The 64,948-nt window shown below is 34.6% G+C and overlaps 2 long non-coding RNA genes across 2 annotated transcripts; one reads left to right on the forward strand and one right to left on the reverse strand.

Annotated features, from left to right (window-relative positions):
• The first annotated feature begins 24,328 nt into the window (after positions 1–24,328).
• Positions 24,329–41,320, forward strand: LOC135154799 (uncharacterized). Its single transcript, XR_010294241.1, has 7 exons — positions 24,329–24,457; positions 26,092–26,276; positions 27,191–27,854; positions 29,185–29,288; positions 31,376–31,774; positions 33,676–33,733; positions 41,105–41,320. It is a non-coding gene; the product is annotated as an uncharacterized LOC135154799 (long non-coding RNA).
• A 10,310-nt stretch (positions 41,321–51,630) lies between these two features.
• Positions 51,631–56,228, reverse strand: LOC135154798 (uncharacterized). The gene is made up of 2 exons (XR_010294240.1): positions 55,949–56,228; positions 51,631–53,623 (listed from the first exon to the last, which is right to left on the reverse strand). It is a non-coding gene; the product is annotated as an uncharacterized LOC135154798 (long non-coding RNA).
• Between the last annotated feature and the right edge of the window lie 8,720 nt (positions 56,229–64,948).

The raw sequence follows: 64,948 nt of genomic DNA on the forward strand, positions 1-64,948 counted from the left end.
AACATACAGGGATTATGTTGATTTTTTTTCAGATGGATCTTTAACACTAGTATTATACATACTATCCAGTTACCTCTGCTTGGCTTCCAGACATAGATAGCATTTCATGTTGAGTCTTTTTCAGACAGGTCTTTAATATCTACCATTGCTTACCCTTTACCTCTGCTTGGCTTTAAAACATACATGGATCACATGTTGAGTCTTTTTCATACAGGCTTTTAATACCTACCTTAAAAATATTATCTGCATGGTTACTTCTGCCTTTGCTTCCAAGCATACATGGACTGCATATAAACTACATTTCAGACGCAAATTTAATAGCATTCTGTACTGACCACACAGAAACATTTCTAGCGCTACCTGAGGCCCTGTTACAACCGGTAATGTGGCAGTGATGCTTAATGTTACAATTATGCATTACTTACACATTGAAATGAGTGTTTTGACTTCACAATCCAAAAGATGTGACTGGGCTTACTGTTAGCACTCTGTTAGGCTAACACGTTTCTGTGCAGCCGGCGATGGTTGATACTATTTGAATGATTGTATTTTTGTTTGTCCTTGGGGAAAACAAATTTGAAGGACTCTGCTAATTTTCATTTTGTAATAGGTCCATTGTAATGCTAATGATGAGGATGCTTTAGGCAGAAAGTAAGTGGGAGGAGGAAGTATCATTCATCATGGCACCAGACTCGGTAATACTTAGAATGAAAAATGCTGACTGAAGTAAATGAGATATAAATATTTGCTCCTCATGATCTTTGTGGATATTATTTTAAAGGGGAAGTTTACCCTGACAAAAACTTTGTGGTAAATATAGCAGAAAAAGTAATAAGAAATATTGGTGACAGTTTGAGGAAAATCCTTTAAAGATTAAGAAAGTTTTCAGAAGTTCAAGTTTTTTATTTGTGATGTCATAAACGAGCAGCTGCCCCATATGTTATGTAATATAAAATGCATGTATTTCATTTTTTTATGGTTCATAATGGTTTATTATTATTTTTTTTTTAGAAGCGGGTGAGAAATCATTTGTGTATTGAAATACTGAAGGTACAATAAAAACCATTTTACAATTTTCTGAGAAAATGATATTTCATTGATTTTTTTTACCATATGATCACAAATCAAAAAATTAAAATTCATATAACTTTTTAATTCTTTGATGGATTTTCCTCAAACCTTTGCCAATATTTTTACAATAAATTTTTTGTCAGGGTGAACTTCCCCTTCAATAATAATTTTGGAGTTGGAGCTCTAGTTTCCTTTTATAAATGAATCCTTTGCCCAAACATTACTTTTAGATATATCATAGTATCCCAAAAAAGATAAAGATTTGCCTTGTTGTTATCATAAATCCCAGTTTTAATGATTTTCCTGGAATTGTATCACAATTTGCTATGCATTTTACATGACTACTACTAAAAAATATCTTTCGTTTAACATGATTTTTACATAGAACTGTACATAAATGATTTCCCAAATAGCCAAAAAAATGGGAATCGAAAATGAAATTATTCTCTGAATGCTATTGAAAATCTATGCATTCTTCACCCATTCATACCCTATATTCCGATGACACATTTCAAGTCCATGTGAAAGTGCTCATTACGATAGCTTGCCGTCATGCGATGCACATTAGCGTCCTTGATGTTTGTACTCTGTCTAGAGCTATCAAGTTCAAACTGGTATCTGTGCTGTAGTGTAGGGTAAGGAAAGTTGCCCACCCCCCCCCCTCCCGTTTCATGTTACAAAAGTACATGTGTGATGTCATTGTTCGGAGAGGGGGGTTGGAGGGATGAAAAATGAGTCTTGAAGGGGGAAGGAAGGGTTACCATGCAGTTGTGTGTACGTTACCAACAGTGTTATGAAACGCCATCATGGAGGTAAAGTTTAATGCAGTCACGATTGGAATGATCGATATTTAGATATTTTCAAACATCGTTTTGGCTCAGATTCTCACTATTGATTTTAATGACAATAGACATAATTTAAGACTAGGACTAAGACTATTTTTTAAGCAGTAACCCACCTGCTTACACCATGTATTTAGGTAAAAAAAATTAGTTCTGTTCCGAGTCCAACAAGAAAATCGTAGCAAAAGGGTACAAGAACCAGAAGTAGAAATAGAACTGCATCATTTTCAACAAGTGGTTCACTAATTTTTCTCTAGTCTTTCTAAGCAAATTTCCATTTCATATTTCACTATGATATATATCCAGATTATCCTTTTAACTATAATCTTTTTAACATTTTCACTTATCAAAACGAGAATGCTTTTATCCTAAAAAATATTAACCAATCATTTTAATATCTGGCTTATCAGCTTTACACGTCTACTCTTGCTATTAGTGATGGTTACGGTAGGAAGAAATTTGTATTGGCACACCGAGAGAGGAAACTGGGATTTATATGAAAGCAGAATTATTCCCTGAAAACATATTGTAAGCATTACTGTCCAACTTGAGGGACGTTCACCTCAAGAATTATTGAAGAGATTTATTTCAGGAGTGATATATTTGCTGAAGAATAATACTCAACTCAAGTTATGCAGAATTTTACATCAAGTAAACATAATTAAAGGGGAAATTCACCCTGACCATAGGTTTATTTTAGTAAAAGTAGAGAAAACAAAAAAAATATTGACAAAGTTTTGATAAAAATCTGTCAAAGAATAAGTGTTATAAAATTTAAAATATTTGATATGTAAGCAGCTTTATATCATGTAATATAAATTTATTTATTTATTTATATATTTGTTTATTTTTTATTCAGTTACTTATTTATTTATTCATTTATTTGTTTGTTTGTTTATTCATTATTTCATTTATTTATTCATTTATTGCTTTGTATATTTTTAATTCAATTATTTATTTATTTATTCATTCATTATTTAGGCCTATTCCTGATATTTATACAGGGTAGCACATGCCACCAACTTTTTTTCAGTGGAACATGATGAATAGAAATATTTTTCTAACAAAATGGGGTATAAAGTTATATGTGCATGATTAAATATCTACCCCTCAAAGAAAATCACTTAAATTTTTTTTCAGAAAATCGCATCTTTTTTTCTATCACATGATTTATGGAAGAGCTGCTTGTCTGTGATGTAACAAAGTCAAAAGATTTAACATTCATAACTCTGTTATAGATCTTCACTGCAATTTTTCTCTATCATTAAAACCAACTTATTATCGGGATGAACTTCCACCATAAGGAAAATACACGAAGGAATTACCTTATTGTATTTGACCACCAGAAAATAATTGAGGAAGAATTCAAACAGAGTATTGTTATTTTCCTAATAGTATATAGGATTGCTTATATTGATGGATGATGTTTGAAGCCGATCGCAAATTCAGAAAAATGCTCTAGGGGGAACCTTCCTTTGTGGTTTAGGAAATATCTGACCACGTATAATTTCTAACAGAAGGCAAAATGATCTTCAGGGAGATTAATAATTTATTCAGTTGAAAATTGGGTTTTAATCCTGACAATGATAGATGTTGAATGAAGCCAATATCGTAAGGGTAACTTAAAGATCATTCTTATTAGAGTGGTTAGAATATCTAATCGAGGAGCTTGGGTCTGTCCCACCTAGACATAATTTTAGCCAGCGTATTCCAACAATCTTTCACATGTTACCAGCCGTTTTTCCCCTATTAAAGGGGAAGTTCACCCTGACAAAAAGTTTATTGTAAAAATTGCAGAAAAAAATAATGAGAGATATTGCCAAAGGTTTGAAAAAATCCATCAAAGAATTAAAAAGTTATTAAAATTTTAATTATTTGATTTGTAAAATTAGAAGCAAGCAGCTTTCGTACATATCATATAGTAAAAAGTCAATGAAATGTTATTTTCTCAGAAAATTGAAAAAGGTTTTTACTGTACCTTCAGTATATCAATAGACATCATTTCACATTTTAATGTAAACTTATCTTTGTAAAATCGTGGAATCTTAGCTCAAAATCAATAATTCTGATGATCACTTACACAGAAAAAGCATAAGTGGGACAGTGTATTAATATTTCTTCAAAAAATACCCGGCATTTGATGGATTTCCGTGCTCATTTTGCTCATTTCTCAGCAATTACGCATTTTTTTCCAGAGTTTTTTGGCACATATTTTTATTTATACATACAGACACTTTGGCAGTAAATTTCATTGGATTCCTTTCAAACTCATTTTGAGATGGTTACCACAACAGGGGCCCGTTTCATAAAGAGTTATAACTGTGGTAACTTTGCCATTATGGCAATTTTGATTGGCTGCTGAGCCCTGTTGCCATGGTAGTTGCCATAATGGCAAAGTTACAACAGTTGTAACTCTTTATGAAACGGGCCCCTGCATGGGTATTTATCTTTAAGTGTTTTTTATATATATATATATATGTACAGTATATCAAAAGCTGATTTTCCTGGAGGATATCATTTTCCCTAAAGGACATTCATGTTTGAGAACCTAGAGTAGTAAATACTTTTGAACAAGACACCCACATCTGGAGAGGTCACAATATGACCTTGTCGTTAAAACAAAAGCTAAATCTTTGCTCTTCTGGCAGCAAACCAAATAAATGACATTTAATTGATAGGCCGCTGGAATTATGATTTGAAGTGTCTTCTCCTTCTTGTCCCTAGCTCCTTTATACTTTAGTTTGTACAAAGTACCATGTTAAGTCATCTTGTTCATTTTCATACCTCCCTGAGATGCCATAACTTAAAGCTAAATGACAGTAGTTGCAGTAAAATACTGATTTCGTCAGAAAGTCTGTAAAACCAAGGTTAAGTATTACTATATCATCGTGGATCTAGATCTGGTACAGTTACATAAACTGAACTTTGTGAAATCATAATATCTAAGCTAAAACACGATCACACTGAAGATCGCCAACACAGATAAGCACACGTGGGACAGTGTATTATTATTGCTGGAATAAAGACCCGACGGAAGTGACAGAATCCGCGCTTATTTTGCTTATTTCTCAGCAATTACACAATTTCTTCCAGAATCCTTTGGCACATATTTTGTATTCATACAAACAGACACTTTGGTGATCATTATATTAAATTCTGTAAAAAGTCATTTTGAGATCATCCCCACAACTGGAATTTATCATTAAGTGCCTGTAAATTTAAGAAATGGTTCTTGTATAATTGTGTTCGCACTGCAAAATGTGACATGCTAAATGTCCCAGCAAAAGTTCTTGTAACTTTGAAAAGTAGGTCTGCCTAATAACTTGTGGGTATTTCCTTTATAAAATGGAATTTTACAATTATTAATTTTCAGAACTGTTGATAATTCATGTAAGTTTTAATACCATTTTCACTTTTCTCCTTTTTCATTTTACCTATCTCTCCCCCCCTCTCTCTCTCTTTCTCCCTCTCTCTTCTATCAACCCACCTTCCTATCTATTTATTTGTCTCTCCAACCCCCCCCCCCCCCATCTCTCCCCCTTTCTTTTTTCCTCTTCTCTCTTTCTCTCTCTCTTACCAACCTACCTCCCCCTTCCTATTCATTTCTTTCTATCTTCCTCCCTCTCTTTCTTTTCTTTTCCCTTTTCCTTCCTTTCTCTTTTTCCCTTCTTTCTCTTTTCCCCTTCTTTCTTTCTCTCTCCCTACCTCCCCTCTCTCTTCCTTTCCCTATATCTTCCTCCCCTTCTCTCTTTTTATCTCTTATTATTTCTCTTTTTCTATGCAGCTAGAACCCTGATACCAAAGACCGTTTGAAGCAGAGGAAGATGATTATACTGATAAATGTGGTGCAAAAGAATTTTATTTCTATTTCAGGCGTCCAAGATTCGACAACGACATTGTTATGTGTTCATCATGAATATACTGGTAACCAATGCAGATGCTGCATTTTATGTGTATCATATTGATATTTTCATATAAATATCTTCATATTATGTTTTATGAAACTCAGATATGTAACAATCATTGAAGCATTTTTCCCCTTCTAATTTGTCTGCTTTATTTATCTTTCAATTACATTCATGTAAATTTTCCATTGCAAGCAGTTGAAATGTTGAGTATCAAACGTTTTATTATGTAACATGATATGTTTATCAAGAAAAAAACATTGACTGTCTATTGTGTATACCCACCCTAATATGGGCCAAAAAAAGTAAATCTGTTTTTAGATTTGCTGATTTATTGTGGAAGTAGAACTAGAATCTTTATTGTTGTTGTTTGATAATATAAATATGTTATATATAGTAGCTCTCCGGGTATTATTTTTTTCAGGAAATTAAGATTGTTTCAGGCACATCCAAAAGAAAGAATCAAAGATTTAGTGTAGGCTTTTTTTCTAAAAGGGATTTTATCACCGTACATATGAAACATAATAATAGACTATAGATATTTAATACATTCACATTTAGGGACAGTGATTTTCTGTTTGACAAGTAAATAAAATGGAAATTCCATTTGGTTCTTATACTTTTAATGTAAAAATTCATGGAATTCACCTTTGCAAAACGGAATTTAGGTTTTTGCTGTGTACATTTTCAGTGACAAAACAGAATTTCCATTTGAGATCAAGTGAAACGGATTACAGATTTTCAGAAACGGAAAAGACCATTTTTTGAAATGGAAAATCACTGTCTCTACACATTGAATGCTAGTAAACAGTTATGAAAGCATGATATATAGCTTTTTCTAGGAAGGAATGTCTGACAAGGGCTTTATTGTTGACACAAAAAAGGCACACCATAACAAGAATGATAACATTGAGATGTAGGCCTATAGCAGAGCAATGGAATTACTATCTCCTTGGTAGTGTGAACAAAATGTTGGAATATTATTTACCCGGTAGTCTATTTTGCACGTCATGCTGTATATTACCTAAAACATACAGAAACTTAAGGCCACCGCACACCTTACGACTGTTCGCGATCCGATTTTGGAACAAATCGCATTTTGCTCATTTTCTGAAGATGTGAATGGAACATATCATTTTATTTGAGGTTAAAATTAATTGAAAGAATAACCATTTTGAAAGATTGCAAGCCTTTATTTTGGAGTAAAGGCCAAATCGTAGCCAATCGTACGACTGCTATGACGTCATTACGACTAGATATTAAATTCTTTTTTATTCTAAGAAGGATGATAGCATAGTCACAGATTTGATCCTAGGTATTCGTACAATGATTTATAACATTACACAGTAAGATATTCCAAGTCTCAATATTAGCATCAAATTCTACGACATTTTATTCTGAAATTGGGTCGCAGACCAGTCGTAAGGTGTGCGGTCGCCTTTAAATACATAATGTTTACCCTTTCATTTCTTGGAATCACATTTAAGGCCAAGCCCAACCAAGCTGCAAGTAAATTTGAATAAATAGGGAAAAAGCAAACAATTCAAACACTGAATATTTATATGAAAAATGGCAAAGATGTATGTTTTTTAGGTTTAATGATAAAAGCTTTTCTTTGTTTAAAAATTGTAATAATGGTGATTTCTTAATGCTGTAGGCAAACTTTGGTTTACATTTATGGGAGGGAGATGGTGGAAAAACCTTGTGATTCTTATAATGAAAAGAACTGTAGGCTAATTACTTGGTTACCCGTGACACTTCGGCAATCACCATCTGGCAACGTACTGAGCTTGGTAGAGGATATTCATTATGTACTGTCTGCTGAAATATGAAATGAACTTTTTAGGCAAGTGGTGCTGCATCTAGATTTTTCCCTTGAGTTATTGAATGACAAATAATTATGATTAATGTAAACAACATGAAAATAATTAATCCCCCCTCTTGAAATAGTGATACCATAACTTTTGAATAAATTTGTACTATAAAAAAAAGTGCAAATCAGTAGTAGAGGCAAGTGAGTAAATAATAATGGGATTTTTAAAATATCACTTGCCATTATGGCCCCCGAGCAAATGTGTTCATTTCTGTCATTATGCAGGACACAACTCCAAGTAATCTCTAATTATTCTGTTCCAAGTAATGAAAACCTTCTATAGGCTGACATTTTCAGGAGGGTGGCAAAATCAAATATTCATGACATTCGAGGTGTTGATTTCACCCTTGGCCCCTTTAAAAGGTGACATGTCTATTTGTAGTCATCTATTAAGCATCTGACAGTAGCCAACACAGTTTCTCTATTTGTTTCTTTAAAGGCAGGCAGTACTGATGGCCTAAAAATATATTCAATTTTTATGTATTGTTTTCGGTGAAGTTAAGTTACAAAAATCTTCCTTTTTTAAGAAGTTGGAGTTCATTTCAATTTAGTCATGTGTTACCAGTATGTATCTCATAATAGACAACATATCAAGTACATCTCTCTGAGGTTTTTTTTTTTTTGGGGGGGGGGTTGTTTTTGTTAGCTTGGCAGTATTAACTAACCTAATTTCATTTTTTTCTTTTGTTGTTGCTGAAGTTTCAGCAATTTTTTTTTAAGTTACAGTTGGTTACTTGCTTTCAGTTTAGTCATATGATGCCAGTATATATCTCAAAATAAGCAACTAATACATAATTATGAGCGTCTCTCATTGATGCTGATTCGGGTACGTGAAATTAGATGGCCTGTCATGTTTTAACTATTGTTTGGGTGATGTTACAGCAATTTTTTTCAAAGCTACAGTTGAGTTGGTTCACTTTACTTTGTAAATATATGCCCATGTATGAGACATTACATTGATATCTCATTTGCACTCACAGTATAATGTATGTAATGTGTTTAGAAACTGAGGTAGCATGTTTATCTTTTCATTCTGTAAAATAGCTATTCTGGCGTTAAATGAACTTTAACAGCCTATCCTGAGTTAAGGTAAATCCACCCAAAAGTGCTTGTCAGTGTACTATATTGCATGTATGTGTGTATTCTAAAACAGTTTGATGATGATAGTAATAATAATAATAATAATAATTGTACATTTACATTGCGCAATATCAATATCTATACTCAACTGCGCATTACAATAAATATTATTATTACCCTGGCTATTGCCGTGCTGCCTACAGGCGTTCTGGCATTCGATGAATTTCTTTCTGCCGGGTACCCATCCACCTCACCTGGGTTGAGTGCAGCACAATGTGGGTAAATTTCTTGCTGAAGGAAAACACGCCATGGCTGGGAATCGAACCCACGCCCCCTCAGATTGAAAGACGAGTGTCATAACCACTGGACCATGATGCCCCCACAAAATTATGTGAAGTATATAAAGTAGACGTGTTATTATATTGGATAAATTTACGGGTTTTACATCAAAATAAAATATCTGCGTATTTATGTCTTGTTGATATGAAACCCCTTCTTGAACATGGAATGGGCTAAAAAATTGTGGATAATTGTCTTAGTCAGTAGCTTTCTAATATACAATTGAACTACTTCTGGGCCCGTCTTACAAAGAGTTACGATTGATCCGATCAATCGCAACTATGGAAAGCCAGTAAAGTCAACATATGAATTGCATGTTTGTTCAAAAATTGTTCTAGATATGAATGTATATTCATAAAGTTATTGATATCTTGACAATTTGGTGTGTTTTCCTTTGTTTACAAAGGACATTTTGCAAATTTCCTGTAGAAAAAATTATGACACTGATGGATTTCCATAGAGTTACGATTGATTGGATCAATCGTAACTCTTTGTAAGACGGGGCCCTGGGGTCACCACACAAGTCATGTCCAGTGAAGGGTACAAGATCTGGCTTTGGGTTAAAAGACTCCAGGGCCCCGTCTTACAAAGAGTTGCAATTGATCCAATCAATTGTAACTCTATGGAAATCCATCAGTGTCATAATTTTTTCTACCGAAAATTTGCACAATGTCCTTTGTAAACAAAGAGAAGCATAGTGAATTTTCAAGAAAACAATGAATGCATGAATAAACATTATAGTTAGAAAATATTTTGAACAAACATGCTTAATAGATGTGGATGTTGCTGGCCTTCCTTAGTTGTGATTGATTGGATCAATCGCAACTCTTTGTAAGACGGGGCCTAGGTTTTTGGCTTTGCACGGCTCTGGCTAGGAGGGGGCAGACTAAAAAGAGTTGCATTGTCTAAATTACTGAATATGTAAAGTAATTGCTCAATAGGGCCGTCTGCACCAGCCCAAGTTTTCAAATTAGCGCACTATTTCTGATCCGGCAAATTATCCCGATCTTAACAATCTCGAGATTATTTGTAATGGAGACGCAATTATCGCGCGAGTTTGTAGGATTAATCTCGAGTTTGCAATCCCAACTCAACTTGGGATTATTTGCAAAATAGCGCGCCATTTTACGAATTATCCCGCTAATTCGCAGGTGTAGACGCACTCGGGAATATTTATTCACGGCGTGAGACCATAATGCATCGATGCCTTGCTCAAGCAGGAATCGCTCTTCTTGCGATGGTGGAGACGCGGTTTCTTGAATCTCGAGATTAATCGCGAAGAGGGCCGATCGGGCTAAAATCTCGAGATTGAGCAAACTCGGGCTGGTGCAGCACCGCCTGATGGGCTATTTTAAATGAGGATTAAAAAAAAAAAATAACCAGGAGAGGGGGAAAAAAGAAACAAAGCTGATAATATCAGTACTATATTGCCCTTTCAATTAAAGTAATGAAATATATTTGAAAAGTTTTTAAAAAATATTGAATTTGCTGCTACTCAATCTGTGTATCATAGGAAGAGTGCATATGCTATGTGATGTTTATTTTTATAATTTAATTGATTATTATTAATTATCATGTGCCATATATTGTTTACTTGTATTGCATTGTGCAATATGAAATGTATATAAGTTCAAATATATATATATATATATTATCCTTTTGCTCTTTGAGGCCAGCTTAAACCAATCGTATATGTGTCATACTTATGGTTTTATGTTAAGATGAAAATATATCTTTGAATTTTTGTTGATATGTGATTTTTCAGAGATTTTTTACTGCAGAGGAAGGAGATGAAGGCTCAGCTATTTTTCTGTGTATGTCTTACAATTAAATTTTGTCTAAATACTTCCTTTAAATTTATGATTTACACTGCAGTATTTTTTTTTAATTGCATAAAAAGTAGGCGGAAGTGATTCACCACAAGCAGTGCTAACCTTTTTTGGATATGACAAGCGGTATTATGTTGGGTATTTTCATAAAGCTGTTTGTAAGTTACGAATGACTTTTACACACGACTGGTGACCCTTTCGTGTGCTTAATGATACAGCGGAGGAAATTCATGTGGGAGAATGAGCGATTTCGCCCTCATGACAGCCAAAATTGCCCCTAAAATTCTGCCAAAATGCATGCTTTGGGGCGACCATGCTTTCTAGAGTCGCCCCAATATCTGTCACAAACCATCTTCAAGATTAGTTTTAAAATCAATAATCTAACTATGGAAAATGCTATTTAGTTTTACTGCATATTTGCTTGTTACCTCCTAAAAAGTAGCCCTTAAAATTAAAGAAAATAGCCCCTAAAATTCTGCAATTGCCCCCAATATGGAGAAAATGTAGCTCTTAAAATATAAAAATTATTTGCTACCCTGCCTTTTTAGCTCATTTAGCACCTCAGATTTTCCAGTTGTGCGAAAAGTTGGGCGAAACTTAACGAAACAGCTTATGAAGCACTCACATTGTCTTGTTATATCTTTAATAAGAGTATTGGTACAATTCATTTGTGAATTATTAAGTTACTGGTTAGTATTTCCATGCATTTTTACAGTTTTGATTAAAGTGTAAAATAAACAAATTATCTAATATGAAAGAAATTACTGTGCACAGCTGAAATTTGTAACATTTCTACTTAAAAATATTATGAATGATTTAATTATCTTGAGAGTCTGAAATGTTTTATAAACTGAAATGCAACAAACTTGGATTTTTAATGTTTATGTGCTGTCTGTATCTCTACTATTTTTGTGTCTTAATGTAGCTGTATTATCTTATTTGTATTTTTAATCAATTTTTATTGTGTTTTAGGCTTTTCGTGCTCTTATTGAAATAATCTTTCATAGAATTTAAAGTGCCAGATCAACCCTTGGCCTTATCATAAAACACAGTTTGTTGAGACTATACTATATGAAATTTCTAATAAAACATTTAAAATATGTGACCTATATATGTATTATGCATGATGCTAAATTTCATTACCATCTTAATTGCTTTCTTTACCCTTGAGATTTTTCATGTTGGTTATAAACATGTTTATTTATCCATTTTATGAAGCTTGTTATCAGTAATAAGATATGAAGTTCCACTTGTCTCTTAATCAAATGTAACAATATAGTAATTTTTAACACCCATTATTTGTTCTTGATTACTGGGGCCCAGATACAATATGTGACCTATTCATTCATTTGTTCATTCATTCAGAAGGATATGTATAGTTTGACATTGGTACATGTTCATGAAAATTAGTGTTATATACTTGGTGAGAAAAAAATTCAGGGATGAAATTAATGATGAAGAAAACATTGTCTTTTTGGAGTTACAAAGAGTAAAAAAAAAATCAGGGATAAAATTACTGAAGGAAGAAAACATTGTTTATTTGGAGTAAGAAAGAGTAAAAAAAATTCAGGTATGAAATTGCTGATTTGTCTATTAGGAGTAAGAAGGGCAATAAATCTTTCTAAGGCTGCATTCAGTCAACATTCTTTTTTAGCCACGAAACATTTTTTTAAAGATTATTTAAGATATATGGTTGCATTCAAGAAATTATACGTTGTTTGTCAAATCAAAGGCCTTTAAAACGAAAACGTGTAATGCTTAAAGGGGTGCATTTATAAAAGCATTTCTGCAGAACCTTGGATGTTAAAAGTCAATTGAATGTCAAAGAGCTCTTTATCAAGACTTTATTATGAATGGGCCATCTTCTGGTTCAGACATCTCTTGGTTCCCCTCCATGATGACCTTTTCTTCCTGGGTCGCGCCCGTTGATCTGTGCAGTGGGTAGGCTCTAAAGGCCAAGTCCACTTCAGGAAATTGCTGATTTGAATCGATAGAGAAAAATCAAACAAACAACGCTGCAAATGTCATCGAAATCGGATTTAGAATAAGAAAGTTATGACATTTTTAAGTTTCGCTTATTTTTCACAAAATATTTAAATGCACAACTCAGGGATATGCAAATGAGAGAGTCGATGATGTCCATCACTCACTATTTCTTTTTGTTTTTTATTGTTTGAATAATACAATATTCCAATTTTTACAAATTTGACAATAAGGACCAGCTTAACTTAACCATAAACTGTTAAAATAATGGTAATTCCACATGTTCAGGGAAAAATTAAACTTTGTTTCACTTGAAAAGGAGAAGAAAATTAGAATATTTCATATTTGATATAATAAAATACAAAAGAAAGTGAGTGGGTGACGTCATACCGACCAGGATGTGCATATAACTGTTTTGTGAAATTAAGCGAAACTTTAAAATTTCATAACTTTATTATTTTACATCTGATTTTGATGAAATTTTCAGTGTTTTGCTTGCTGGATTTTTCTCCTTTTTTTCAAATCAACCTTTTGTTGGGGTGGACTTGTCCTTTAAAAGAATGAAAAACAGTGTGATTGAACTCTCTTCCAGGGTATTCATGTTTTTTTTTCTACCACTGCCCATTGTGTTGAAAATCTATTGAATGCAACAGTTCTCATGTTTTGAAAGATTTATTGCTCTTCTATCTTCAAATAGATGGATGTCATTGTACATTAATTGACGTATGTGATCTGCAGCTCTTATATTATATATAGAATAAATTGATTTCATTATGTATTGTATATGAAGTCTTGTACATGGTTTAGGGAGAAGCCAAGTCTACGGATAAATACTTTTAAAAATGATGTTATACTTAGATTTTTAAAAAATCAATTATAAGCAGATATTAATATCAACATCTGTTTTTGTAGTCTTTATAAAATATTCATTCTCTGAGGTTTATACAGGCATTTGAGTTTTGAAATAATCATGAAGTGTAGTTGATAAGTGACTTATAAAGAAAATAGTATTATACAAAGTTTTTTTTGTAGATCATGCAACAACAAAAATTGAATCAAAATGAACGAAAACAGGATGTGATTTTAGTCTTGTAATGTGTTATAACTAATTCAAAATGATTAATTAGTTATGTGTCAACCATGTAAGATATATACAAATTAATATATTAAAGTGTATTATGTGTTTAATAGATTAATCACACTTCTAAAGTGGATGATAATTATTCGTTGTGTATCATTTTACGATGGGTGATAAAGAGCCAAATAAAAGTTTGACTTTTCTTTAAATATCAAAATGGAGAATGAATTGTATACCTTATACTTCTTTTTTTCTGTCATATCCTTACTTTTAAAGGGGTACTCTGGTCTGAAAATATTTATATCTAACTAAATAGAGTAAAATTTACAAAGCAAATGCTGAAAATTTCATCAAAATCGGACAACAAATAACAAAGTTATTGAATTTTAAAGTTTAGCAGTATTTTGTGAAAATAGTTATATGCGCTTCATCATGAATATTCATTAGATGGGCTGATGATGTCACATCCCCACTTTCCTTTTTCTTATGTTATTACATGAAATCATAATTGTTTCATTTTTACATACATGTGTGGATAATGTGTTTCCTTTATAATGAAATAAGTTGCAGCAATGAATATCTCATGCACTAATTCGGTTGTCAATTCAAGTTTTTGGTAAAAAAAAATTGATAAACCTAATTTCATATAATGAAATACAAAAAAATAAGTGGGGATATGACGTCAATTTTCTCATCGAATATTCATGAATATATGCCAAGAACTGTTTCACCGGAATAATGCAAATCTTAAAAATGCCGTAACTTTGCTATTCCATGTCCGATTTTGATCAAATTTTCAGTGTTTGTCTGAGTTTTCTTTATCTGTTTATATCATATTATTTTCAGCCCGGAGCATCCCTTTAAAGGGCAAGTCCACTCCCAAAGAAAAAGAAAACAAGATTGATGCTGAAAATCTCATCAAAATTTGTTGTAAAATAAAAAATGAATTTGTAATGTTTCACTGAATTTCACAAAACAGTTATTTGCACATCCTGGTCGGTATGCTAATTAGGGAACCAATGACATAATTCACTCATTGTTTTTTTTTTTTTTTTATAATCATATAAAATGTGGCATATACAAATTTTCCCCTCATTTATTGTGAAACAAACTTTAATTTCTCCCTGAACGTGATGTATTAAAATCGTTATAATCTGCTATGATTGAATAAGGGTTCTCATTGTTAAATCTGCAAAAAAGATAAATATTGTATAATAAGATACAAAAAAAAATAGTTACATCAATATCTCTCTCCCCCCCCCCCCTCTCTCTCTCTCTCTCTTCCATTCTCATTTGCACGTTATTCTATTTTGCATAAAACTGTTTTGTGCAAAATAATCAAAATTATATAATGTCATGACTTTCTTTATTTACATCCGATTTAAATGAAATCTGACTTTTCTATTTTTATTCAAATCAACTAATTTATTTTGTTGGGGGTTGGGGGTGGACATCCCATTTTAGGGGGTGGACTTCCCATTTTAAGCGACCCATCTGAATGAAACGTTAAGTTTTCCATCTTTATAGGCTTAGCAGAGACATTTAAATTCTTCTTGCTCTTCATTTCCTCCTGATTGATGTTAGCCCATGTATATTGGCAGATTTGAGAAATTTGGAAATTCAGCCAAATACCAACCACTTGCATTAAAAAAAAAAAACATGTCATGAATAAACTTCATGGGCCGGGCATGTCATAATTTTGATCATATCTCCCTTAATATATAGTATAATAGAGGTAGATGTAAAATGCAAGATAGCAGGAAGACCACTGCTGTTTCTTTCACTACAAATTCTTCCAACCCTATTATTAATTATACTTGATAATAATGATAATCATTATACTAGTAATTGGGATTGGTTATCAATAGCAGTGGATGAATCATAATTCTTACTATCCGAGATTCACTGGAAGTTTTGTTCTCAGTCTCCATTTTGACATTCCTCTTTAAACCTGAATTATTTTCATATTCTGGAAATGATGGAAACCAAATAAATGGGATCAGGATAATGGATTTGAGAGATTTCGGCTACTCAGGCTATCAAACTTCAAAGCACTCAAAAAAGTTTATTTACGCATGATTAGTGCCCCTTTTCGATCTGAAAGTGCTCTATATTTTCTTTCATTTCCTTTTCATTTTCAACAAACTCTACCAATCGGGAAACTATTTTTTTTTGTGGTCAAGTGAAATAATTGAAGACGGTAAACAATATTGTACCATCACTACACTTAAAATAAATTGGTATACCTATGAATATACAATCAATAACAAAATAAGTATGGGGCTAATAATTGATTATATTTTTTTTTTGAAAAAAAGAGAAGCTTAGCCCACCATTCTATTTCATTTTATTTCTACAATGCACATCATATTCTGTATTTACTCTTTTGACGCATTAGGTGCTCTTTTATCTCCAAACAAAAGCTCACTTTTTACTACTAAAAACCCTTGTGATGTCAAAAGAAAACTTTCCTTTTTCCTGGCATCATTTTATAGCAATCTAATAATTTATTTACAATATTTTTTATGCAACAAACAGTTTATCAACGTTCTGTTTGATAGAAATGCATGCATATTTTGTATAATATTTTGATTGTTTTTGTGACGAATAAAAAGTGCAAAGATAAAAAAAAAACTTGTGTATATATTACTTACTTTCCATTTTCTGTTTGATATAAAAAATGAATTGTAATGAGGAATTTTATAGACAGACTCAAAGATGGAATATTAAAAATGGGGAAAAATATATGAATATATTGAAAATTAGAAGAAGTGTGTAAACTGGCACAAGTGCTTTATTAATTTCACTTAAAATGGTACGACTTTCTCTCTCAGTCGCCTATGCTACCTTGCTTAAAATTGCCCTTTCACTGCCACGCATGTTTTCCTTTTAGTTTCAACATAAAATATGAATTTATCTGGTAATAAAATCAAATATATCTGCTTGGTCGCAACATTCCCTCATCGCAAAAAACTTGTAATCGACTTGTGTATATTTACTCTTGAAAATGGCTTGTTATTTTCGCTCATTCAGTTGCTATTCTCCCTCATCTGCAACGCCTTTCTCGCAATACATTGTGCTTTTTTAAAGGGGTACTCCAGTCTGAAGTAAATATAATTTGAACAGATAAAGAATAATCAGACAAAGCTCTGAAAATTTGATCAAAATCGGACAAGAAATAACAAAGTTATGACATTTTAAAGATTTGCATTTCCCGGTGAAACATATCTTCATGAATATTCAATGAGCAAATTGATGATGTCATAATTATCTCCACTTGTTGTTTTGTATTTTATTACATGTAATTAGGTTTATTCAAATTTTTTCCTCCAAGAACTAAAAAATTGGATTGACAACTGATTTAGTGCATTAGATATTCATTGCTGCAACTTAATCCATTATAAGGGAGACATATTATATTATACACACATGTATGAAATAATATTAAAATATATGATTTCATATAATAACATAAGAAAAGGGAAAGTGGGGATGTGACATCATCAGCCCATCTAATGAATATTCATGACGACTGTTTTCACAAAATATTGCTAAACTTTAAAAGTCAATAACTTTGTTATTTATTATCCGATTTTGACGAAATTTTCAGCATTTTTCTCTGCGAATTCTACTCTATTTATTAAGATATAGATATTTTCAGCCCGGAGTATCCCTTTAAGCCACATATTTGTTAAAGTTTTACAGGTGAAAACATATTTAGCTGGTTTATAATGCAAAGTTTCACTATCAAACATGTGAAAAAATAACACATTAACATCTATAGATGGCGCTCTTCTCTGACGTAAGAATAAACATCACAGTGAATTTTAAATTTTCTCGCTGATGCATATTGCGCAGTGCTCCTTCATATTTCTTTTCTGTATTGATCACTATTGGTCATATTGGTACCTTGGCTTTGGCAGTGGTGGCACCGGGATTTATTAGATAGGGACAAATGGGGACTTAAGGTATTCTTTGATTAGCACCACAATACAGTCTTCCATTTATAGTCCAGGATAGAAGAGGTATAACCTTGTTTTTTTATATATACAATATTTTTTGATGGTTTCTTGTCAATTCGAGGGTGCTGATTACGAATCTGAATGATGCCACTCGTGTAACCTTGAGCATTTTCCGCAAATTGGCAAAATCCAATATGGCCGCCAAAATATGCAAATTACCCATGAAAATCATAAAATTGTCCGCACATTGGCTATGAAATGCATGGAATTGTGTGGCAGGAGTGAAATACTCTCTGAAAAAATATTTTTTGACAAAATATTTATTTTCCTGATATTCAAAATGGCCGCCATAGGCCCTTGTATACTCTATTATGTACAATATGAATAGGGAAAACTAATTTTCACAAAAATGAGCACTAAACTGCAAAAAATTGCGATGTATGAACGAAGTAATATATGCAAATCATCATTACTAACGAGATATATCATTTATTATGTCATATATGGGAACATTGCTGCATGTATTTTGATATCTAAAATAGCCACCACTGGCCCAAACAGCATTGCGTACAATGGCAATGGGGGCAAAAAATTCACAAGAGTGATCACTAAAATGCTTGTTATGAAGATTAAACGAGTGGAATACTGACTAAAAACATAATTGTTAACGAAATATATTATTAATATGCCATGTTTGTGATAAATATTGTATTTTGATATTCAAAATGGCTGCCAAAGGCCATAAAAGTATTATGCACAATGAGAGAGAGGAGCAAAGAAATCACAACAGTGAGCACTAAAATGCATATATATGTGATAAATTAATGGGATACTGTCTAAAACGTATTTTCTAATGAAATATATCATTCCGGTTTCAAGTTTGTGTTAAATACTGTATTTTGAATGTCAAAATGGCCGCCATTGACATTAACTGTTTTATGTACAATGCAAAGTGGGAAACCAATATTCACAGGAGTGAGCACCATAAATGCACATATTAATAGTGATCTATGAGTAAAATATTGTCTGAAAGCATAATTTCTATTAAGATATATCATTTATTCTGCCAGTTAGGTGGTAAATACTGTTATTTTAAAGTCAAAATTGCCGCTCAGACAGGCCCATACGGTATTATGCACAATGAGAATGGGAACAAATCATTTCAACAGAATTTGGCTTTGCTTGGCCAAATGGTGATGTATGAGTGAAATATTGTCTGAAAACACGATTTGTAACAAAATATATCATATCTTATGTAATTTATAGGTGTTGAATACTGTATTTCAACATTCAAAATGGCTGCCATATGCCCTTTTTGTGAACATTATTGTCTCCACTCAAATTATATATTTTACGATAAGGGCCTATGGTGGCCATTTTCAATTTAAGAATGCAGCATTTATCACCTTAATTACACAACATTAGGATATATGTCGTTAGAAACCATGGTTTTAGACAATAATTCACCCTTACATCACAATTCACAATTATATGCAAATATTTAGTGTCAAGCAAAGCCAAATTCTGTCAAAATTATATGTCCCATGTTACAATGTACACAATACTTTTAGGACCTATGGCAGCCATTTTGGATTTCAAAGTACAGCATTTATTTACTCCACGACCAATATGTGATGTATTTAGTTAGAAATCATGTTTAAGACAATATTTTTACTCGTACATCACAGTTATATGCATTTTATGATTCTCACACTTGTGAAAATTAGTTTGCCTGTTCGCATGTTACATAATTTAGTTAGGGCTTGTAGAGGTTATTTTGAATGTCAAAATACAGTATTTATCACCTATATGGCAGAACAAATGCTATAATTTATTTAAAAAATATGTTTTCAAATAACATTTTACTCATACAACAGGATTACATATGGATGTCATAGTCAAGCAAATCCAAATTCTTACAAAATTGTATGTCCCCATTCACATTGTAGATAATACTGTTAGGGCCTATATAGGGGCCATTTTGAATTTCATAATACAGCATTTATCTCATGCATGCATGACAAAAGAAATGATATGTCTTGCTATAAAACATGTTGTCAGACAATATTTTACTCGCAAATCGCAATTACATGCATTTATGTTTCTTACTCGTGTGAAAATTAGTTTCTCCATTCGCATTGTATATGATAAATATAGGGCATATGGCGGCCATTTTGAATTTCAAAATACAGCATTTATCACACAAATGGCATATTAACCTGTTTTTAGTCAGTATTCCCCTCGTTTATGTTAATAATATGCATTTTAGTGCTCACTCTTGTCATTTGTTTTGCCCCAGCCATTCCATTGTACATAATACTCTTTGGACCAGTGGCGACTATTTTAGACATCAAAATACAGCAATGTTCCCATATATGACATAATAAATGATACATCTCGTTAGTAATGATGATTTGCATATATTACCTCGTTCATACATCGCGATTTTTTGCAGTTTAGTGCTCTTTTTTTGTGAAAATTAGTTTTCCCTATTCATATTGTACATAATAGAGTATACAATGGCCTATCGCGGCCATTTTGAATATCAGGAAAATAAATATTTTGTCAAACATTATTTTTTCAGAGAATATTTCACTCCTGCCAAACAATTTCATGCATTTCATAGCCAATGTGCGGACAATTTTATGATTTTCATGGGTAATTTGCATATTTTAGCGGCCATATTGGATTTTGCCAATTTCCGGAAAATGCTCAAGGTTACACGAGTGGCATCATCCAGATTCGTAATCAGTACCCTCGAATTGACAAGAAACCATCAAAAAATATTGTATATATAAAAAAACAAGGTTTGGTCAATATTCTATGGGGCCTATCCTGGACTATTATCAGTTACTACATACCAAGTAGGTCTTTGCGCTCATCCACTTCTGGCTTCCTTGTTATTCCAAAAGTTTCAAAAACCTGGTGGGAAAGATCATTTGCTTTTGCATGCCCCACTTTGTGGAATAGTCTTCCTGAAGACATAAAAAAATGTACCTCTGTCGAAACTTTCAAAAATCTAAAAACTTTTTTATTTAACTCTTAGCTCTTTACGCGCCTTTAGCACTCTACAGAGTGGATTTGGCGCTTTATAAGTCACATTGTTATTATTATAGGAAATTGTTGCGGGTGTAGGGGTGGACAAGATTTTTTTTTTTTTTTTTTTTTGGGGGGGGCATGTTTACTATAGGCCCATAAACTTTTTTGTTTTCAGTTTACAACATTTCGGGGGGGCAGGAGGGGCAACACTCCTGACAACACCCCCCCCCCCCCCCCCGTGCCGCCACTAGGCCTTTGTCTTCATGCTTTCATGATTTGGTATTGCTTGCGTTTCCATCGAGGTTTGCTGCCTTTTGCAGCCTACCTTGGCATTGGTCGTGACAACACTAGTTATTGTGCGCAACTAGTTTGTGAGATATATTTATAATTTATTTAACTTGAAACACACATCACTTTTAATATTATGCTTGATCGGAATTCGAAACAAAATCGGAGCTCAACATTCCGCCATAGAGATATTGAATTCAAATGATGGCCAAATTCGAGTAAAAGTTCACAATGAGGAACTTGCCGTTTTTATGCGTTTTTGCGAGTTCTTCGAAATATCCGGGGGAAAATCGCACGAATTTCTTTAATGCTTAGCTGATTAATATCGGAATGAACAGAGGAAATAGTCAGTAACATGAAATGGGTCATGCATAGCACGGGGGGATGAACCCCCTTAATTTTAAGGAAGAAAAAATGAAAATGGGGAAATAGGGTCTACTAATACTAATCAAGACCTATAAAAAAAAATAATAACCCTAACCATTGGCGGCGGAAGCCAAAAAATTTAGGGGGGGGGCCACCTGAAATTTTTTGATGGACACAGGGAAAACCTAAACCTAAATTTTAGGAGGGGATCGCGAAAATTTTTGACAAGCAAAAAAAAAAAAAAAAAAAAAAAGTCATCAACCTAAATTTTAGGGGGGACCGTCCCCCCAACCTCAAATTTAGGGGGGGGGACAGGCCCCCCCCCCGCTTCCGCCGCCTATGACCCTAACCCTCAAACTGATGCGGAACTATATTTCAGTGTCGGATCTTCCTGTTTCAACTTCAAACGCCTTGATTCTTCGCTTCAGATTGCATACCTTACGATTGGCTCTGCGACCCGATTTGAGATTAAAACGTACACAGTTAAAAAAAAAAAGTGTTTAAGTCCGTCACTCTAACAACAAGTTGTTTAAACTTTTTTTTACAATTGTTTAAACATTTTAAACAACTTCTTTAAAACTTTAAACAATAGTTGTTAGAGTGATGGGCTTAAACAACATGCTTAAATTTTTAAACACTGCAGCATTTTTACACTAGTAGAATTTGATGCTAATATTGAAACATGGAATATCTTACTCTCCAAAATGATGACTAAACTTAAAGTCAAATATACGTTCACACAGCATTATGCATGCTTTGATGATTAAAGAATATTCAGCTCATTAGCATGATAGGTCTTTATGCAATTGTGGGATCATATAGTTTTGACCAGAAGCGATCCAGGATTTTCCAGGGGAGGGGAGAGGGGGGGGAGGTCTTCACTTCTGAATTATAGTGATCTTTATTTCACGTTATGACCTTATGTATGCACGAAAATTTCCAGTATTTTATTTGTTTTATGGCTCTTTAATAAAGAGTGGAGGCATATATATAGGCGGCGGAAGTGCCCCACTTGCAACTGCCAGAGGTTTTTGCTGAACTGGAAACAGGTGTTTGAGCTATAAAAACGACTTATAAATTATATCATGGGCGTACAGATGCGGGGGGTGGGGCTTTTTCACGACCAAGAAAAAAAAAGAGAAACTGAGGAAAAAAGGGATAAGGGTAAAACATAATATTATTTTCCAAACATTACATGTATGTCAAAATATTTCATCACAAACTTGGATTTTTGTATTAAAAATGTCAAATATTTGCTTGCTCGTTTCTTTCGCTTGCAACCTAATAATTTTACGCGATACGTCATATCGAGCTCCCTCGAGCTCTATTCTGGACTAGCGTTCTTCAAAATAATCAGAAATTCAAGAATTCTTATGAAAGTTTGCACGACAAATACTGTTTATAGCTGCTCATAGGAAGTACAAGAAGAAATATTCAAATTTAAAATGACATATACTATATGGGCCTACTGTTTAACTTTAAAACGACTTTATTAGTTTTCATCAAAAGCTCTTCATCATACTCTAAAAATGATCGGTCATCATATTTTGCACAACAATATCACGTTAAAACGTGACTCTTCTAAGTGGCAGGCCTAATACTGTTGTCAGTAGGGGCGGATCCAGGATTTTCCAAAGGGGGGAGGCACATTTTCTCAAGGAAAAAATTGACAAAAAAGAAAAAGAAAAAAAAAAGTTTAACCGAAAATTAAGAAAAGGTCTTCACTTTCAAGGGGCGGGGGCACACTTCTATTTTAACGGCATTTTTACATTACAAATTTTAATTGTGCATCTCAAGGGGGGGCACGGGCCGGCTTTGCCCCCCAGGATCCGCCAGCGGTTGTCAGCTAAACATGAAATATACGAAATTTTATTTGTTTGCAAGCTCAAGAAAGCAAGCCAATGCGACAGCCATGCTATACGAGTATACCGCGTAAAAGTTTTACAACCTATTCTGCTATCACCATCACACATGGGGAAAGCTAAGCTTAGTTCCATAAGTTGATCATGATATCTTGAGATTTGCATATTTAGTCTATATTTTCAATTATCTGCATTTTATTATACCGTATTGGAAACCAAAACATCATTTCTTTCTTTGCACTGACTTAGATGGAGGATACAGTTTTTATTAGCCTAACGTTAGTGTTTAGCGGGATTTTTTTTGTTCGTTTTGCCAATTGCCGACACTATAATAATTGGCCGCGCCATATTTGAACTGTACCGTAAGCTTAGCTTAGCTTAGACCAAAAGCTTCGGTCTCTGTTAGTGTTATGTTGGTTGTTCAGCTGAACTCCCTTGGCTTCACTCACCAAATACAGAGACCGAAGTTCTAGCGCGATCTGTACAGGGGACTCAATGGCCATATGTTTATGTACTTAAGATCGGATAAAACGGGGAAGTGAATTTGCGCGACAGCCGAGGTAAGTCACTGTTTTTGTTCCTTTTAACTTGATTTTTCTCAGTTTTTTGGCAATTAATGCCAAGAGGGAATATTAATTTGCATTTTGGTCGCGTTAATTTTCAAATTTTTTATTCATTAAAGACAAAAGTTGAAGAGCCCCGACGGGGGGATTTTGCATTGCAAGTCCCCTAATGGTGGCTGCACGCTAGCGAGCCGTCTGTGTACGAGGAGAAAAAAAAAAAAAAAAAGTAAAAAAACTCCTCGAAACAGACGGCTGCCAGCTGTCTAAGCTTAGCTGTGCTGTGCTGTGACATTTACAAGAAGTCAAGAGATTTTTCAGGGAGCGAGGACGTGTTTTGAAAACTGTTTTCTTTCTTGCAGTACAATGGTGATTTAGAGGTGAGTGTACCTCACCACCTGATGTATTATTTTAGATACTTTTGTGCTCTTTAATGGCATATATTGAGGATAAGACTAGAGAATCAGTCATGAGACATGACATAGGAGTAACCCAGGCCCCAGGACTCGTCCGTGTATTAATACGAGGCAGACTATAGTCTATACTCTCCAAAATGGGGTATACTATAATGGGGTCGCAATCAGGGTGACCAGATTTCACAAAACGAAATACGGGACAATCTACCAAGCCGAAACAACCAGGCCAGGCACTCTTAATTAAAAAATCAACAAAGAAGGCTACACATTGTTAGAATCGTTAAAAAAATATTAAAAAAGGAGGCAGGGTGAATGAAAGAATGAAGGAAAGAGAGAGAGATTGAATGGAAAGAAAGAAAAAATGAAGGGGAAAGTGAAGGGAAAAATTAAAAGAAAGAAAGTTAAAAGAAGGATAAAAGAAAGAATAAAGGAAAAGGGTTTCCATCATTCTTTGAAAGAAAGAAAAAGGGAAGATGAATGTGTGAATTTATGAAAGAAAAAATAAAGGTGAGAATAGAAAAAAGGAGGAAGAAAGAAATAAGAAGGACGGAAAGAAAGATATTTCCTACATTCTTTGAAAGAAACAAATAAAGAAAGAAGAAAAATAGGAATGAAGGAAGGGAAAGAAAGATTTAGAGGGAAAAAGAAAGGATTAAAGAGAGGGAGGATGAAAAGACAAATGAAAGAAAATAAGGAGAGAAAGAATGAAAAGAAAAAGGAGAGGAAGGGAGAAGGAAGCTAAGAAAAGTTTAGGGAAAGAAAGAATGAAGAAAATGAAAAAGGAAATAAAAAAATGAAAGAGTATAAGAGCCTATAAGAAGGGAAGAAAGAAAAATCAACAGAGAGAGAAAGGATCAGGAAGGAAAGCTAGAAAAGATTGGAAATAAAGATTGATGGAACAAAAATGCAAATAGGAAGGATTTTAAGGATGAAAAAAGAAGAATAGGAAAAATGAAAAGAAAGAAAGAGAAAAAAGGTCAAACTTCAAGCAAACATAAAAAAATTCCAATCTAACAAACCAATGAAATTTTTTTTGGGGGGTTATATATTTTAAAAATTATTGTCAGAAAAAATAAATTGTTTTAGAAATGAATAAGATTTGAAAGTGAAACATTGTCAAACTTAACAAATAGATGAAACATCGCGGCATCACACGCAGGTATCGTTTCGCACCGATCACAAGAAGACTCAAAACGAAAGTTAAAACAACTAGAGACATCACCAAATCAGTAATCTGAGAATCCATAATATATAAAAATTTCCCGCCGATTTTGTGATAATTTTGGTGGAAAAACTGTTTATCATGCGAGATTGTTAGGGAAAAGGGAAGAAATAGTAAAGAAATTTATATCAAGTACAATCAGCTTACCACCTTTCTGAAAAATATGCTGAAAATATGCTGGAAAGTAGCAAATTTTGATGACAAACAGATCAGGACCCAGGTTCTACTTCGATCGCCGTCGGCTACAGCTGAGCGTACGGACGTGCCAGCAGATTGGCTGGCACATTCGTACGCGCAGCTGTAGTTGTTGTACAAAACTAAAAAATTTCAGTATTTACAATGTTATCAACCCAAACATCTTTGTTTATTTCTCCAGCTACCCAGCCCTTCTGCTTTCCCACCACCAATGGTTATTATGCAGAGATGGGGAATCTTCACCACCACCAATGGTAGCTCCGGCTCCTGGTTATTATGCAGAGATGGGGAATCTTCACCACCACCAATGGTAGCTCCGGCTCCTGATTATTATGCAGAGATGGGGAATCTTCACCACCACCAATGGTAGCTCTGGCTCCTGGTTATTATGCAAAGATGGGGAATCTTCACTACCAATGGTAGCTCCGGCTCCTGGGGTGGTATTCTGAGATTCATTTTATCTCAGATAAAATAAAATATTTTATCTCCGTTAAAATCAGTAAGATAAAATACCCTTAAAATCTCTCCGAATTGGTATTCTGAGAACAATTTTATCTTCATTTTATCTTTGCAAGACACACCTATTTTTTAATCGATATCCAATTAGAAATGCGCTTTTATAGCTCTCTCATATCACTCAACCAATGGAAATCCATTCCGCGAGGAGGTGTGGCGAAGGAGTGAGATTGCGTCAATTTATTGACTTCAATACGCTTGCACTATACGCTTGCGCGTCTTTACAGAGATTTCTTTTTAACAAAAATGGCAATACTCTCATCTTTTTTTCGAAGTCTATATCGCATTTTTTCAAGCTTCATTTCAAAGACAATATTAGTCAAGAAAAGTCTTATGAAATGATTCCTGATTTTGTACAGGAATAACTTTAAGGTGTTGTTCTCAATGAATATATAATTTTTCTTAATTTTCATGCCAACATTTGGAGTTAATTCACCTAGAAATTTTGACGAAATCAACGTCGCGGAGATAAAATAGCCCCTACCCTCTTTTAAGTTTATTTCATTTTTTCTTCAAAGTAACTTGGGCGCAAGCACATCACCCGCGTTGCAATGGCCAGATACGCGATGTGTATGTCTACGCAGCCACTGCTCTGTTGCGTATCATCATATATACGCAAGATAAAATTTATACGCAAGATAAAATTTTCAATTTTATCTGAGAGATAAAATGTCATCTCAGAATACCAATTTCATTTTAAGAGATAAAATAAAATATTTTAAAGATAAAATGACCTCAGAATACCGCCCCTGGTTATTATGCAGAGATAGAGAATCATCACCACCACCAATGGTAGCTCCGGCTCCTGGTTATTATGCAGAGATGGGGAATCTTCACTACCAATGGTAGCTCTGGCTCCTGGTTATTATGCAGAGATGGGGAATCTTCACCACCACCAATGGTAGCTCTGGCTCCTGGTTATTATGCAAAGATGGGGAATCTTCACTACCAATGGTAGCTCTGGCTCCTGGTTATTATGCAGAGATGGAAAATCTTCACCACCACCAATGGTAGCTCCGGCTCCTGGTCATTATGCAGAGATGGAAAATCTTCACCACCACCAATGGTAGCTCCGGCTCCTGGTTATTATGCAGAGATGGGAATCTTCACTACCAATGGTAACTCTGGCTCCTGGTTATTATGCAAAGATGGGAATCTTCACTACCAATGGTAGCTCTGGCTCCTGGTTATTATGCAGAGATGGGGGAATCTTCACCACCACCAATGGTAACTCGGGCTCCTGGTTATTATACAGTGACGGAGAATATTCACCACCACCACCAATGGTAGCTCTGGCTCCTGGTTATTATGCAGAAATGGGAATCTACGCTACCACCAACGTTAGCTCCGGCTCCTGGTTTTTATGCAGAGATGGAGAATCTCCAGAAGTAGAGAGATGATGCTATAGAAGAGGCAGAGAAACTGCAGGTTGGTCAAGACCTTTTAATAATAATAATTACTTATATGGTGCTTATAAGGCCCAAAGCGCTTACAATGAAAATAATTAAAATGAAACATTATATAGGGCATATGGTGAAGGGCAAAGGTCATTAGGGTCAATGAACTGTGATCATTGTGGGGGTATCAACATTGAAATCTTTAACAATCAAGGTTAGGTTTTTGAAATGTGATCATAACTTTAAGATTATGTCAACCTTTTTTATTCAACTTCAACATTAGGGTAATCACTGATCACTTTGCATGAATTTCAGGTCACATGATCAAGGTCAAAGGTCATTTAGGGTCAATGAACTTAGTGTTTAATCATCATATGAATAGTGTTTTTTGTGAATGATTATTGAGTCAGCCCTGCTGCTACATTGAATCATGTACATGTAATGCAGGCGAGACTGCCAGAAGCATCCCACTTGTTCAAATTCACTGCTGATGATTTAAATTTGATCTAAAATAACGTTTCTGCAACGAGCTCAGACTGCTATCCACAAGAGTAAATCCCTGACATTGAGAAATCATGTGGCAGAATTCTTACAGATCTAGATAAAGACAATTTTCAGAATACCAATTTGAGATATTTCAGCGAGATGTTATCTAGCTGAGTGACAAGAGTAGTTCAGAGAAAAGCTAAGACAATTTTCAGAATACCACCCCAGCACTGCCGCTATACTAAATTATATGACACCTAGATAGATCCTTGTCATTTGATGCCGATCATTCAGCCCACTTCTGATGTCATCATCTGTGCACTCTTGGATCCATTCATCATTCAATTTTGGATCCATACGATTTGTCCATTTTTGTCCAGGCACCATAAGAAAAACACTTGTGTTTGCAGCGTGCATGTTGTACATGTATGTACGCGACAATGAACAGACCGAGCTCGCACTGCATGATGATCATAGTTTGCATCAAAATTCATGAATTTCAAATGACAAGGATCTATTTTAGGTTCCATATAAACCAAATAATGAATGTTCTTCATTTGTGCGATGGACATAGTTCTTCATTTAGTAAAAGGTGAAATGAATGATCCATTCAACTCGGCTATTAAGCCTCGCTGAATGGATCATTTCATCTTTCACCTCATGAAGTATTCTGTCCATTGCACTCATAAACATTAATTTTTGTATGTTGTATAATGCAGGCGAGACTGGCAGAGGCTGTCCCTTTTTTCAATGTTGAGATATATCATACGATTAAACTCAGAAAAAAAAATGTTTATCATTATAAAAAAAATAAAATCCAGGCACCTTTGCTCTGTTGATATCTTAAAACTATGGTACAATTTTTTTATTTACAGGTTTGATAGATACGGGTCTAGGATGAGCTGGTAGCTATCAACAATCAACCATTAATAGGTATGACCTTGAAAGAAACCCAGGCTGTTCCAAGAATCAGTATAAAGTAAGTGCAGTGTTGATATTACTTATTCAAATATAAATCAGTATTGGCTAGTTCCCTGTAAACACTGATGGATAATGATTGGATCATTGTTTACACAGACCATCGTCTCCAAGAAGTTTAACGACCTTTGCACTTCTTCCTCAAGAATGAAGTTTTGGTCAATGTTATTGATATAATCGGTGAATTTTTGTTTATATGGTCACAATCAATGATTACAAATGTGTCGTCCACATATCTCCACCAAATCTGATGGGGTGTGTTGCTTTCATGAACCTGTTATAGGTTATAGGAATAAAGAAGTGAATGAAGTCGTTTCTTGAAAATTCCAGAAGATTGGCTAAAATTCCCAATAGTCCCACAAAATTCCTGTTTATTTCCATGGAAAGTTTCCACCACAAAAATTCACAGGAATTTCGCACACTGATATGGACAAGTTGCTCAGTACGCCCTTTGTTGCTTCCTTTCCACATTGTTGATGTTCTGATGTTCGCCCTACCTCTTCCATCTATGCTTATTTATCCCTCCATGACCTTCCTTGGAACAAGGTTGTGGACTTCATCCACAACATCCGTCTGACCAAAATTGGCATACCTCATTCTGATGAAATTGTGAAGGAAATACAAGCAGTGGCTATAGTTCTCATGATCTTTGGAGTTTGAAGTGTTGTTTCACTCAAGCATTACCAGAATGCTTGACAATTCTTTCCAACTTGTCTCCTTCGTGAGAGATGGTAATTGAAGATCTTCTGCTGATGTGTGACATTGGCATGCCTGTAAGGTCTAAGAAAGATGTCATCCCTAAGTATGACAAATGGAAAAAATTCAAAAGTGTCCTGCCATTGTTTAGGAGTGTTGATAGATCTGGGAACCCAATACTAATGTCTTTGATGCTGTCCTTCGATTCGCAGTTGTTATAGATCTGCGCATCGGATTGTTGGTCCAATCCTCTGGTATCTTACCAAATGAACTTGTAGTTACTGATCACCAGTGCCATGTGGCCAATGCTAGTGAAACCTATATAATTGTGATATAGGCTTCCAGAGTGAGCTGGTTTCTTGATGGCCATGTGCTTGCCATCTAATGCTCCCAAAGCATGGGGTATATTCCACCTTCTTTTCGAGCCATCCTACTGGGGTTAGGGTGCATGGTAGTACTTCTTACTTGTATTCAGCTGCAGTGGCTCTGTAGACCTCGCGTACACGATTCAGATAATGTCCGCAAGGCGATGACTGTGAAGTGTAGGTATCAGCTGTTGGCATGTACCTTAACCTCATGGCCAGCTTCAGGCCTGCAGGAATAGCTCTTCCGAACTATATATACTGCTTCTGCATTCGATGATGTACTCAATGACAGGGTCAGTCGAATATAACTGGGGTAATTCACAGGTACCTTTTGAACAACTGTAGGTCTTCAGCTTGAAGTTCTTGCTTGTGTCCAAACTGAAGCCTCCTTTCTGTTGTCACCATGTCCATGGTTTCACAAACCCTGCTGTAGCGTCTTCTTTTTTCCTTTTGAGAGCCAGGACTAGTCCTAGTTGAAGTTCATTTTTAGTGTGTATACTTAACGAACTAAAAGCAAGATGAATGGGTGTGATTGCCATGACGCAAATAGGTACATGTACACATAAATATATTGGTGTTTAATGCCAGCACAGACCATATTTTTCACCCAACATTTACCTTTTTTAAAATTGTGCTTTTATTTTCTTTCTCTCTTCATTTCATTCAAATCCAAGTTGAATACTTAATCAAGGGGTTTTCAGCTGTATACAAGGGGGTTAGGGGTGTACAAGAACTTTTTAGTTGGGGTTCGATTGATAGCTCTATCTGTTATATTCAATATCAGAAAGTCCAAACTGAATTTTTATTATATAATACTGTTACCTGTATCAAGAAGCTCTTCTGTCTGCACAAGAAAGATATTGTGAAGAGCATAAACAGTCTTGAAATCCAAAATTGTGAAATTTTAGATAAGCAATGCATTTTAAACATTTCACAATCATTTTGAGAGGATTTGTTTCATTTTTAAAATTCAGTACTGAATAGCAAGAATTAAATTTTGTCTTAAATTAATGTTTTCTCTCTGCAGCAGGCACAGACTGCTATCCATGAGAGCAAAGTCCTGAAATCAAGGGTTCATCTGGAAATCATCAGAAGTCACCCAACATGAAGCAAGCAATATGGACTAGATCAGGAGGAAGTCATTGTCATGCTGGAGGAATTCCATGACATTTGCTCCAGCGACAATTGCTCTGATGTAAATTCCACACATTAAACAATTGACTAACTTCAACCCTGGGTTTAACACTATATCCCACCCTAAACCTAACATAAGACCCTATTGCAACCCTAACCCTACATCTTACACAAATTGAAGTCCGGAGCAATTGTCGCAGGAGCAAATGTCTTGTCACCGCTGGATGATGGACTCGACAAGCTCATGCCAAAGGTCAAGAAAATTATCAGAAATATGCTGCAAGATCCAGTGGTAAGTTATGCAATGTGTATGATTTTTATCTCTATAGGGCATTTTAGCAGTGCATTGAAAATAGGGGAAGGCAGGGTAAGTTGAGAATAGGGGCAAGTTGAGCCACCACCCCTAGGCCAATAATGAATGAGTCAGACATTGTGGTGGTGTCATGTATTGATGACCCATTACATAACCCTTTACCCCACCACATTGTTTTCGACTTTGAAACAAAAAGTACTTTTTTAGAGGGAAAATACAAATTTCAGCCAAAAAAGTATAAAAGGGTGTAAAATAGATCAGTGCTTTTTACCCACACATGTCTTAAAATATAATAAAGAAATAAGAACAATATTGTTGTCATAGTCTTTTACATGATGGATGCATAAGAAATGTGCGGATGTGAAAATATCGCATTAAGTTCGGACTGGGGTACTTTGAGCCAGCCAACATGGGGCAAGTTGAGCCATGGTTATTCTTATGGTAATGTATAATGATTAAAAAAAAACTTGAAAAGCCATTGATATGCAGGCAGAAAGGTGCAAATTCACATGACAGTTCTTTTACTTTTAGAGGATGTTAGTATTTATAGAGAATTAGAAAGTGAAAGACTTGAAATAAAAAATTGACATGCTGGTTCTTCCCGCATACATTTTGTACATAGTTTTTGTGGCTCAACTTACCCCAGAAGGTGGCACAACTTAGCCCACAGATGGGGCAAGTTGAGCCATTTGACTTGGTATTTTTCAAAGGTCACAATGAATTTCAGTGTGGGGGTAGAAAATTATATATAGGTGAAAAATATTTCCCAAGAATAAAATTTAAAGGCAAGGTACTTATTTCTACAATATTATTAGTCATATTATTCTAACATGCAAAAAGTGTCACAACTTACCCCGCCTTCCCCTACTTATTTTTATGAATGGTTTGTTGGTGCAATATCAGAGCATATTTAACAATGGCCAAAATCTGATTGATTCCCCATATAGGCAACCTGCTGTGCAATGTCGGGCCTCAGGTCACCTTGATAAAAGTATTCAATTTCTTTGTGTGAGATGGTTTAATATTTGATATCAATAATTATATTCCGTCCTGAAAGTTCACCTGAAACTTCTACTAATGATAGTAAAAGAATTGCATGTTTCCAAGTCATCAAATGTTGTTTTAGGTCAATGAACTTTGGATTATATTATCAAATAACATAATTTAATTATTCCTTTAATTTTGATTAATTGTTCATTTTGATTCCTTTTCATGAAGCTTCTATAAAGGGTCTCATTTTCAAACATAATTCTGAACCTAATCTTATCCTCACATTATTATAAACCAAATTCAGTCACTGCCTTCAATCGTATGTCTTCCATGAAACTTAGATGGGAGTGGTCTGTCACCGTAGTAACTGTTTGGTCAGCCATTGATAGGAGCTATGCATTGTATCAGGTTTCAGTACAGTCAGGGTGCTACAAAAGCAATTGCCCGATTGCCCGGGACAAGTAAAGTCGGGCAAGTGTTTTGAAATAAAGACCAAAACTACTTGCCCGAATTGGACAAGCAAAATTCTCACAGTAGAATGACCAAAATCAGGGTCGATATGATATGATATTGACCCTAATTTTGGTCATGGCAGGTAGATCAGTTCATGTCAAAAGAGAGAAAAAGGTCAATGGTTTATAAAACCGCAAAACTTTCTTTTGAAGAGGTAAAACCACTTCAAGGATTCAAGGATTTTTTCGGGCAAGTGAAATAGATTTTTGGGCAAGTATATTCCAACTATTTGAAAATTTTCTTGCCCAACTGGGCAAGTGCTTCTAAAAAGTTATGTAGCACCCTGAGTACAGTGAAGTTTACTATAATAAACTTGATTACTTTTTCATCTTACAGGGACTGGAATAATTGAGTTGTTACTTTTCTTTGGTTCACAGCTTCACCTCATGGCTGAGAGGAGGCTTACACAGCTGATCGATGACAGTGCTACTTAAAGTGAGTATAGGGAAATAAAGATAGTTGCAGTTCATTTAAATAAATCTTGATTATGGAATGCCAATAATGCAATATTGAGTAATTTCAAGTTTGGTGTTAGTTTGCAAGCACGATTGCGATCACCTACCATAACACCTAATGGGACTTTATAACAAGAATGATCCAAATCACATTGTTAGCTCAACATAAAGTGAGATTTGTTCTTTAACCAGCTTCACTTAAAGGGGAATGAAACCTTTGGAATAAGTAGGCTTGTGTCGGAACAGAAAAGTCAAAGAATAAGAACAAAGAAAGTTTGAGAAAAATCAGACAAATAATGAGAAATTTATGAGCATTTGAATATTGCAATCACTAATGCTATGGAGATCCTCCGATTGGCAATGCGACAAGGATGTGTGATGTCACATGTGAACAACTTTCCCTTTGATGGACTATAAAATACCCTCAAAATGTCTCTTTCTGCTTGTTCTTGTGGTGATACAAACTCTTTATCTATGATGTATTCTTTAAAAATCTGTATTACATGCCCTCCTATAGAAAGAACACATGATCTACTGATAGATGTGATAAAAGAGGCAATTTAAGTGAAATATATACTAAAGTAATGAGGAGAGTTGTTCACAAGTGACATCACACATCATTGTCGCATTGCCAATTTGAGGATCTCCATAGCATTAGTGATCGCAATATTCAAATGCTCATAACTTTCTCATTATTTGTCCGATTTTTCACAAACTTTTGTTGATCTGTTTCTTTGATTTTTCTGTTTTCACACAAGCTATCTTGTTCCAAAGGTTTCATTCTCCTTTAGCCCTATCTAGGCCGGGGTATTTTTTTGGAGTTCATATGGCTGGGGGGGGGGGGGGTGTTACACCCACAAATGTAATAATCGCCCACAAATGTAATAACGCCCACAAATGTAATAACACTTTACCCACAAATGTAATAACGCCCACAAATGTAATAACACTTTACCCACAAATGTAATAATTTCGCCCACAAATGTAATAATGCACTTTACCCACAAATGTAATAATTTTTGATCGCCCACAAATGTAATAATGACTTTACCCACAAATGTAATAAATTTGAAGGGATTTTTGGCGAATCCGTTCTAAACTAAAATCCTGTAGTAATGCGTTCATAAAGCAATGGACCTATTGTAATAGGTCCATGATATAGCACAAAAGTGCAAAGTCTCTTTTCCAGACCCGGTTGTTTCAAAAATTATAATAGAAGTCCAAAGTCTTTTTTCCAGACCCGGTTGTTTCAAAAATTATAATATAAGTCCAAAGTCTTTTTTCCAGACCCGGTTGTTTCAAAAATTATAATATAAGTCCAAAGTCTTTTTTCCAGACCCATTGTTTCAAAAATTATAATATAAGTCCAAAGTCTTTTTTCCAGACCCGGTTGTTTCAAAAATTATAATATAAGTCCAAAGTCTTTTTTCTAGACCCGGTTATTTAAAAAATTAAAATATAAGTCCAAAGTCTTTTTTCCAGACCCGGTTGTTTAAAAAATTATGATATAAGTCCAAAGTCTTTTTTCCAGACCCGATTGTTTCAAAAATTATAATATAAGTCCAAAGTCTTTTTTCCAGACCCGGTTGTTTCAAAAATTATAATATAAGTCCAAAGTCTTTTTTCTAGACCCGGTTATTTAAAAAATTATAATATAAGTCCAAAGTCTTTTTTTCAGACCCGGTTGTTTAAAAAATTATAATATAAGTCCAAAGTCTTTTTTCTAGACCCGGTTGTTTAAAAAATTATAATATAAGTCCAAAGTCTTTTTTCCAGACCCGGTTGTTTAAAAATTTATAATATAAGTCCAAACTAAGATACGATAATAATATTCCAGTGGAATGGAAATGAAACTCGAGCTTAGTCTTTTCTCCAGACCCAGTTAATCAAAACTGGTGGAATTAATGTCTTTGTTGTTGTTTTAACTTACACGGCACTTATTGTGAATATATGCGCTAAGAGTAAATTGAGAATCAAGCGTAGTGTTTTCTCCAGACCCAGTTACTTAAAACTAAAAACTAAAAACCTTTACCCACAAATGTAATAATTTCACCCCACAAATGTAATAATGCACTTTACCCACATATGTAATAATTTTTGATCGCCCACAAATTTTAATAATGACTTTACCCACATAATTATGTTACAAAATTTGAAGGGATTTTTGGCGAATTTGTTCTAAAATAAAACCCTATAGTAATGCGTTCATATAGTGCAAAGTCACAGTCTTTTTTCTCTAGACCCGGTTATATAAAACATTTAAACAATCTTCCACAATAAAGATCCCAAAATTAATTCTTCTTATTGTTGAATAACATAGAAGTTTAGCGTAGTCTTTGCTCCAGACCCAAATATTTCAAATAGCAAATAATAAATAATAATAAAAAAAAAAAAAAGACCCCACGACTTTATTAATGTTGAACAAAATGTAAATATAGCATAGTCATTCCTCCAGACCCAGTTATAAAAAAACTCATTCAAAAACAAAAGAACAACAACAGCAACCAAAAACAGACCCCGCCATCTTTTCAACATTGAATAGCGTGTGTTTAAGTTTCGTCAGACGTGTATCAATCAAATATCATTATTTACGTCTGGGACCAACCTCTATCGTCACCATCCGAAACACGTGACCAGGGCTCGAACCTCGAACCTCTGCATCAATTTGTAACTTCCCCACATAGCTTGGATTACAGGCACTCGCCACAACGCCCAGTTAGTATCGAAATATGGTGTAGTCTTTGTTCCAGCCCCGGTTATTTCACAATTGCATATCATAAAGAACACTATTAACAAAGACCCCCTATCTCATTGATGTTGAATAACTTGAAAATATAACGTAGTCTTTTTTCAAGACCCAGTTATTTTAAAATAACAAATCATAGAAAAGATATATAATAATAATAAAACAAAGGCCCCACAGTCTTACTGATGTTGAATAACATGGAAATATAGCGTAGTCTTTCCTCCAGACCCACTTATTTCAAAATTACAAATCATTTTTAAAAGAGTCAACAAGAAACAAAACCCCCCCTCTCTTATTAATGTTAAATAACATGGGAATATAGCGTAGTCTTTCATCCAGACCCAGCTCTTTCAAATAACAAATGAATAATAATAATAATAAATTAATAATAATAAAAAAACAACGACCCACGATCCTATTCATGTTGAATGATATGGAAATATAGCGTGGTCTTTTCTCAAGACCCAGTAATAAAAATCATTAAAAAACACAACAACAACAACAAAACAAAGACTCTGCAATCTTATCAACTTTGGATAGCATGGAAATATGGTGTAGTCTTTGCTCCAAACCCAGTTATTTCAAAATAGGAAATTATAAGAAACAATAAAAAGAAACAAACAGTATCAGTAAAGACCCCACAATATCATTGATGTAGAAAAGCATTGTTGTTGTTATCTTGGATTTTAAGGCGCGTATCATATGATTATTTACGCCTATGATTAATTTGTCGTCTTTGTGGTATGTGTTATCACATGACTTTTATAGTTTGGCTCAATTTGTATTTTTAAGAGAACCGGGTGTGGGGTAAAGACAACACTCTAAACCCAAGCATTTTAACTGGGTTTAATTTTGAAGATTGGTCTTAGCCTAGATTTTTTTTCAATGATTGTTTATCTTTTAAATAACCGGGTCTAGATAGAAAGACTAATCATAATACTCTGGTTATTCCACAGGAATAAGAATATGACAAAGTTTTATGTTTTTAAGATTGTTTAAATCATTTTTTAAATGACTGGGTCTGGAATAAAGACAACGCTCTAAACATGTGCTTTTTTACATGGTCTTAATTTGGAGGATTGATGGTTCTTAGATTCGTTGTTGGGGGTTGGGTTTTTTATTGCTTTTTTATTCTTGAAATAACTGTGTCTGGAGGAAATTCTACAATCGATCTTCATGTTATTCCACAGTAATTAGATTATTGGGTATTCGTTTTAAAATATTTGTAAAAACTATTTTATTTTTTCAAATAATAACCAACTCTTGAAAAAAGATGATTGCTTTACCCATGCATTATTACAATGTTTTGTAGGGGTCTTTATTATAAAAAAAAAAATGGGTGTGGGGTAAAGACATTTTTTTCTGGGTGTAACTTTTGAAAATTGGTCTTAGATTTGAAGTATTTTTAAATTTCATTTTTTAAATAACTGGGTCTGGAGGAAAGAGTACGTTTTGAATCTCGTCTTATTCCACAAGAATAAGAATATGATAGGGTCTTACGTTAGAAGATTTTTTTTTGGGGTAATATTTTCAATGATTAGGTCTGGAATAAAGACAACGTTCTTAACCTCTTTTTAAAACAGGTTCTTAGGTTGAAGGATTGCTTGGTCTTATATTTGTAGTTTTTTATTATTACTATTTGCGATATTTTGAAAAAAATAACTGGGTCTGGCTGAAAGACTACTCTATATGTCCATGTTATCCATCATTAACAAGATTATGGAGTCTTTATACTGTTTTTGTTGTTGTATTGTTATTTATAATTTTGGAATAACATGGTTTAGAGAAAAGACTAAGCTCAATTTTCATTTTTATTCCACTGGAATATCATTATGGTATCTTAGTTTGGACTTATATTATGATTTTTGAAAAAACCGGGTCTGGAAAAAAGATTTTGGACTTATATTATACTTTTTTACTCAAACAGGTCTGGAAAAAAGACTTTGACTTTTATTATAATCTTTTAATTAACCGGGTCTGGAAAAAAGACTGCACTTTTGTGCTATATGAACGCATTACTATAGGGTTTTAGTTTTTAGTTTTAAGTAACCGGGTCTGGAGAGAAGACTACGCTTGGTTCTGAATTTACTCTCAGCGCATATATTCACAATACGCGCCGTATAATTAAAAAGAAAAAAAGACATTTATTCCACCAGCTTTAATTAACTGGGTCTTGAGAAAAGACTAAGCTCGTTTCTCATTTTTATTCCACTGGAATAGCATTATCGTATCTTATTTTGGACTTATATTATAATTTTTGAATTAACCGGGTCTGGAAAAAAGATTTTACACTTTTGTGCTATATGAACGCATTACTATAGGGTTTTAGTTTTTAATTTTAAGTAACTGGGTCTGGAGAAAAGACTACACTTGATTCTCAATTTACTCTTTGCGCATATATTCACGATATGCGCCGTATTAGTTAAAACCACAACAAGACATTAATTTCACAAGTTTTAATTAACTGGGTCTGGAGAAAAAACTAAGCTCGATTCTTATTTTTATTCCACTTGAATATCATTATCGTATCTTAGTTTGGACTTATATTATAATTTTTGAAACAACCGGGTCTGGAAAAAAGACTTTGGACTTATATTATAATTTTCGAAACAACCGGGTCTGGAAAAAAGACTTTGGACTTATATTATAATTTTTAAAATAACTGGGTCTGGAAAAAAGACTTTAGACTTATATTATGATTTTTTAAACAACCGGGTCTGGAAAAAAGACTTTGGAATTATATCATAATTTTGGAAACAACCGGGTCTAGAAAAAAGACTTTGGACTTATATTATAATTTTTGAAACAACCGGGTCTGGAAAAAAGACTTTGGACTTATATTATAATTTTTTAATCAACCGGGTCTGGAAAAAAGACTTTGGACTTACATTATAATTTTTTAATTAACCGGGTCTGGAAAAAAGACTGCACTTTTGTGCTATATCATGGACCTATTACAATAGGTCCATCGCTATATGAACGCATTACTACAGGATTTAAGTTTAGAACAGATTCGCCAAAAAATCCCTTCAAATTTATTACATTTGTGGGTAAAGTCATTATTACATTTGTGGGCGATCAAAAATTATTACATTTGTGGGTAAAGTGCATTATTACATTTGTGGGTGAAATTATTACATTTGTGGGTAAAGTGTTATTACATTTGTGGGCGTTATTACATTTGTGGGTAAAGTGTTATTACATTTGTGGGCGTTATTACATTTGTGGGCGTTATTACATTTGTGGGTGCAACAGGGGGCTTGAGATCTCGGCTGTCGACCGCGCAATCGCGCCAAAAATTGGCACGCCTCTAACTCCCTAAATAAAGCTCCAAATGTTCTAATTTTTGCTATAGAAACTCTTTGTGGTGTTCTTAGCAAGTGTACATGAACAAAATTGCGATATCAAATCATTTTCTTATGTATTATATTGTTTTTTGCAATTTCTTAAGTATTTCTTTGGTTTTTTTTACCTTTTGTTTTTCATTGTTTTTTCAATGAAATTTGTTGAGGACTCTTCTGAGATCATAAAAAGCATAAAATGAATACATTTAGATCAGCAAAACTAAAAATAATCATACATTTATGATTTTTGGTTGAAAACACAATTTGCATTGACTTTGTACACAAAATCACGTTTTTGAGCAATTTTTGGTCTGACATGCACTTACATAATGTTGCGTAATTTCGGAACCACATACCAGGGTGACGAAAAATTGGTCTCAAAAGTTGCGCAAGACTTGAAATTAAAAAGTCAGCGAGCGGCGCGGTAAAAAAAAATTTGTGCGGCAAAACTATTGCGTGGATCGTTAAGGGGGCCTCCGAGGCCCCCCCCCCCCCCCCCGGCCTGGATAGGGTTAAACATAAATGCCCACTTCTAGTGACAACATATAAATGAGTTCAAACAGAATCTAATAAAATGACCACCCAAGTGTTTTGAGTGTTTGTATGTATTTGATAATGAACAAATATGTGCCAGATGATTTTAGTAGAAAAATGTGTAATTGGTGAGAAATGGACAGAATAAAAAAAAGGCAGTCCAGGCAGGCATTGGGTCTTCTTTTTTTCCAAGCAATGATGATACACTGTACCACGTGTGCTTATCTGTGTTTGTGATCTTGAGTGTGATCATTTTCAGCCAATATTTCATGATTTCACAGATTTAGATTTATGTACAGGTAAATGAACCATGACTAGGTAGAGTGATTCTAGATGATGTATGATTTCAGTTATGACACAGTGTACTTCTTCATCAAAGAGGCTCTTTTCAGAAGAAAACATTTTAGAGAAATTATTTTTTCAATGTTGGAAATATATGTGTGTAAACATCATGCCTTATGCTGCAATATGCACATATGACAACTAGATACAGTGTAATTGTGTAAATTAGCAAGATGTTATTGACGATGTCAATGAATTGATGCAAATCCCCAAATTAAATTTTGCTGAAAGTGTTTCAGTGTAGTCTACCGGTCGTACATTTGTCCTAAATGCAAAATTTTATTAAATCCTGTGGAGATGTGTCACAGTACAATTAAAAGTTTTTATACAGGATATATTGTTAGAACTTAGAATAATGTTTTGTTCTTTCTCCTTATACTTGCAGTCATGTCACTCGGTGTACAACATGGATGCACCCCCTATCTGGGAAAGTCTACCAGAGCTAAAGATGTGACACCAATCTTGACATCTTCATCTGCACTGAATGTTTGGTGTGATCATTTGTTGGTAGATACATGGACATGATGTATAACCCACCGGTATATAAAGACCGCCTGCTCAGAAAGACCAATTGTTATATCCTTTGAAATATACAACAAAAGAACCTGTTTTGTAAATACCTCTTTTTCTTATCTCTGAGAGAGGCGACTACCAGGGACTGGTACTTTGACACCAGACATTGTACACGCTCTGTTTTTGGTGCTCCACCTATCGATTTAATATGGAAATTTCCACCATGTAAATCAAATTGAACGAACCAAATGTCATTTTAAAAAGACTATCTGAATTCGCTACTAATGAACCTGGGTAGGAAATCGTGTTTAAACTTTATTTTTAGGGGCTATTTTTGTCCACAATGGGGTGATTGCTGACTTTTGGGGGCTATTTCTTTCATATTAAGAGCTACTTTTTTGTGCAACAAGCACTTACGCTGCAAAAGCATTTCTCATCATTCTGCTGTATGTAGAAAATCAATTTTTAGACAAGATTTTGCGCCCCAAAGTGTTCAATTTGGTGAATTTATAGGGAATTTTCCAACACTGTCATGAATCTATTTTTAGGTATTTTATGATGTCTTTTGTGTATCTCAAAGGAGCAGGTCCAAGCTATTATCTCTGAACAGTGATTTTCAGTTTAAATAAAAATTTCCTTTTCTCTTTCTGGAAACCTTTTATTCAATTTCAAACTTGATCTATAATGAAACTACGTTTGTGAGAGAAAATGTACACATAAAAAGCATGAATTCCATTTTGCAATGAGTTTTCTCCCTGAAAGTATAAAACCAAAACAGATTTTTCGTTTTGATTTACCAGTAAACAGAAAATCACTGTTCCTAATTATTTGCTGACTTTCCAAATTATCTGTTTCATTATTGGATGTATACTATGTAGGCCATGATTACTAGGAGAAAATGATATGTGCACAAAGTTGCAAATGATTTTCAAGTATCATGAGGTTTATAATTAATATGGCTTGTAGGTTTTTGTGGAGTTATCTTGGTTTACATGAAGTTTATAGTAATTGTGTTTATGTTGTGTTTACTATTCTGCAAAAGTGGACCCAAAGGTTTTCCAGAGTTTTTCTCGAATGAATATTATCTCTGGTTTTTTACCCTGGATCTACTTGTCGTAGAATTGTTTAAAGGGAAACGCAAGTCCCGGACCATGGGGGAAATTGGATCGTAAGCAATTTGCAAAAGGCTTGTTTACTTTATACACACAGTAATAATACTGTACTGGATTAACGAAATCAAAAATTGGAAAGCGCAAATTCAACCCATCCCATTTATTTTGAGTTGCCAAAGTTCTCTTTAAACCTTCGTCGTAGACTCTTAACTGGTCTCTTGATTGTTAATCCAAATAAACTTCATGTATTACGCGTATATGTTCAAAGTGAAAATTTAGTTTGCTTCTTGATGGCTCAGCACCAGTTATGTAATACCCCTTTAGGTTTGTATGGGGTTCAACTTGTAATTGCTTTTTCTTATGTGACCAGGCACCCCCAAACCAACAAGAAGTCGCCAGGGAAGGTTCTCTGTAAATAGCCAATATAGTAAATTTTGATCCTCAAAATGAAAAAAAATAGCTTCTTCATACTGTCAAAATTTTAAATCAGAAAAGTTGAATAGAAAAAATAGATACAAGAGTTTCTTTGACATAAATAGTTTTTGCAGACTGCTTGAAAGTTCCACAGTGCACATCTCATGCACGAGTGAACTCCAAATTTCAAACGTATTCTCATTAAAAGAACACTTTTTGAAGCTCTTGCTTAGTTTTTCTGCATTTAATCAAGTACATGTTTGGGTTATATGAAAGCTTAGAATGTGCCTTTTTCAAACTAAAAAAATCTCAAAATTCATGGCTGTTTGATTGATAGCAAAAAATGTGAAATGCAGGGCAATATATAATGTCACTTATCCTATCAAACCTAATTACGGCTAAGCCAAGCAAGACAGGCTTCCCTATGGTTTATGACTTGCGTTCCCCAAAGACCCCCCCCCCCCCATTTGAATATGTGCACAATAGCTTGCACTTATTTTCCATGAATATCATTAATATGTTCTGTCCCGTTTCATAAATTATTACACAAAAATAGTTTTATGATATGAAATTTTTTATTTCAAATTCAAAATTAGAGATTAAGGCCATTTCAAATGCAGGAATAGCAAAGTTTGCTATTGGCTAATTCAGTCTACCGGTATATGTATTTTTAATTTCACAAAATATTATTGTATCATCTGCATAGATAATGAAATTTGATATTTCAAAGGATTCAATGATGTCATTAACACAAATGAAAACAACAACAAACACGCAGGTAAACTTCATTGCAGGATAACACATGTTTTGGAAAGAATATCTTTTGGACAAAATATCAGATTAAAAGATATTAAAAGAAGTAACCTAAAAAGAAGTAAACTAAATCGGTCCAAAGATGTGCGAGATGAAAAATGTCACAGATCAAAATTCACAGAGGTCATTTTGTACCCCAAAATATCCTTTTTTTCATGATGAAATAAATAAATGTGTGAAGATTCAATTTCTAACTGACCTCTCGCATATGGGTGTGACAGAGATGAATCCATCTATTTTATATCAAATTTTATTAGTCCCAGTAATGTATAGTGCTAGTGATGTGTTTTTCTTTTTGTTTCAATATATCCAGAGTATATAGTCCTGGTGTTAGATTTTTGAAAAGTTTATGAATCTAGCAAAACAATTCTTGGAACTGTTTCACGAATACCGGTAGATAAATCTGACTGAAAGTGTTGATGCATATATGATATTTTATTGGCAGCCTCATTGATTCATACACAGGAGAGTGTATCTTCTGCGGGTGATCCAATCAATATGATGATCTCATACTTTCCACATGCAAGTGAAAATTAAGAGCAATTTTTTGGTCACACTCAAATCTTTGTGAAACACTCCTTTGATTTGTTTCTTATGTCACATGTAATGCCAGATAGCTTGGACCTGCCCTATAATGTTTGCTTGTCTGTAATACTTGCTTTGTATTCATGATTTTGTATTTATTTTTTATAAAATTATGTAAGACCAGCAGCCTGGAAGATTCATTCAAGTTGCAGGACCATAGCAGTTGACCTCGATTGATGGTGGTAGGCCCTAAACCTTACAAGCATGGCTTCCTGTCTGGTTTGAGCCGGGATCTTCCTGCCAGAATCACACAATTAGTGACTTCACTACTGAGAGATCTATTTTTCAGTGTGCAGAGGAGGGCACTGGATACTGTTGTGCATGTTATACAACTTACCACAATGTAAGTGCTTTAATAATGATTTCAATGATATTTTGTGTAGCCTAGAGTATGCAAGACAATGCAATCGGTTTTCCAGTAATTATGTACTGAGGGCAATAACCTTTGTGAAAATATTGGGCGGCAATTTTTTCCCCATATCAAGATTTTCTCTCTTCTTTTAATGACTGTAATCCCTTCTCTTGACCTTTACTGTTATTTCTTCCCATTCCTGTATCCTTTTGTTGGGTATAGTCTTTCTTTATATACCTCCCAGTACTATCTGTTCTAGCTGTTCTAACTTTATCTTTGTTTCACATTGTTGCAACATGATATTTGCCATGACTGATTTAATTATTTGGTAAAAGGTAAACAATTTTTATAAGAAATTTATATATGTATTTATATATACAGACTTTGATCTTATTTTTTTTTATTGCAAAGCAATGATAGAGCAATGTGAATTATGTTGCAAAATATTTATTCTCCTTTTCCGTATGTGATATTTTTGGGGTCAGACTAATTTGAATTAATATTTTCAAACCGCGGTAATTTCACCATTTACCTTCATGAACCTCATGTTTGTGCTAAAGCCGATGGCACCACCAGATTGCGAGTGCCGAGTGTGTATCCATCATGAAATCACAGAATGAGAAGAGATAATGTGGACTGCACGAATGTTAAGATATGTGATGATAAGGTAGATTCTCAATGTAGGTTTGTTTGCCCAAATCTTCAACTTCAGATATGATTTTTCACCCATTTTATGAGGGTTGTGCACTTCAATGGTTTTTCCACAGTGTGTAAAAAAAAATTCTCCTTCAATCAGAGCAATATATGTAAGTCTGGAATCTTGTTTTAGAAGTGCAATGTCAAATTGTGATTTCTAGAGCCTTGCCAGTATAGTGTTTGAAGTTGACCATTTGAAATATTGATGGAGCAGTTTAGCCAATATGGATTTGGAGCTCGGTGAAATTGATCCAGATTGATAAAGAACTGGTTTGCACTCCAAATTGACGCAGGTAACCATTTGTTCTGCACAAAGAGAAGAGAGAGGAACAGGCAACGTATGTTTGAAGAGAGGGATACTGACTTCCAGAAGTTTGTTTAAGTTGCATGTGACATCTTTATATTTGGTGTTTGGAAACTGGTAATGTTGCGATAATCTTCAAGTACTGTCTGACCACAAGGGATGGTGCTCCTTTCAGCTTACGCATGATATCCGGAGCTCTTCAAAACCTCATGGAACTCACACACTTCTTGGACTCACAAATGCTGATATCTTGTGAGAGAGTTGGCCTCTTTGTAGTGGCATTAGAGGAATTCTCAGTGGATCTTGTTCTGGGCGGTCAATTGTGTCTTTTCCAGCCATTGTGGAAATTTTCCTGTGTTTATTAGATTTTCCTGGATTTATTTGGCTCTGATGAAATGAAAGGCAATGTGAAGTCTTGGTGATATAGAGTCAGAGTCAATAAAGACCATTTTTTGCTCCTCATGCATGCCGATACTGTCACCAAAAGGGAAGCTATACACATCTGATACATTTTCTGGCTTTGTCTGTAACTCTACTTATTAACTCTATCTAGGCCGGGGTATTTTTTTTTGGGGGGGCCTCCCAGGCCCCCCCCCCCCTTGAGATCTCGACCGTGCCGAAAATTGGCACGCGCGTTGTCTGGAACATAATCTACAAAATTGTATAGTAATTTATTTCATGCGAATCGCTATTAAGTGATTATGCTAATTTATGCGTAATTAGTATGCGAAATCATACTCTTTCCTCTAACTCCCTAAATAAAGCTCATAATGTTCTAATTTTTGGTATAGAAACTTTTTGTGGTGTTCTTAGCAAGTGTACATGAACAAAATTGCGATATCGAATTGTTTTCTTATGTATTATATTGTTTTTTGAAATTTCTTATGTATTTCTGTGTTTTTCATTGTTTTTTCAATCAAATTTGTTGGGGACTCTTTTGAGATCATAAAAAGCATAAAATTAATACATTTAGACCAGCAAAACTAAAAATAATCATACATTGATGACTTTTGGTTAAAAACACAATTTGCATTGACTTTGTACACAAAATCACGTTTTTGAGCAATTTTTGGTCTGACTTGCACTTACATAATGTTGCGTAATTTCGGAACCATGTACCCGGGTGATGCAAAATTGGTCTCAAAAGTTGCGCAAGACTTGAAAGTAAAAAGTCAGCGAGCGGCGCGGTCAAAAAATTTGTGCGGCAAAAATATTGCGCAAATCGTTGAGGGGGGGCCTCCGAGCCCCCCCCCCCCGGCCTAGATAGGGTTAAACCAAATGCACTTGTTTGAATCCTAATAAGGCAGATTCTTGAAGTCTTTGTCAACGTTCATTTTCTGTGTCCAGGAGGAAACGTACTTTGTTTGGAAAGAATTTTAAATGGATTTCCTGTGTTCATCAAGTTCAGATATTCAGAAATCAAATGTAATTCCTTAAAGTGAGGAGAAGTTACTGTGTTTAACCCTATATAGCCCAGGCTATTTTTGAAATTGCATAGCCGGGGGGAGGTATGTTTTTTTAGCTCCCCCCCCCCCCCCCCCCCCCCCGATCTTGGTTGTTGATCAGGGCCAGTATTCAATTCGATACTGAAGCCAGAGTATTTTACTCAGTATTTTGCCTTAAAAAACACAAACAAAAACATCCATCTTTGGTATTCAATTGTATTTGGCTTAAATATAAGTCAGCCACATACCAAAGTCTGGCTAGCATATACCATAGTTTACAAACGTGATATGCGCAGTCATACATTCTGCGCTCAGATGATAACATACATTGCACGTTATTTGGCTCAAACTTTATCATGATGTCAAAATAGTTGTTACTTGTTAGTATTTTGCTTAAATTTAGCTGTATGAAGTAAAATACTAAGATGTGATCTAAATATGAGTTTAAAATAGCACACCCCCTCCGGGCTAGATAGGGTTAAGTTATGCATGTACCTGCTTATCATTGCCAGTTATTTTGGGAGAAGGGCCTCCACTCAATGATTCTGAATTTCAATATCCTTTGATCTTGTGCGATCTAAAACTCTTTCATGGAATGCATAAAATGCATAATTTGCAGACCATCAGAGAATTATTTCCTTGTTCTTGCTTGTAGTTCCTCTAATCATGTCAGAGAAGTCTCTCAGCCAGCTCCTGAAGCTTGACATGAAGTGATGCTAGGCTGGTCATTTATCCATCTTCTGTTCTGTGGGTAGGGCAGTGCTTGGTTGATTTTTCCAAGTGTCCCTTTGGCTAAAGAAATGGTTTCCTATGTGGAACAGGTTTAGAAAATTTTGTTGGGTGCTGTCTGTTAGATTTGACATTGCATGTTTTGGTAGATTATTCCAAATCCCCATGACCCCTTGGCTAAAGATGTGGTTTCCTTCATCCAGTCTGGAACAAGTTTGGGCAATTTTATTGGGCGCTGTCTGTGAGAGTTGTCATTGGTTCTTCATGACCATTTAGCTGAAGAGATGGTTCCTTATATCCATGGAAAGATTTTTTTGAAATTTGTTGGGTGCCGTGTCTGAAATTCGACATTTCGCTTCACTACTAGGGTTCATGCATTGTATTGTAATGATTGATGGAGGATTATAAACCATTGTGGGATATGAAGTGTACTCCCTCAGGACAAGCCTATGTTGAGGTCCCAACCTATTAGATCCATCTTTCATTGTCGGTGCCTCGCCTGATTTCTCAGAGTTCATGGTTGCATGATGGATACAGTATGCAAGCAAACATATGGTTCTTGTATGATGGTGAATGAATAAATTAGCTTGACAATTGACAGGGGGAAAAATTCATCAATTCTTTTCCCTATTGGTTTCTATTTTGATCAAAATGTAGTGTTCATTTCATAGAAACGCTATTGCACCTTGTACAGAAAAGGGTATATTTATTTGCAATATATTTTTGATATATTCTATTTGCTCTTTTGAAAAAAAAAGCCCCCCCCCCCAAAAAAAAAAAAAAGCACCAAAAAAATAGCCAATTAATTTTTTTTTAATGTGATGATATAAATTGACTTGTTAAATGAAAATATGAAATGTGAAAAGGATTAGTAATAATACTAGAAAAATATTAAATTGAAAATTAGAACACTGTAGGGTCAGTCATGGATAGTTCATGTTGAAAGGATGTGAAATGATTTTAAAATGGGCAGATACAGGGAGTTAGTGATTATCACTAATTTGCTCTAAGCCAATCAGATGCAAGGATTTGTTGGTGAAAATCACTGACAAAAATCTTCATGAAATGCTTCCCTGGATGGATAGTACAGGGAGGTATAGGAAGAGAGCATAATCAGTGGATTAAATGCTATTCGTGTTGAATGGGGGGAGGGATGCTTGGAAGGAAGGGTGGTGGTTTTGTTCAAGGGCAAATGAAAAGACTACAATGGAGATTAACAGACCGATTCTTCTGGCAAAGAAGGGGAGTAGTTAGGAAAGATGGGAGGGGGTGGGGTAAAAGGAAATTTCTTTTAGAGGCAAATTTTAAATGAATATGAGTAAAGTTTCCCCCCCCCCCAAAGAAAGTTACTGTTGCCCCCATCAACATGATCACTTTGAAAGTCGATGGATTGTCTTGCATACTATAATAGGCTACATAAAATATCATTAAAATCATTAACAAAGCCCTTTCATTGTGGCAAGTTGTATACCATGCCCAACAGTATCCAGTGCCATTCTCTGTACACTGAAAAATAGATCTCTCAGTGGTGATGTCACATATTGTGTGATTTTGTCAAGAAGACCCCAGCTCGGACTAGGATGCTGGTCATTTTGTGAGGGGTGGGGTTTGCCCCATTGAATCAAGAGGTCAGCTGCTATGGTATCTTGTATACTTGAATGAATCTTCTGGGCTGCTGGTCATTTTTTTTTTGTTCACTTTTACATTGAAAATAATAAATTAAAATTCTTAGAAATTTATTTTAGGCTCATTTGTGTATCTGTATACTGTGACAAATCCCCCCTCCCTTATCAATTTCACCTGCCTGCCCTGCCCCCCCCCCCATCAATTTCACCTGCCCGCCCTGCCCCCCCCCCCCACCATCAATTTCAACCTGCCCCTTTTTCATCCACTTTGACACCCCTTTTCCCTTTTTTTGGGGGGGTGGGGGTGCCAAGGGCCCTGTTGCATGAAATTACTATATAGTCATTTTGCCATCTAATGTTTCCATGTTAGCTACCATTGGATGGTATGACCTTATACGTTACACATCATGAAGGGCATTAGAAAGAATCATACACACAATGTAACTTTGAAAAGTTCTAGCATGCCCAAGGCAGAGCCGAGGGTGCTTGGAATGTTTCTAACGTAACAAGTGTGTGCAATTGTTCTAATGCCCAAGCAACATGATGTGCATTATTTGTTTTATAAGATAGTGATATGGATTCCTATTTGATAAACCATCATCTCTTCACCATGACCAGTCAAAAGAAGCGTTTTTTTCCCTTAGCGCAAAGACAAATAGTAATATGTGATATGCGCTACTAGTATATATGGAAAATATGATCATTGGTAGCACCAATTTTCCTGTTAGCTAAAATGTATGACTGATCATGCGATACTTTTCAGCCAATCATTTGATAAGGATCCATATCACTATTTTATATTATATTTTATGCAACAGGGCCCAGTGCCAGTATTCTGAAAATAGTGTAATCTTTACAGCCCTGTTTACTTTGGTAGAATGTCATCATTTATAACATTTTTGTACCTTTCCTTAAAATGAAATTTTAAGTAACCTGGACTTATTTTCTTTGTATTTCCCTTTTTTCATATAGGCAATATGCAAAAAAAAGTATATAAAGCAGCCATAAATATCATTTAAAAATTTGTAATGGCATTCAAATATAGAAAAGGTAATGCAAAGAAAACACTATTTTCAGAATACCAGCCAGCTTTTAGGTTGTACAATGTGCAGAAGGTAAACAAAAAATTAGAAGGCTTATGCTTGATTGTATTCTTCCAGTTTTTTTAAAGAAAATTTCTAAGGCCTACATTTTCCAGGGGCAATTTCCCTCTTTTCCAAGATTTGAGAAGGCCAAAATGAAATTTTAAGTTATGAATTAACTGAGTAATATGTCACTGAACATTTGTAATCAGGAGTAGGCGAGTTCCTTTTTGTTTTCAATGACCCTCACAATTCAAATTACCTTCTGCACTATATAAACCAAATATTCAAGTTAGTGGCAATTTTGCAAGATTATCTTGTAAAATTAGTGAAATGCAAAACGACAGCAATTTCAGCTTATAAGTTTCGAGAATTTTTCAGTTCGACATTAAAAAATATCTTCAGTTTTTAATATTTTAGAAGAGTGAACTTCACAAAATGAAAATAATTTTATTAAATACATTTTGATTTTGAAACTATCTTCTAAATTTGCTTGAATAGTATTTTGAGATGTGCTGTATCTTGTCACATATTGATTCATATTTTTAAATAATCAATGCATTAAGAAATGCAATACATAAAGATTATATGGAATTTACAACAACAACAAATTCAAATTGGCAATGTTAAATGTTATATTTTTAGTTAGACAAATTTGCGTTTACCAAAGTTTGTAACATCATAAGATGTTTTGCTCAAGTTTTGAATATGGTTAATTCATGTGAAGATGCATTTCACTAAGTTTACTTTATTTTCCAAAATCTGTAAGAAAATGAGGTAGGCAGAATATACATAAAGGGGCTTTCAACAGAAGTCATACGACCGTCATTGTGTCATTGTGGGCATTACGATTATGTGCAAATTTTACTGTAACCAAATGGTTAACCAAGTGTGAAAGTCCCTTCAGAGGTAGATCATCATCTTCTTTGATCATGAGCAAAGAAGATCTGCAGGGGGGGGGGGAGAAAGGGGAGGAGAGAGACAATGGAAGAAAGAGACAGATAGAGGGATGGACAGAAAGAAAGAGAGGGAGAAATGGCAGAGGAAAAAGTTTTGCACTAGAATAAATACAAGTAGCCAAAATGAGCTTAACCATTGGCGGCGATTTCATGGGATTTTTGGTCCATATGGAGGGGGGGGGGGGTGGACGTGACAACCCTCTCCAATAAACTGCTGTAAAAAAAAAAAAAAAATCAAAGGGGAGGGGGGCATATTCCCTTCCCCCTGAATCGCCGCCAACGGTTGTAACACAATCATTTATTAATAAATCATCAAGGCAAAATAAATTCTTTAAAACTTTGGTCATATTTCATTTACACAGCAACTAATAGTTCGGATTTACCAAGTGCACTTCAGAAATAGCCCTACTGTATTTTATTCTTCTTGGAGACGAGAGAAATCAAAAGCATACAACGAAACATTTTTGCTTGTCAAATTCTATACCTGTAAAACTTATTTTTGAAGATTATCAGGTGATAATTACCAGAACGGACTAATTCGTTAAGAGCAGATATCAGAAATATATCATTACTTAGTCCCACCCCAATCCGCCCCCCCAAAAAAAAAAGAGATGGAAATGTCCGTAAAATTAATTCACTTTACAAAACGGTCCACTGGCGGATCCAGGGGGTGGGGCAAAGCCACCCCGTAACCCCCACCCCTTTGAGAAGCGCAATTAAAATTTGTAATTTAAAAAATCAGTGCTGTTAAAACAGAAGTGCCCCCCCCCCCCTTTGAAAGTGAAGACCTTTTTTTCGTGAATGAAATGTCTATCCTTAATTTGTTGGTTATAAACCTTTTTCTTACGGTCTATTGAAATATTTGCCTTATCACAGTCTTTTTTTTTTCAAATATGTTATCTGAATTTGCATCTGAGAGGGGGTTAAGGTCTACAAATTTTCTACACTTCTACATTTTACCTGTGCACCAAGAGTGAATAAAGATAATCACCCTAAAAAAAGTACATGTAGCAGAAGCACTGTATTAGTCCAAGAGGGGAAGTAATCAATATCAGACAACATAAAAAATTACAATATATAATCTTTGTTCATTTGACATTTGTATATGAATAAATGAATGGTTTGATAAATGAACGAATGAATGAATGAATGGATGGATGGATGGATGGATGGATGAATCGATGGATAGATGAATGGATGGATGGATGGATAGATGAATAAATAAATGAATGCATGTGGTCATACACAAATCAATGAATGGCTAATTGAGTGAATGAATGAATGGCTAAGTGAATGAATGAATGAATGGCTAAGTGAGTGAATGAACGAACGAATGAATGAATGGCTAAGTGAGTGAGAGAATGAATGAATGAATGGATGGATGAATACCTATGAAAGCATACATGCATTAATGAATGGATGGATAGATGAATTGATGGTTGGACGGATGGATAGATGAATGAATAAATGGGTGAATGGATGGATGGATGAATGGATGTTCGTCTATGGACTTTCAAAATTGACCCTAAAGTAAACATTCTTCATTTTAGATGCCTTCTCAAAGGGCTCACGCCCTAAACAAGTATTTTTCATGCTTTCCCGTGTTTTCCAGAGTTGGGGATTACTTCTTGAGTTTGGAAATTTTCATATCCTTTTTACTTTACGCTCCTACATCGCTCGGCCAGGAAAAGCGAATAACTTTTCACGCTTTTCTGGAAGAGATGATGTTGTTGTCCACCTTAAATGGCAGTACCCCACCCTCCCTTCCCTGCTCCCTCCCCAGGGTTCCTCAGGCAAGCGGAAGATCAACTTGAATTTGATAACCTCCTCACCATGATGGACTACGTCGGGAGAGCTTTCCACCATGGTATTTTCAGGATACTCGTCGACAGAAGTCTACCATCCACGTCCTACTTCTTCTCATAGTAAAACTGTGTCTTTTCATGCATGGAGGAAGTCAGTCGACTTGCATGGCCATTCGACAGTGACATCATCAGACCTCATCTCACCATCAGATAGCTGCGTGCAGATGGGCGGATGCCTTTCAAGTTACAAGCAACTTTCTCCTATAGAACTAACCCACCATACCAGCCATCATCTCCTGATGAAAACCTGCTCCATGAATTTCTTCGCTGACCAGGCCGCATGGATGGTGGTGTGTAGCCTTCTCGAGGGTATAGATCTAGTCCACTTCCAATTGTGGATCAGGGTGTACTTCCAACAGATGGCAATCGATCTTATTGAAAGTCATGGACCACTCCGGATTAATTCTTTGCTGATGGAAAAACAAAAAAGAACAGAAAACAAATGAAACAATCTGATACATGTTCCGTTTTTCTTCTTTGTCATGGAACAAAACAACAGACCTAGAGCCCGTTTACTAAAGAGCTACAACTATGGTTTTGTATGTATATAAAGTTGTCATGGTTTTAACACTAAAAAAAAACAGACTACTCTTTTTTTTCTAGTGTCTTTTATCAGTGGCGTACCCAGGATTTTCCAAAGGGGGGCAAATTCGTCCGCCAAAAACTTTGACCCCCCAAAAAAGGTCTTCAACCACAAATAAAGGATTTCGTACCAGAAAAAAATTGACAGGCAAGAAAAAAAAAGGGAAAAAAAAGGTCTTCAACCGCAAATAAAGGACATTTCGGACCAGAAAAAAAATTGACAAGCAAAAAAAAAAAGGTCTTCTTCAACCGCAAATAAAGGACATTTCGGACCAGAAAAAAAATTGACAAGCAATAAAAAAAAAAAAAAAAAAAAATGGCTTCAAGTTCAAAAGAGGGGGCCACTTGTGCCTCGTCAGGGATCGGTTGTGACTCGTCAGGGGGGGGGGGGGGCAGGGATACGTCCCTTGCATGAGTTGTGACTCGTCAGGGGGGCAGTCTGCCCCCCCCTTAGGTACGCTAGTGTCTCTTATCAATCTGAAAAACCCCTGCGACCTAATTAAAGGACAAGTCCACCCCAACAAAAAGTTGATTTGAATAAAAATATAAAAACCAACAAGCATAACACTGAAAATTTCATCAAAATCGGATGTAAAATAAGAAAGTTTTGACTTTTTAAAGGTTCGCTTAATTTCATAAAACAGTTTTGCACATCTTGGTCGGTATGCAAATGAGGAAACTGATGACGTCACGGTCATCCACGCACTATTTCTTTTGGACTTTATTATATGAAATATTCTAATTTTCTCCTCATTTCAAGTGAAAGAATGATTAATTCCTCCATGGAATTAGCATTACTTGATACTATATGGTTCATTCAAGTTGGTCCTTATTGTCAAATCTGTAAAAAAATGAAATATTGTATAATTCAAACAATAAAAAAAACAAAAGAAATAGTGAGTGAGGGAAATCATCGACCGTCTCATTTGCATATCACTAAGTTGTACATAAACAGAGTTGTACATATCTTTATTTAAAAAACCTTAAATTGTCAATTTTCACTTTTTGGTTTGGTCAGGATTCTTAAAGTATCATGAGTCATGTGAGTGGGGTAGTCATTTTTTTTCCTTTGTGTTTTCGAAAGAAAAGGTGTCCTGTTTCTATGTGTCCCCCCCTTGTACTTCGCTCCATCCACTCTGCATTTTTTTGTTAAATTAAGATACGGATTTGCTGGAGTTTGTAAAATTGTCCAAACTGATTTGAGGTAGTTCTATTCCTTTATTGGAATAGACATCGCATTGACGATTACAAGAAGTGCTCAGAATATTCGTATTAAGGTCAGTATATAGTCCACGTCTGCAAGTTAGTTCAATGAGATAGGACATATCGTATCTTTGTCTACAATATATCTATCAAAGTATTTCAACTCGCCCTTTGTTCTTGCAATATTTAGAGATGTGGGCCGTTTTCAGATCATGATATGAAAAAAAATCAGCTCGCGCTTCGCGCTTTTCTTAATAAATCAAAATGGCACGTGAAATACCCGTTTGCATGTCGGTATATAGAAAAATCTGCTCGCGCTTCAAACTTTTTAATGTGTTTTTTATTTAATTCAAGATAACTTTTTCAACTTTAAATAAAAATTTTAAACAATAGTTAAAGTGACGGTCGTAAACAACGTCCTTGAAAAGTTGAAATATTAAACAGCATTATTACTGCAATATACAACCCCAAAAAAAATCAAGATATCATTTTTTTTAACAGACAAGTACTAAACTTTATTAATTTATGACCTGTTTTTCTCTGTAATCTTGGGGATGTTATTTTTATGTATTCACCGAACATATCAAGCGCTGAAAAGAATGAGCATATTTTCGTGAGGCCTCTATCGATGGAATTTGTATTTTGATTAGAAAAAATACATTATAAAGGATTTAATTTAGTTTTGAACCAAGGCATATAATGATGAATAACTGTAGTAGAAATTAAACTAACTGTGCCCCGAAGTCAATCATTTACCCACTAGATCAAAAGAAATTAAGACAAACATTACCAATCTTATTTCACCACACAGTGGTTAGTGAGCACAATGTTGTGTTATAAACTTGTACAAAGTAAGAGTGAATCTCGGTGATTGTAAAACACCACTTGAGCAACTTCTAAAGACGTCCTTAAAACAGTGTTTTTGACATTGAAATAATAATGTCACTTACCCGATTATCACCAAACCTATGTTTGAAATCGCTTCCAGAAGTTCACATCCTTTAATTTACTCTCGATAGTACGCAGTAATAATTATCAGAAGGATGCCTATTTTTGTTTGAGAATACATGTCCGCTGTTTAAATCCTTCTCTCGTTGTTGTTTTATTGTTGTATTCCCGTCTGTGAGTAGTTTTTAGTTGTACTTGTCCTGTTGGCGAAATTCATTCACTCTCTTCTGCCACACAGCTTTTCAAAATTTCCCGCCATTGATCGCTAGATTTCGCCTCAGTGCGTAACAAAAGACTTATCAAGGATGGACATTCGTCGTTTTGTGAGGGGGGGGGGGGTCTTCTTTTTATTTGGCAACCAGTCATTTTGACTATTTGATTATTGTAAGTGGATTCATGATTGTCTCCGTCAATGTCGTTTCAGTAAATTTAAATACTGCATGTTTCTTTTGTTTAATAAAATGTTAAAGGGAAGTCCACCGTAAAAAAGTTGGTTTGTATCAAAATTGGATGAGAAATATGATAGGCTCTAGTTAGTACATAGTTTCGCTTCATTTTAAATGAAAGTTTGGCGATATAGCACATCTTGTTCGGTATGCAAACGTGGATAGCCATGACATCCCCACTTATTATTTCTTTTGTTTTATTACATAAGATATAATTTTTTTTTTCACCTCCAAAAAGTGAATGACCATTTCCCCAAAAAATGCTTAAACAAAAATCACAATTTTATTTCCAAAATGGCCAAGTGATTAGTTCATGAATTTAATTGAAAATGTGCGATATTTCACCTCCCAGGTTCGGCTATGTTTGTCTCTTCACTATTAAAAAATAACTACATTTCCAACTAAAGCCATGACGAGTTTCCTCAGAATTATAAGTTATGATTTTTTTTTTTTTTTTTTTAATTGCCCTGAACGCCCTAATAATTCTTAAATATAGGAATAGCAATCTACCTCTATGCGAGAAAACGATAATACCGATTAAAAAAAAACCCGTGTTTTTTTAGCTTAAATCATTAAACTAATCCCTTGTCCCTTTGGTAAAATGCGTTTAGAGTACTTTTAACAAATTTCAAAAAATCATAACTTTATTCTGAGGAAACTCGCAAGGAATTAGTTTATGATGTTAGTTGAAAATGTGTGATATTTACTTTAATACTGTTGACTTATCGATGTAGGTCTCAGTATACAATTACGTTTTACCTGTCTCGTTTTACAGCTGCTATTCCTCCGCCATTTATAGCTTTACCATTTTCATCTCTGCCATTTTAACCCTGCCCTTTTAAGCTGTAATTTTGCCTCTGCAGTTTTGGTTCATTTTCATTTGGTCTACAAGCAGTGCAGTTGTTCTTGTTCTCAGATAGTCTTCGCATTGGATAAACCCATTTGGTCTACTATCAATTTGATCTACTTGATATTTGGTCTACACTGCACTATTCACTTGATCTAATACCCACCGAGACTAATGCCCAGATAGTCTAATTTCCTTTTCGTCTACCATTATTCGTTATTTTTTTCAATAGAAAATTGGGTTCCTAAACAGTTCATCTAACCATATAAACTAAGTGGTTTTAGACCAAATGAATATCAGATGAAATGGGTATTGCCTAACTAGTTGACAAAATGGTAAAGGGGTCAAAATCGCAATTAGACTTAAAGGAGAATGAAACACTTGAAACCAGCTGAATCCATATCCAAGAGAAAAATCAAAGAAACATATTGTTGAAAGTTTGAGGAAGATTGAATGAATAATAAGAAAGTTATGAGCATTTGAATATTGAGATCACTAATGCCATGTAGATCCTCCCATTGGCAATGCGACCAAGATCTGTGATGTCACACACGTACAACTCCCTCATTACTTTAGTACTTATTTCACTTATATTCTCACTTTTAGTAGAGTCTATCACAAGGTGATGTGTTCTCTTTATGAGAGGACAAGTACAGAGGTTTCACAACATTATACCATTGATGAATCGTTTGTCATATGATTAGAACATAGAGATGTATAGTTTATAATGAGCAAAAAGAGATGTTTTGGGGTATATTTTCAGCGTCCAAAAGGGGAGAGTTGTTCATCTGTGACATCATAGATCTTGGTCGCATTGCCAATGGGATGATCTCCATAGCATTAGTGATCTCGACATTCAAATGCTCATAACTCTTCTATTGCTAGTCCTATTTTACTCAAACTTTTGTTGATCTTATTCTTTGATTTTTCTGCTTTCACAAAAGCTAACTTGGTCCAAGAGTTTCATTCTCCTTTAATCTTTAGTAGGCATGCAGGCGTTATAAGCTATAAAAAAAATGATGGTCCAGAGATGGCGTATGGGCTAAAATAATAAAAAATGAAATAAAAACTACAAGCGAGCGAGCAAAACTTTTGATACAAAAATCTAATTTTGTGCAAGTTTTTGACATAATTAAAAAAGTGATATTATGTTTCACCTTTTACCTTTCCTTTTCTCCCTTTTTTCTTGGTCTTGGAACTTATGGGGGAGGGGTGCAATCCCCTAGCGCCCCATCTGTACGCCAGTGTTAGTAGATCAACTGATTGAGGTAAGATTAGACCATGCAGGGAAAAGACCCCAAGTGCGAAGTAGACAAAACGGATGAAGACTAATCAGCAATTTGCTGCTTTTTTACCCCCCTCTACCTTTGATACTTAAAGGACAAGTCCACCCCAACAAAATAGAGAAAAATCCAACAAGCATAACACTGAAAATTTCATCCAAATCGGATGTAAAATAAGAAAGTTATGACATTTTAAAGTTTCGCTTAATTTCACGAAACAGTTATATGCACATCCTGGTCGGTATGCAAATTGGCAGACTGATGACGTCATCCACTCACTATTTCTTTTGTATTTTATGATATGAAATATGAACTATTCTAATTTTCTCCTCGTTGTCAAGTGAAACAACAATTAATTCCTCTTGAACATGTGGAATTAGCATTGTTTAATACGATATGGTTCAGTCAACTTGGTTCTTACTGTCAAATCTGTAAAAAAATGAAATAATGTATAATTCAAACAATAAAAAACAAAAGAAAGAGTGAGTGATGGGCACCATCGACTGATTCATTGCATGTCACTGAGTTGTGCATATATCACTGTTTTGTGAAAAATAAAAGAAACTTTAAAATGCCATAACTTTCTTATTTTACATCCGATTTTGATGAAATTTTCAGCGTTATGCTAGTCTGATTTTTCTGGGGTGGACTTGACCTTTAATCTCTAACGCGCGAAACTAATAATCAAATTTTCCTTTACAAAATGGCACAAAACAGCCTTTGCGAGTGACGGCCATCAATTTGATTCTAAATTTTGGTGCTTGCCTTTAATTGATAATAATAACTACAATGTTATTATAATGCTAATTTGGGGATTTTTTTTGTGTTGCATGTTCCGATAATTTTTTTTTTTCAAAAAGAAAACAAAAGAGGCAAGGTGGTGAGAAAGATAAATAGGAAAATTGTACGAGGGAGAAAGTGAAAATTCTAAATTGGGTTGCCATATACTCTGTACACTTGCTTATGAATACTAATAATACAGAAAAGACAAGATTGAATGTTTTCAATTTGAATGACAAGAGTCATATATTTCACCTCTATTCTAAAAGAAACCCAGCATTTATTACAGAGAATTATCACCTACATTGTACATAAACAAGAATACTGGAATACAGCACAATTTATATAAACATCATTGTAAGTTCATATGGATGGGGTTTTAATTCTTAAAGGGGGAGTTCACCCTGACAATAAGTTAGTTTTAATAAAAGCAGAAAAAATGAGGGAAAAGTACTGGTGAAGGTTTGATGAAAAATACGACAAAGAATAATGGAGTAACGAACGTTTAAACTCTCTCGATTTTGTGACAACAGACAGGCAGCTCCTATATGTCGTGTGATATGATTTTTTTCTTTAAAGATGTCATTTTCTAAACACAATTGAAAATGGAAATTATGGAATTTATATTACATGATACAGGGGTGCTGCTTGCATAGAGACGTTATAATCATGATATGATATGCACTATACAAGAACTGTTTATTATTATTATTATCAAATGACGTCACAAATCCTAAACTTTGAAATTTCATAACTTTTCATAACTATTCTTTGGTGAATTTTCCCCTAACCTTCACCACTATTTTTCTGCTTAAATCATCAATTAAAACCAACTTATTGACAGGGTGAATTTCCCCTTTAAGGAAAAGGAAATACAAGATGAACAAGAAGAAACATTATTTTCTAAATAAGGACTACGGTGACTTTCTACAATGGGAGAGATTATCATGATTTGGGAAAAGATCTCCAGCAAATGTCCTGAATGATATCAACTTTTACAGAACATTTTAAAAAGCATTCAGTATCTTCAAAACAGACTCCTGCTGCAGCTGGGCACACACTGAACAAAAAAAAAACCACAGTTAAAAAATCATATTCATAGCAATCTCATCATCGAAGGATTTGCAGACACAATGAATCCCAATTCTCAGTATTTCATTATATCCCTTATTACACATATTTACATTTTTAATGAAGTCTTGCTTGAGCAAATAACAATATGAGACCTTTAGAAGGTGGCAGGGTGATAATAAGCATGACGGAAAGGCTTGAAGCTATTTAAAAACTATAGACATAACACAACATGGTGGTGATATATAAGAACTATATACATAGAAACTCAATTAGATTGAGGATGTTTAGCTTCGTTGTGACAAGGTGTAAAATCATAATATATTTATACAATGGGTTGTCGTGGGCAGCTGCAACAAAACAAAAGATAAAAAACAAAACAAAATTATAGCATACACACTTGCTGATATTTACAGGCATACAATTGTATTTAAAAAAAAGCCTCAACATAAACTTTTATTGCATAATAATGGATAGGATTACCGAAACACTGCTGCAATCTCTTCCTGTGGGACTGCAGTTTGATTCTTCTTATTCAAGAACAATTTTTCCCCAAAGAATCACATCTTTGAAACAAAATCGACATTATCCTCTGTCTTACAGAGTTGATCCATTAGATCTTGCCTCAGATACACCTGCATGCTGGGTGGCGTTTCATCAAACTGTTTGCAAAGTTACAAATGATGTTGTGAATGACGTCGAATATGGCAAGCTGAATGTGATTCTTAATAATTTTACACCAAATCATCAACAGTTTGTGTATCATTGTGATAAATACAAATTCTTATGGTTCACAAACATTCTAATAAAGAGAATATTATGCACTCCGATTTGATTAGGATTATTGGACATTCAATCCCAATTTGTTAAAATACCAAGGATGATTTATGACGTCCCATTTAGCATCTAATATTCCAATCCTTTGTAAAGTAATAAAACAGCTTTATGAAAGAGTCTCCTTAGTGGTCAATATTGATTAACTCTTTGACTGTGGAAGTTTGTTGACCAATGTGAATTAATTGAGCAGATAACATTCACAGGAACCACAGAATTAAGAAGTAGAAAGTTTCACAAGTTAAGGTCTTGTTATTAAATCAATGTGAAATAAGTAAGCGGATAACATCTACACAATCAACATAATTAAGTAGTTAAAGGTTGAACAAGTTAGGGTCTTGTTTGGACCTTGAAAAAGAATGGATCATTCAATGAAAAAGCAACTGGCACACATGCCTATACACGATGCTTTCCTTAAAGGTCAAGTCCACCCCAGAAAAATGTTGATTTGAATAAATAGAGAAAAATCAAACAAACATTAAGCTAAAAATTTCATCAAAATCGGATATAAAATAAGAAAGTTATGGCATCTTAAAGTTTCGCTTATTTTTTCACAAATGCACAACTCAGTGACATGCAAATGAGACAGTCGATGATGTCCATCACTATTTCTTTTGTTTTTTATTGTTTTAATTATACAATATTTCATTTTTTACAGATTTAACAATAAGGACCAACTTGATTGAACCATATATTATTAAACAATGCTAATTACACATGTTCAGGGAGGAATTAATCGTTGTTTCACACAACAACAGGGAGAAAATTGGAATATTTCATATTTCATATAATAAAATACAAAAGAAATAGTGAGTGAGTGATGTCATCAGTCTCCTCATTTGCATACCGACAAGGATGTGATATAACTGTTTTGTGAAATTAAGCGAAACTTTAAAATGTCATAAGTTTCTTATTTTACATCTGATTTTGATGAAATTTTCAGTGTTATGCTTGTTGGCTTTTTCTCTTTTTATTTGAATCAACTTTTTCTTTGGGTGGACTTGTCCTTTAACTAACAAAGCAAACAATGAAGAAAAAAAAGTGAACCAAAAACGATCATTAAGTACCATGATTTTGCTGCCCTGCTTTATGGAGCAGACATTGTTGCAACATCAGTACATGACGGGGGTATTAGAAATGGTAAATCAATGTGCTTCTGGTATGCGTTGGTTAATTTCAAAAACAGCAATTTCATCAAAGCTTATATCATGCAGCTAATAAAGTATGCTAAACTCGTTTAAATAATATGCAGCATCACTGATTGCCGTGTATGTATTCCACTCGTATATATTAACGATACTGCCATAGTTTAGTACATTATACCATTTCTGTTCACCGATACCCGGCATCTGTTCCCAGACTTGAAATTTTTATTTCTGTAAAGATGAAGCATAACCAACAGATCTGAATGTGAGGGCAAATTGAGCAAAAAACAATCTGATTGAAATTTGATTGAATCAATGGAAAATCAAGGCCTCTATCATAACAAAATTGTATTTTTATTTAAAGATTTGAAGTGTTTAGGAGCTCAAAAAGTAAGGATATAAACCAAGGTATTTCAAGGCTAATGCAAGTGGAGCTGAACAGAAACCCCCACATCCATTTTAAAGTAAAGTAGTTGCTTCAATACGCACCTGATTAGAATATTAAGGTTTTTTTTAAAGTAAATAACCTTGCACAGTATTCTTAAAAGTAGAATGCTCCCCCGGGGGGGCCACTTCCATTGACGAGTGGATACCATGCGCGACCAAGGGGTCTCGAAAAGCACCCTAACAATGAAACACGTATTTTCCATATTCTGAAAATGCACCCCTTAACACGTATTGGCGTCTGAAACCCTACCCTTAACAAGTATTGGAAACAAAACGATTCTCTTGGCAAGTATTCCCTGAAATGAACCCCTAAACAAGTAAAGCGATATTTTATTGTTATGTGACGGGTCCGTCGGTCGTCGGTTTTACCTTTACAGTTAACTATACCATTTGGTTTAGTACGGCCCCAGCTAGCTTCCACACATCGCGCAAATCGGAGTCTAAACGCGTAGCCAGTGTTAGGGTAAAAAGGAATATCCTTTATAAAACATTTTAATTTTGTTTTATCATCCCCGCAAATTTGACCCTAAACACGTAGCTTTCCTAGCGAAATAGATACCCTTTTTTCATTATTTTTGGGTTTTTGACACCCTTATCACGTTACGTACGTAACGTGCCCTATCTTGAAAAAGACATCCTTTTTACGTGTTTTTTTGGTCGCGCATGGTATCCACTCGTCAATGTAAGTGGCCCCCCCGGGAATGCTCCCTTTAATGAGATGTAATGAATTAATCATGAAGCTTTCAGAGTCATAAAAAGCAGCGCAGCATATAGAAGTCAATGAAAATGTAGAACAAAAAAAAAATAATGACATCATTTCTTACATATTTCAGATGAGCTTGGAATATTTCAGACACAGTCCTGGCATATGTTTGAAAGGCAGATCGCCAGTCAAAATAAACTTAACATGATAAATGCTCGTTAACAAAAAACCTAGAACCCCATTGTAATATCAAGTAGACTTCTACAACACAAGAGAATAGGTTAATATCACATGATAATACATAGATGAATATACCTTTGACACTAGGGCCCAATTCACATTTGAAGTTTTATCCTGTTTGAAGTCCGTCATGGGTGTGTTATGTTTGTATATACAGAATCTAGTCCAATTATACTTTTCCTTTAAACAAGTAGATATTATTTCAAAAATTTTGTTGCCTGGTTGGCAGAAGGATGGTCGGTTGCACGTGTGCAGCAATTTTCAATTCCTGGTAGTCTGGCCGGCATAAAGATATTAGCTCAAGCGCATTTAGTTTCAATACAAGAATACAATTTGAAAAATTGTTAGTCGAGGTTTGGTGAAAATCGGTCAGAAAATTGTGGATTAATGAATGTTTAAACTTTCAATTCTGTGACATCTTAAATGAGCAGTTCCTCTATATGCTGTGTGATTTTCAAAATTACATTTTCAAAAATACAAACTTAAAACTATTTAAATGTAGGGTGGATATATCTTCAGCTACATCAATTCATACCCCCTTCCTATTTAAAAGAAAAATATTTTCAATATAACTTTGACACAAGGGCCCACTTCCCGATCCAAGTTTTTGAAAAAAAATTGCATTTTGCTTTTTTTCTGAAAATGTGTGAATACTAATATAACAGTTTGGGATGGTTGCGAGCTTTTGATTTGGAGTGGCCAATCATACGATTGCTATGACGTCATTACGATTAGATATTCAATTCGCTTTTATTGTAATAAGGATGGTGGCATAGTCACAGATTTGAACATAAGTATTTGTATGATGATTCAGAATTTTAAACAATATTCAAATCAAATTTGCCTACATTTTATTCCAAAATCGGGTCGCGTACCAATTGTAAGGTGGCTGTGGCCTTAAAGTTCCCAAGCAAATGCACAAAAGTACATAAAAGTTTCAGCTTTTATAATACATTTCTCTACTAAGTGAATTAATAACAGGATACTACCAAGAAGTAATATAATTACTGAGTGAAAGCAACAAGTAATTTATGCAGCCCTTGGAAATCATCACTTGGGTGTTGAAAATCTTATATCTCAATATACCAAATTTGGAGGGCAGCTCGGAAAGAGCTGTTCTTTGGAAATGTGGCTATGGTGGCAACCCTATATTTCCTGAAAAGGACCTCCTCATTTCTACAGAGAACTCATACTCAGCAAAAAAAG

This window comes from Lytechinus pictus, chromosome 7, assembly GCF_037042905.1.
Source record: "Lytechinus pictus isolate F3 Inbred chromosome 7, Lp3.0, whole genome shotgun sequence".
NCBI lineage: Eukaryota > Metazoa > Echinodermata > Echinoidea > Temnopleuroida > Toxopneustidae > Lytechinus > Lytechinus pictus.